Here is a 58,189-nt window from a genome sequence, read left to right as displayed (position 1 = left end):
GAGAGAATTTACAGCCTAGCTTCTCACCTAGAAACCTAAAGCCTGTTCGGGAGCTCATGACTCACACGGCTGTTCAGCAATTAAAGCATCCCTCAAAATATCAATTGAGATGCTGTGGAATGAAGTTGGAAAGGCAGATTTCAGATCGTGGCTTTTCACATCCAGCCAGCTGGGTTTACCTGTGCCCAGCAGAGGAGCTAGGGTGTCATGCTCCATTAAGGAATGATGGACCACATCCTCTCCTGGGGACAGAGATACCAAGCCATAATGCAATGGGGATTACACAGGATGGAAAATCTCCAGTATGTCCAAGCATGGCTTACCTCCTCCAAAAGAGAAAACAAGAACAGTGCAATGTGTCAGAGTGAGAAAGGAAGGTTGGACGGACATTGCACATTCTCACAAGTACCTCATGGCACCAGTGCCTCACAGTCTGGTATGGCCTGCATATGGGGGACAAGCTTGCCTATTTTCTTCACTCTTTGTTGTTGTCATGGGGCTTTCAAGCCTCCTTTCATGCTAGTTTTCTCTGAAAGTTGTTTTCTAGACTTGGGTGTTGAGCCTGTGTTACTGTGCCAAGTCTGGAGTGCATTGCCAGCTGGCAGCCTCGCACACCCCAGCCATGGTTGGTGTGCAGAGCCACCTCTTCCTGTAAGATGGCTAACTGATCATTTAGGGCTGGCCTTGGCTGTAACCATTCTGTTTCCTGAGAGGCAGCAGACAGGCTACCTTGCCACACAGCCCTCACTTGCTGCTATCTTAACCTCTCCTTTCAGCCCTTTCTCTTGTGTTAGCACACACTTAAACAGTGGCAATACTGCAAAGTGAATCAAGGCACTGATGCAAAGCCAGGCCATCACATAGAAAAGCTGAACTATGCAAAGCTTGTATCTTATTTTCCCCAGTCCAGGGAACTGAACTTCTGGTAAGGCACTACGGATGCTGAATTTTATCTTTAATTTGGAAATATGAAACTACATCCCTACAATGTTCCTGGGAGAACAGGTTTCTTGACAGACTGTCCAGAAGTTTAGAGTGCAACAGCAACCATGAACACCAGCAACATCAAGGTACACTTGAAGTATACTTCTCCTGTCCTGGCCAAACATAATGCTGCCTAAGACAATGGTGTCAGAGTGTGGTCAGAAGCAGAATGATCAACTCTTATCAGCATTCTTTCTCCCACCTCTCCCTCAGCCATCCTCCTAATCCTTCCTCACGAAACAAACCACCCTAGACGAAAGCATAGATGGCTTCACAACAATGTCAAGCAGCCTTGCCCATGTCTAACACAGAGAGCTAGTCGTTGTAGAAAACGGACCTAAGATCCTCAAATCTGCAAACCAGACACAGTTTATCACTAGTCCTGGCTCCAACAAGAGAGGAGAGCAATGGCTCTCCACAACAGTGGAGAGGAAGGTTCCTTCTGTCAAGCTATGGCAGGAACACTGGCCACTTCCACTTTCTTGCCTGTGGGTAAAGCCAAACAGCCTGCTTTTGCTAAAAGGGTGGCAAGCATGCTTGGGGCAACAGCTGGAATTGAGAAGACAGTCTCATAGTGACTGATTCTTGGAGGACTGGATTTGAACAATTCAAGAACTGGACAGGCAAGTCTAAGTGAGCTGGACAGGCAAGTCTAAGTGAGCTGGACAGGCAGTCTCAGATGCCTTGTCAGAAATTACATGAACTGGGATGCCTCTGACATCAACCCATCCAGGAACTCACATTGTGTCTGATAATCTCTTGAAATTGGCCCTTGATAAGGTGTGCAAACAGCATGATCTGACTGGCCAGCCAGCTCTTTGGGTTGCACGCTGAGCAGCTCCCTGTCCTTACTGTTGTTTCTTTGCCCTATATTGTTACTGCAGTTTTGCATGTCTGTAAATAGTTTTATGTGACTGGTCTCAGGAAACAGCTGGGAAGCTGATGGGCCTAATGAAGAGTGATCCTCATACATCAAACTTCAGAGTATGTGCTATTCTATAGCAATAGAGCTACAGAAAGCAGAAAACCAGGATCAACAGGAACACTGTGTAAGATTATTGCTTTCCAATCAGCAACTACATATATGTAAGCAGAACATGGCCAGGTATTTAACATGAAACATTCTGCCAGAGCATCCCTCAGAATTTGGCCCTCCTGGTTGCCACGGGCAAATGAACAAGCCATAGCAGGCACTGATGCTATCTCAGCTTCCTACGCCCAGGCTTCTGCCATCTGCTCCCCCTTACACCCACAAACATAGTGCATGATACAGCAGTAAAACAAGATCCTGATGTGGAGGTTGTTTTCAGACTCACTCTGTAAGTCTCCTTTTTGGCAATCAAACTATGATGAAAACACTGATGACTTTATGAACGAAGTAATGAGATGCATTCAAGACCAGATAGTAACAAGGACAGAATAGTAAATCCATTGGTTTTGGCAAACTGGAAAGAATTGAACTGCCTACTGCCAAGCTATAACTAGGAAAACAAGTCTTCTTGAAGGGCAGAAGATGGTAATGTACAGGTTGCTACCCTGTACAATGGAGGAGGGCTGGAGTGGAGCAAAACACAAGATGACATCCTGTATGTGTTGTCTGGAAGCAATGTGCATTGGGCATTTCAAAAAGCAACAGGCTGTTGTCACACTCCACAGTGCTAGCTTGCAACCGTTCAACTCTTACAGCCAATGGAAAAGCAGAAGTCATGTTGGTGATCTAACTTGCCAAAAAATAGATGAGCTTTTCCCCAGGAACAATCCTTTTCCCATTCTGAGTTCTCTTTCTGATGACATTCTTCTCATCTTTGCTGTATAACTCATACCACTTTGTATTATATTGCTCACTGCAATTTCATCAGACCTGAAAAATGACCTAGAAATGGAACAAATCCTCTTAATGTCTTAACATCCTTTTCTGTCTGCCCCCTATTTTCTTGCATGCAGTCCATAATGAGTAAGTAATACTATTCCCTGAGGGAATCTACATGAAAATCTACTGCAAATATTAATACTGAAGAGCCACTTGGAAGATATCTGCAGCACAGTCTGGAAACGGCATATAGGAAGTGGAAAGGAAAAGCTTATAAAGTATCTACCAAGGTAGGAGTGGCCTTTTGGCAGCATCACTGGGCTTTTGGAAAGAAGTATTAAACCTTGGAGAAAGAAGCCAAGTCCTTAGAAAAGTCGCTCACAAATGTTCCTAGAATTCAGCTGGGCTGGCATCTCACAAAGCGCTGGAGAACTGCAAAGCATTTTGGGGTACTAGGCAGCAAGCCTGTGAATTAGCTGGCACAAAGACTGTATTGTGTACTTAGGTGAATTTAACAGAAATCCAGTCATGTGATCAGCACTGAACCAAATTTATACTGCCAGATTTTTTGTCTATGTACAGATACAAACTTAATGAACATCCAACCAGAACCCAACCAGAAAAAAAAATACATCTTGGTGGACAGAAGAAACTCCACTGGAACTTTCAGGGGATCTATGGAGGGCTTTTGTGCTCCTGAAAGCATAAACACACAACACAGACTTTGAGATAAACTAACCATAATCGAGGGGAAATGATCACAAAGGACTGCTTCAATGCTGCCAGATCACAGCTGCCCCATGAGTTTTCCAAACTAGGAAATGAAGGAAGGAAATCTGAAGTTGAGGGGATGACAAAGATTAATTTACTCTTAATATTGACTAATAACTTAACTACGAAATGCAAGCAGGCAAACTGGGACACTTACAAGGCTTGCAAAGAAAAAAACAACACTTAAAAGTAGAAGATTAAGATCTGAACCACTGAATTGTTAATGATAACATTCGTCAGTAAAGATAAACCATCTGAACTAGGCTGAAATGGATCTGTAGAAGAGTAAGTTCTCAGTAGCCACACAAGTTAATGAAGCAAAGATCCACTAAATTTCATTGTGATTGACAATTTTGCTATCAGGAAAATATTTTGCAAATATTTTGAAGAATCCTCTCTATAAATGCAGTCTGAGTGAACCAAGACTGGCATAACTGTAACAAATTGTTTTCCCTTTGGGACAGAAACCATCATAGCAGCTGCACGATTGTGGTGGCTTTCCTGCAAAGAAAAGATGAGAAATAGTGTGAACTGCTTCTTAAGCAACTGCAGTTCACAGCTATAAGCTATCTGCAGCCATAAACTTACCAGCAGTTAACGTGATATTCATCTGAAAATTGCTGCCACTGGGGAAAAACACATCTCATGTCACCTTCTACGTTCAGAGCCATTTCAGTGTTCAGTCTGAAACTGCCTCTGAACATGAGTCAGAGTCTTCAACTGTTGACAATTCTCAGACTTGAAATAAAATGAATCCCTGTTTATTTTCCAAGTGCACATCTAGTAGAAGAAGCCATTTCTAATAGATGAATGACAGGCACAAAATACAAGCCAGTAGATTTTATGTAAGAGAAGGAAACAAAAAGAAGATGCCACAGGATTTTTTTTTTTTTTTAACACATTAGTACATCTAACTAAGAAGCAGCAAAGAGTTAAACTTTTCTGGTGAGGAACTGGGAATTATTCTGATAATTCAGTTTTGCAGCTGATATTGAGCACTCAGTATATGACTGAAATTTAAGAGTAACCATCCATTAAGAAGCCATGGCATTATTTATCAAAAAACTAAAAGAGAACAAAGAAAGAAGGCATTTCATGCATCACTGAGGAGTTGTATCAAACTGCATAATTCTGCCAGCTAGCCTTTGGAGACTTGCTGCTGGAGTGGGTCCAGAGAGGGGCAGCAAAGCTGGTGAAGGGTCTGGAGAACAGGTCTGATGAGGAGCAGCTGAGGGAACTGGGGTTGTTGAGTCTGGAGAAGAGGAGGCTGAGAGGAGACTTTCTCATTCTCTACAGCTACCTGAAAGGAGGCTGGAACCAGTTGTTTGTCTCTTCTCCCTAGTAGCAAGTGATATGAGGAGAAGGGGTGGCCTCAAGTTGCACCAGGGGAGGTTTAGATTGGATATCAGGAGAAACTTTTTGACCAAAAGGTTCCTGAAAGTCTGGAATAGACTTCCCAGGGAGCTGACTGAATCCCCACCCCTGGAGGTGTTTAAAAGCTGCATAGATGTGGTGCTGAGTGACATGGTTTAGCACCAGACTTGGTAGAATTAGATAATGGTTGGAGTCAATAATCTCAAAGGTCTTTTCCAACCAAAAAGATTCTATAACTCTATGGTCAGTATTCTGTTGCATAAAATGTGGCAGCATCTCTTTATGGACCACAGAGAAACAAATCAAATTGCTGGAAAAGAATCTGATCTGTTATTACTGTAAAGTGATGCTCTGGTTTCTGTAACACATTCAACTATGCTCTTCATCTTTGACCTTAGAACATGAAGATTGACAAGTGAACTAAAAATGAGTGCTTTCTCAGCTAGCCAGGATCAGTGTGAACATAATGTAAAGGTCTTAGCTAGTGCACACTAGCTGTTTGAGGATTTGGTATGATGAATCTGGATGTTTGCTGCAGTAAGTCAAACTTCTTAAACAGGAACTGTAAACTCTTCAAGTAGTTTGGTACAAGAAAAAAAAGATCGGATTTACAGAACTTGATAACAGTGTCAGGTCAGGAAAAAAAAGAATTCTGTAGCATTCAGCTCATTCTTCACAGTTTACATATTATGCAAAAGCACTGCTCAGATTAAGGGAAACCATTTCAGTGTTCCAGAGCATGAATTTATATTTCCAGTGTTTAATGGGTTCTTGAGGTTACTTTGCATTAAGCTACTAAGGTCGAAACTGGACATAGATGTAGTCTCTAAAACTGGGGGTTGAGGTTAGCTACTGAAAACAAGACAGAAAGATTTGGAGCCATTGATGTATTAAAGCAGAAGTCCAGCTCCTCTGTAGAGAAACTACTGAGGGAGCCAGACTCTCCTCAGGGGTACCCAGCAAGAGCCCTGGGCACAAACTAAAACATATTCCAGCTGAAAGTAAGAGAACTTTTCTTTACTCTGATGGTTGAATAATGGCAGAGGTTGTGATGTCTCTATGCTTAGAGAGATCCAAAATCCAAATAGGCACAATCCTGCTGGGTAGCCTGCTCTGGCTGACCCCACTTTAACAGGGCAGGTGGACTAGAAGCTCTCAACAGGTCTCTTCCAACCTCACCCATGCTGTGGTTCTGTGATGCTGTGCCACCCAAGGGAACCCAATATCAGTGGGAGCAAAATTATTTCAGATCTGTGATATTAAAATAAAGAGACAGTAAGACAGATAGAAATATTTGTGTAGGAAGACAATATTCAGTGTTAGTATCTTGTATGTCTGTGGTATGTTTGGAGAAGGAACCAACAGGGTAGTGTTACAACATTCCTAGGATTTGGAGTTAGGATCTGCAAAATCCTGACAGACAATCATACAGCACAATTTAGTATCTGCTAGCATGACTAACCTTTAATGGGGGAAAGATAGTCTAGAATAATGCCTTCTAAAAGGTGACAACTTCCAATTTACAGTGTGATCTTTCTGCACTCTGTCAGGAAGATGGGGAAGCTGTAACAGGGAATTTTATGAGATGGGTTATACTTCACTGAAAGTGCTAAAATTGCTACCCCTCATTTGAGAAAAGTGTACAAGAAACTCCTTACATCTAAACTAGATCTTCCACCTAAAACCAAGGCATGTGCTACAACTGAAAAGAAAGACATGGAACAGCAGGGATTTTCTAGATGCTGTTCTGTGCAACTGACAGAGATCCAAAGCCCAGATAAATTGTTTACTTCTGCTGTATTCAGGGAAACTATACATTACTCAATACATTAACAGAACACTGAACCTTGTTTGTTTAACCTGACTTTATCCCTAATGTTCTCCTCTAATAACTTGCTCACCACATGGCCAAACTAGAGACAATCAGGTTAGGAAACACAGCAAAATCAGCTTGTCCTAATTTGTATTCTTCAATTCTCCCTTTCTGGTTTCTATGACTTCAGTTGCAGTTCAATTAGCTTTTTACACGACTGTGGTCTAAACAGTGACTAATGATTTAGACTTAATGATTTATCTCTGAGTTGTTATTCTGCTGCAGTAAGAGCAATTGAAACTTTTTTTTTCCCCCCCTAATAGAAAATGGTTCCAGTCTCCAAAACGCAGATATTTTAGGATGGTATCAACAGCAATACACTTGGTAAACTACCCATCTGTCATGCTTGAACTGTTTCTGGATGATCACTGATAAACTTCACTATTTTGTAAATTTTTATTGCAGACATTTCCAAAAGACTTCTATCAGTTGTGGATTTGGTGCCTGTCATGATGGATTACACTGTGATTTAGCAAGATGGCCATCATTAGAAAGAAATTCAAATTCTAGCAAGAACTTTCAAAAACCCTCATTTTGAAATGAGGAATTGATCTAGCTTGGAATTGCTAAATCAAGCAATAATAGCTGAATTCAAGAACTCCAATTTCTTTTTTATTAAAATGAATGATCTTTCCCTACCTTTCAGGATCCCTCAGAAGTTTTGTGCTTTACAAAACAGAGACACTATTGAAGGGATTCATAACAACTGATGGTGCAAAGTATACTGGAGTATGTTCTCTCTGTGGTTTAGATTCTAGTAGATTTCTGATTTTACTGCATATATTCTTGTATCATTCTGTGGTTATTTAGACATCTTTAATCCATATTCTCTTACAGCTGGAAACCTTTTCTGAGTTGGGACCACATGTACAACACTACTGCCTACAGGAACTGTCTGTGCCCTGTATTAATGGGTCTGTGTCTTAGGTTCCATACATGAAAAGATGTCTGGTTTAATTTTTTTCTCCCAAGAAAACGTGACAGTGATGTAGGAGGACAGTTTACAACATATACTCTCTCAAGTGTTGAAGGAAAAGGCAGGATCCAGGTGGAAGCATCCTGGAGCCCCAAATTTGATTGGTATTTTGTCAGTTTGTACACAGTGATCTTTCCAGCAGTTAGTTTATCTAAAGATATTACCAATGCTGTGCAATTAGGTTATGACTGCATTTACTTTCCCCCTAACAGAAAGTGGGTTTATTTTTTCATTTATTCTGGATTCCATATTAATTCAGTTAATGCTTCATAATACTTTGCTGTTCCAGTTCTAATTCTAAACTCAACTCTCCTAATGCAAGACTCTAACTCCACCCCCAAGCAATCAATCCAAAATATTAATTCTGGTTTATCTGCTCTCTTACCTACTTGCTGCATTTAGGTACTTCCCTGGCTATCACTAAACTCAATGACAAATTTAAACTTCCAGCTTCAGGGTCCAATATCAGATTAGTCAAACATGATTTCCCATTAGTAAATCCATGCTAACTACTGCTGATAACCTTTTTTTCTTCCACGTGCTTACGGATGACCTCCAGAATGAGCTGCTTTATCATATTTCCAGGGAGGGTGGTGATGCTGACTGGTCTGTAGTTTCCTGGGTCTCCCTGCTTGCCCTTTTTGAAGACTGGAGTGACATTGGCTTTCCTACAGTCCTCAGGCACCTCTCCCTTTTTCCATGATCTTCCAAAAATTATGGAGAGTGATAGGGCAACATCACCCAGCTCTCTCAGCACCTGTGGGTGCATCCCATCTATACTTCAGTCTTGATGACATTTATGAAATGGAGGTTTTCTGAGTATTAGTCTGAACTTCATTTCAGTCCCTATAGTCATTAAATAGTAGGGATTGTTATTCAGTCACAAATCCAAAGGACATGAAGACAAGATGATGCCCAGCTGGCCAGGAGTAGCTGCCCAGTTGGTCTTTTAAGGCAGCTCTAAGACCCTTTTGTACCCATCTATGAAAGGAAGACTGCCATATTCAATTCAAATTACAGAGATTTAATAATGTACTATAAATTATTAGATGAGTAGCTGGTAACACAAAAAGCTTTTTTAAAAAAGGCACTGTAACATGGTAGCTATATGCTTTATATTACTGGCAAAATTTTCTCTTTCCTTACAACACTAATACTCCTGAAACTACTACTACTAATACCCAGCTTAGGCTGTGAAATGTATTTCTGTATTCCCATCTTACTTTCACTTCAAAGGGACCCTGAGAGGTTCGTGTACCACCAGGTAAAAAATCACTCCTCCACAAAGCAGTGGAAGCTTCAAAACATAATAATTTTGCTGACAGACTTAAAAGCATCAGGGCTGTTTATACCCAGGTTTTCCTGCCAAACCCATCAGCTTCAGATGTAACATTAATTTAGAAGATACTGCCAGGTCACCAAATTAATGAGAAGTCCAGGGTATCCCATCAGTTTCTACTAAAAGCCCTTAACAAGTGAAGAACAATAAGGCGTTATTACTAAACTACCAAAAATGTCTGCACATGATGTGATGCTTTGATGTGGTGCTGAGGGACATGGTCTGGCAGCCGACTTTCTTAGTTAGATAATGGTTGGACTTGATGATTTTAAAGGTCTCTTCCAGCCTAAATTATTCTATGATTTTATGCATTATTTAATGAAAACTCTGCTAAATCATGTTTAAGCCATGGATAGATTGATGTAAAATCAATAGCTGATGTAATTTCTCATCTAACTCCACTAAGTCAGGAAAATTGCATCATGTGAATTCAAACTGAATTACTTCAGATGGCTCCAGCGTTTAGTTCCTACACTTACTGCCTTTCTAAGCATATATATTTAAGCTGCTAAATGACATGAAAAATAAAATTAATGGTTGGACTCAATGATCATAAAGGTCTTTTTCAACCAAAGCAATTCTATGAAAGTGCAGAGATCCTGAGTGAATGCTTGCTCTCCCTACCAGGAACACCTAACAATTTCTGTTCTGCTGTTTTAGGGATTTCTGCCTGCAGAAATCCATTAAGTTCTTCCCTAACACTTCTAACTGGAAGACTGGAAAAGGCGGTAGCCGTGCCATGAGCTCTGTGGCCGGCAAAGAGTTCCCCAGCCGCGGGATCCGGCTCCGACGAGCAAGCCCGAGGAAGCCGGTCCGCCCTGTTCCACCCAGGAGAGGGCACTCTTACCCCTGCCCGCACAACCCGACCGGAACACGAATAGGAGGAGGAACAGGATAGTTGAGATGACAGCTTAAAACTTGGTCAACCCGCACAACCAGTTAGTTATTTTTATGATAAAGTTAATCTTCGGAATGAGTTGAGTCATCCAGACGCTGCCACAACAGGAACACAAATTAACAGACAATAAATGTGCAAGCTTAGCTGGGTTCATAGTCTCTGAAATGTACTAAATGAGATGCAGATAAAAAAGACAACTCCTGGCATGTAGGCCTCTATGTTGGAAGCTGGCATGACAGACACCGAGCTGTCGGTGTAAGTTTGGTGGAAAATGGGGGTTCAATTTAAAATTAACCTAGTTTTTATGGATATTATTTGTAGCTTGATTTTAATAAAGCATTGTTATGAATGGGCATATAAACAAGGAAATGCAAAGTGCACACCAGCTAATACTAACACAGCCTGTAAAGTTAATCCTTGCATGGATGTCTCATGAAATATAATAAGAATTAAAAACATGTTACAGGTTAAACTCCTGTTTCTAAAGTGTTTGAAATCAATACACAGACCTCTTAAGACAGCTTTCCTGTCCCATAAGAAATCCTCCATCAACAATGAGAGAAGATCATGCCTGACTGTTTTTTTTCCCCCTGAACTAAAGAGGCTGAGATAAGGTGGGGGAAGTCTTGTTATGCAAGGCACAAAGCAGCAAAAGGGGAACAGAATGGTGCAATCTGGAAAGTTATAATTTGAAAAATGGCATTTTCTTATCACAGGGAACAACCTCAAGAATTTCAAATTATCTCGAAGTAATTCTATTAGCAAAATATCCTGTTGATAGAAGCAGAATAAAATTAGTAAAATATGGAAATGAGGGAAATGTGACCAAGAATCTTAATTTGAAGAACTGGAATTTAATCATACTTAGTGCTGTTCCAAGCATCTTGGGGTCCCCAGACAGTATACTGGGGCTGGGAGGCATCCATAGTCTCTCACAGATGAACCATAGAGTGGTTTGGTTTGAAGGGACCTTAAAGATCATCTAGTTCCAGCAACTGCCACGGGCAGAGACATCTCCTACTAGACCAGGTTGCTCAAGGCCCCATCCAACCTAGCTTTGAATGCTTCCAGGTTTGGAGACTCCACAACTTCTCTAGACAGGCACATGCACTGTGACTATCCTGTACATACAGCAAGTGAGTCTGAGAGTCCAACATGTGTAATTTGTGCACTTTTCCATGAAAATGCGGAGAACTGTTTCCTACATATAGGTTGCAGGATAGCTAATATATCTCATATTCCATGGGCAATTGTACCCTGTTTAGGATGTTTGGTTGTCTTAGCATCAGCTAATGAATACTGGCAGCCTTTCCACAGTGAGAGACTGGGCTGAGGTCTTACAACAACTGATCTTAACTTTATGGGCACTGATCCTATAAACCTTCTTCCTGCAGTATATCTTACTGCAGGAGTAGTTTGAACTTCATTTAATACACTTCCAGAAGTACTTCAAAGCACCATCCCAAACTACTAAACTATCTATGGATACCCAGAATTGTGTCACCCACTGTAGTTACAATCAACACCAACTGACAAAATCATAAAACAACTTTTAGTTTGTGAAAGCTGCTGAGAGAACTGTTTGGTACAAGGCTAAATTGATGATGACATCAATAAAAGAACTATATCCTGAAATCAGATGTACTGAAAACTTTTGAATTCAAAAAGTGAGCTATGTTCAGTGGATTCAAGTTTTCTATTTTTGTGTATAGATTTTTCTAAGGGTGAAAGACTAATGAGAACTTTATTAAGAGGACTGACACAGGACTATATTGTCAACATACGGTACAATATATTATGAAATCAGACATGGAAGTCACTGAAATCATACAGAGAGCCTATGTTCTCATTTTTTTGTAACCATTTTCTTATATCACAAAAAAATCCCCAACCCTCTCCAAATAAACTCTAAACCAAACCAAAACCCACAACCCAAATCACATATTCAGCCACTGCTAGTCTGTGGTTCTGTTCTGACCCCAAAAGCTGCAGTGTCCTTTTTAAAACAGTAAACTACTGTAAAGCATGAAACACTATAGCAGTTATACAATGATAAACCCAGCATGCTGATTACACAAGTTACTGATTTTTATGCAGTATTTGAATCCTGGTAAAACTTGCCGTAACTCTGTTCTATCCCTTCCAAATCCTTTCTATATCTTTTTTTTACCAAAAGAAAGAGAAAAATAACACAGTATATGGTGAATATGAAACAGTTGAGAGATAAGTGGAAGATGCTGATTTAAGGACAAGGGAAAGAAGTGGGATTTACGAAGAAAAAGAGATATAGCAATTCATATTAATTTGATTTTTGCAGTAACAGACTCTGACATTTGTAATCCAAATGAGCACATGAAAATGAACCTAGATACAAACCAGGCAAAATCGTTGCCCTTTACTGTGGCTGTTGCTGGATATCTACTATCTATAATATACAAGCATACTCAAAGGAACACAAAGAATTCTGACACTTGATAAAGGTCATGTTTTCCACTCTGTTCAGAGCAATATCTGAATATTAGGAGCTCAGCTTTTTCCTGTGAACTATCTGAAAAGACCTCAGGCACTTAATCTGGAGATTTTATATACTACCTTTATAATTTTTGTCTGTATCACTCAATAGGAACTCAGCACACCATAAACCTAACTTTCATCTATGGGCTCTGAGAGGCAGAAAAAAGTTATTACCCTTATTTTACAAGTGAGAGCCTAAGGCACAGAGTAACTATGGCCTACCTCCTCAAAAGGAACTTAAGACACATTGGTGGGACTTAGATATCTAAATTATTCTGAAGATGAGGGCCCAAGTCACACTAGAAGTCATTAAAAAGAAATCAGGCCTAATGCAAAATGTTCCTTCTCAAAATTAACTGAAAACCTCAGCTGAGAAACTTGCACTGTCTATTGCATCCAAAACAGGATTTTGTCTGAAGATCTAATGCGATGAACAGATGCACATGGCACAGCATTCTTGCAGGGAAATGGCCTTTTATCCTGGCAAACCACAGAGGAAGAGTAAAAAGGCAGAAAAAAAGGACTATGTGCATCTGCATACAGTTGCTAGATTTTTTTATCAGTTGAGCCTAAACTTTCTGTACTGTGTTTGCAATAGTAAACATGCTGTGTATACTAATGGAGATAAATAAACAGCACTTGCAGATGACAACCACACCAGATGCAGACATTTGTTGAGATTAATGTCTATTAAGATGAGGCACTACACAACCTTTCTATAGAACTTAAGGTCTCAAAAGCCTCTAGTTTCTGAATAAACAACAGTTGTAAATGTAATCTCATGTTCCTTCCTGAAAATCTATTTATGCTTTTCCATGCCATATTGTATTTTGCACACCTCAGCAGAGATGGATACTAGTATCCTGTTATAGTTTTCTAGACAGAGCAACATCTGTGGTTTGCCTTTCGCTGCTGCAATAAAATGTAACAGTCCAGTAGACAGGTCTGACGTTCACCTTTTACTCTACTTTTAAAATCAGAAGCCATAAAACAAAGAGTTGCTTACGCTGCCTCCTCAGAGTTGCCTGCTTCTGGGCCTGCCGGGCCTGCAAGTTCTCCCCTGTCCTGAGTGCTGCAATGTCTTCAAGGGACGATCAAGGGTGGGAAGAGGGCAAGGAGCACAGGAGATCTGTGCAAGGAACTGGTTTTCTCCAGCGTGTGTAATGGGGGGAAAAAATAGATAAGAATTGCTGTATGGGCTGGTCGAGCAGATTCTCAAGGCAAATAAAAACCTCTCTGGTTATTTTTGTGCAGGGTCTTGACGAGTCAGCTGCTCCCTGAGCCAGCTGTTTACTCCGGTACACCTCCGACTCTTCCTCTACCTTGAACCACCTCTGGCCCAGCCCAGCTGCTGCTCAGCCCTCCCGAGGGCATTCTTTCTGTCACCCTTCCCCAGCCTGGTGCTTCAGGGCTACCCCCGGCAACAGGGCCGGGCGTGGGAGATCGGGAGGGCTGCGTTGTCCGGGGCAGGAACTGTGATAACACAAAACGCCTTCATTCTGCCCCCGCGCCCGCCAACAGCGGCGGTTGGGCTGTGCCTGCAGATCCTCTTCACGCTCGCGCCAGCCGCTTCTGGGAGCCCGTCCGGCCCACGACACGGCGAGCGACGGCCGGGAAGCAGAGGGAGGGAGGCAGACAGGTATCTCTCGGGGCGAAACTCCCTCGCCTCCTCAGGAGACAGCGGCATCCTTCCCTCGGGGGCAGCAGAGAGGAGGAGGCCAAGAGCGTACAGTATTGGTACCGCCACTGTGACCGGCTAGCGCTCAACTCCCACCATCGGAGGGCCCCGATACCCGCTCCGCGCACACGGCGGCCCCTGCTGAGTGGCAGTGGCGGCGGCGGCGGCAGAGCCGGCTGCCTTACCGCGCATGCTCGGCGTGGGCGCCATTTTGGTGGGACCGGCAGTTACACAGCGAGAGCGGCGGCAACGGCAACGGCGAAGCTCGCTGGGCCCGGCTCGGAGGCAGCGGCGAGTGGGTGCCCGCTGCGGAGATGGCAAACATCGCGGTGCAGAGGATCAAGCGGGAGTTCAAGGAGGTGTTGAAGAGCGAGGAGGTGAGAGCCTCTCCCTGCTCCCGCTGTGTGCCGCCGCCACCCTTCCCCGTGTGTGTGTTTGGGAATAGGGGCAGTGGGGGACGGTGCGGGCGCCCCGACGGCCTGCTCGGGGACCCCGCTTCCCCCTCGGCCCCACCTCCCCGCGCTGGGGGTGGGCCTGTTTCATGGCCTCAGGGAGGGGAATGGCGATTCACGGGGAGACGGGGCCCGGCAGTCGCCTGGAGGAGGAGGATGAGTGGGCCACGGAGCCCCTCCCCCAGTGGGCAGCGGAGCCGCCGGCGGCTCGAGGAGGGAGCTTGGTCGGCGGGCTGGGCCCGGCCCAGGAAGTGCGGCGGCGGCCGCGGCCTGAGAATAAGGCCGGGCAGGCCCTTCGTCGAGGGTCCTCAGCGCCGGTCCCCGCTGGCCGCTATCGCGGTGCCAGGCCACAGGCTGCGGGGCGGGGCTGGGGCCTGTCCGGCACTGGGGGAGCCCGCGGCCCCTGGCTCGCGCTCTGCCGCGTCCTCCCGCACGCACGTGAATGCCGCCGCCCGCGCGCTGCCGGGCCCAGGCGCCTCTCGGGGGTGGTGGTGGGGGATGAGGCGGCTCGTTGAGGCCGAGGCGGCGGGTACGTGCTTTTACATGTTCCCTTTTAACTCGCCCCTCTGGTCAGCAGTGCCTCAGGGTTTAATGTATTTCTTTTTTTCAGAGGGTTGAGGAAAAAAAAAAATCCCTTGTTTATTCAGGTTACTTTAATACAGAACTTCATTTATCCCACTGCAGGCTTACTCACCTTCAGGTACATGCTTTTAAACCCTCACTCATTGCAGTCATGTTACCTCGCTTCCTGAACAGTATGTTCTGAGGTATGTGGTGGTCAGTCAGAGCAGCTGACTACTTTCAGGGAGACGCTGGAGAAGCTCTGATGAGTCCGGGGGAGTACACAACAGACTTTGCAGGGTTGCATCAGTACAGCTTTTGCTGTGTCGGTATGTGAGTTGGTGGACATCAGCCAGATAGTTTTTAATGGTTGTGTCGTCACTGTCGTCCTACTTGGGATGTTGTTGCAGGTTAGATGCTTGTGAAATATTAATGTGAGTATGTAACTCTTAAAGGAGATGATGTTTTGGAAATCTAGCCTTATTCGCAGAGGGAAAATCGGGAGGGTAAGATTTTTTTGAGAGATAATGAATGACTTAAGGAAAATGTGTTTAGGGTAGCGGTAGTTGATGTGCTTTTAGCTCGTGTGCTGACAGCATTGTTGCTATGCAGCTTGAACTAGCCCCTAGAAAAATGTAAGGGCCTTGTTTTACAGCTGCCTTCAGCGCCCAGGCTGATCTCACCAAGGTATTGCACAGCGACTACAGAATTTCCTGTAAACCAGGAGAAATTTCTAGGTGGTTACCTTTACACCAAAGCTAGAAAATCTAAACCTTTTACCCCATGTAACCAGCTGATATTGTGGGAACAAAGAAGTCTTTATTTGCAAGTGCTTTCTATAGGCTTCAAGACCCTTTTTCCTTTATGTGGGAAAAAAACACACCTTAACTTATATAAGGCTGTTTATTTTGGGACGATAGGGCCATACTAAATTTTTTTACCATAATGGTTGGATCTAGTAAGCATATTTTTCACTATTCCTGTTTGTTTAGTCTGTGCATTGAAGAGCTCAGTACAGAATGTTGGAAATAAATAATGTGATGAAATAGCTTTTATGCTGCCCAAGGCTCCCCAGCAATAAGACCACAATTCTTATGAAACTGAAATGACGGAATGTTGAAATTACAATAGAGTCTGTTTTTTTTTTTTTTCCTGCCAGTAGCAAGCTACATATATTAATGTTACACTGATACAGCAGTATGTATAGAGTCACAATTACAGAATATACTAACTCCCTAGTCTGGAATGCAAAATTTCAGCATTACTCAGTGATTGCCCAAGTTGCAAGCAAAGTTTTTTTGTGGATGCTTGTGCATTCAAAGGCAGTCAAACTATGGTGTCAGCACCACTCAACATGAAAACATACAGAGTGAGATGGTGAATGGAGGTATAGCTAAATGCTACAGATCACAGAGGAAAAGAAATGTTTTATTTGTCCTGTATGATTTGTGCAAACCAAAACTTTTTAATGAACGGTGTTGCTAAATTCATTATTTAGAAGTTTTAAGTTCATCTTGGAAGGTGAAGTGGCTTTTATTATCTGCACCTAAATTATTCTTCCTTTCATGCTTTGAACTACACCTGACTTATGAAGAGCAGTCCCCCTGTTTCCTTGCAGATGCAGTATGAACACAAATGCCTGGGAGAGGGGGGAAGCACACTTAGAAAAAAATATACAGGATATTTGGTCTCCTTTCTTTTAGTACTCACCTTAGGGCTGAAATAAAATGGTAGAACCAGAAATGTTTTTGAAAGGGAGCTGACGAATGCCATTTAATTCCTTCTGTATTTGAGGCATATATTGGAAGCACTAGATTTCACTTGTAAATATCAGTGAAGCAAGAGTTCTGAAAAGCCTGTTTATTCTTGCTATAGATAAAGATCTGTGGATCTTCGCTGCGCATATGACTAAATATATTTCTCGTACTACTGACTGCTGTTTTCTTGACTTAAATGGCATTTCTGGGAAATGACTAAAATGTGGATTTTAGAGTATTTTACTCTCTGGTTTACAGATAAAAGATGAAGGATTTTTCTTTTTTTTTAGAGTTGAGTCTGAGCCTTGTGTATTCTGCAAAAGCATTTAAAGTCTTTTCACACTTGAGCAACAGAAGCATTTTTGCTCTGCTTGCTTTATTATTTCTAGCTTTATGATAAGCTTTACCCAGTAACTTAAGGAATGGTATATTGTTTAGTTAAGAGACATCTTTGTAACTTTTAAAATATTTTTGATATTTGAATTAAATAGATTTTAAAAAAAATCCCTTTGTCAGAAGTGTTCTTCAAAGTATGATATAAATTCTGAGGTAGGTGAGGTTTAGCATCCTCAGTGAAGATGTAACTGTTAAATTAGTCTAGGTAGTAACTTGGCTGGTTAAATATGTTAAGGACACTGTACTATGCTTGCATTAAAATCCTGAATTGAGTAAGCAGGACATTAAATCAGATCCTGCTCCAAAGCCTAGTTTAGGGAAGGTATTAGTTGCTCAAATGTATTGTTTCTCTTGTTCTGTCATTTCATTTATCTGTTACCATGTAGGTTTTATGGGCTGGAATTATAAAGCCACAAAATATGTTTTGAACAAAAGTATGAGGCTTCAGCATGATGGAGAGGCCAATAAATGGGTGGAGAGAGAATAGTGGTAAGTGGGAGAAGGATTTGATAAAGGTTAGCTGGTACTGTTTCTGAATAGAATTGCCGTGGGTAGCCAAATCCTTGCCTGCCTTTTTTTTTGTAAGCAGCTATCTTACGAGAGGAAGAATCTGAATGGCATTTAACAATGGATAGAAACATGATGAAAGAAGAAACTATTTTATGCCAGTGCTGAAAGATTCAGTGTTTAATTGTTTACCCAGTTTCTCATCATGTGGAAATGTAAGGTGTCTTCTGGTCATCTGTAAGTCAGAGGCTATTGGACACCTTACAGTGAAACTACTGCTTGGGTGCTGATGGTAACACATAGGGAAACAGCTTCCTCCCAGCAAGAAAAGAGTTGGGTATCTCTAGCGCAAAATGTTCCTCTCATATGAATATCAAGAGGCAGGGGTTTATCTGCATGGGAGGCAAACCCAGATAGAGCTGAGAATAAATTAAACTCAGCTGCAGTTGTGAAGTATGAATATCTGCATGAGCAGATAGCAGAAGTAGCAGTTAAGATTTGTAGCTTGCTTGAATCCAAAATAGTGTTCAAGCAGAGACAGTAGGGCAACGGCAAAACTTTTAAGTACTTCATTTCCAAGAAGGAAGTGAATGTTCTGGAGTCCACAGTGGTCTTGTGATTTACAGGAGAAAGGGAGAAGTGAAAAGTTAACAGTTGTCTACCATACCAAGTACCTTCTTAGGCACTTAGAGTTCTAGTGAGTAGCTCTGGTGTTGGCTTTTACCATTGCCTGTAGTGGTTTTGTGATTTGTGCCAGTTTATAGTAAGGTGCTTAGTGACATCTCTGAAGTTTCCTTGCTGTTTGGAAAAGCTATAAGCAGGCTCAGGAAACCTTCATGACTTTGGTTTGTTTGCATTTGGGTGGTCTTGGGTGCTAGAAGCTGAATTCACCAAGATGGAAACTTAGAAGTTGTAATTGTGCTTCAGTGTTACTAGAAGGGCCTGTTGGAAAATGTGAATGCTTTTTTTTCCTCCCATTTATTATGTAGAACCAGTGCAGATGCAGAGGAATGAGGAGTTTTTGCAAATTCACACACAGATTCACAGATTGCATGAGGTTGAAAGGGACTCTCAAAGGTCATCTTGTCCAACCCCCCAGAAGTGAGCAGAGACACCTCCAACTAAATCAGGCTGCACAGGGCTACATCAAGTCTGATCTTGAATGTCTTGGGATGAGGCATCAACCACTCAACTCAACTATTATGGTTCCTTAGTCAGCACCAGATTTTTTTAAGCGGTGTCCATTTTCTGCTAATACATACATTTGACTTTTGATTGAAACAAATAGTCTCAGTGAAGTCAGTTGAGGTTTAGTGAGTCCAGTGGGACTGTTCCTGTGGATAAAGCTAGAGCACAACTAGTTAATTTAAAGGTATTAAGTTAAAAAAGGTATAAAGATGAGAACTCTTAATCTGATAGATTAGTACCCATCTCTGTTCAGCCTCTTGGAAGGCTTGCACATGATAAAGCAGTGAGGATGGGGGTGGCATTAGTGCATTGGAGTGAAGGGCTGCTATGCAAAGGGTTCTTAGTATACTGGCTGGAGAAATGAATGGTCAGGAACCTTCTGCAGTTAAAGTAGGTATGGAGTCCTGCGTCTGGGAGGAAATAGGCCATGCATCAGTACACACAGACTGGAAACTGACTGGAAGCAAAGCAGGCTGGCAGAAAAAGACCTGTGTGACCTAATGGAGAGCAAGCTGAACATGATTCACCAGTGCTCTTATGGCAAAGACGACCAACCACATACTGGGTTGCATTAGCAAGAACCATTAGGCATTGGGTTCAAAGTGATTCTTCACCTCTATTCTGTGTTTATGAGACTGTATCTGGTGTGCTGGTCCAGATGTGGGCTTTCCAGTGTAGGATACTGATAAGTGCAGCAAGCCCAGCAGAGCACTTTTCAAGGTGGTTGAGGCATTGGAGCACATGGTGTGTGAGAATATGAGAGAACTGGTCAGAGGAGATCTTCATGTCATCCACAAATACTTGATGAGAGGCTCTGGAGAAGAGTCAGCCTTGTCTCAGAAATGCGCAGAAACAGGATGAGAGGCAACAGTCAGGGGAATTCTGACTAGATGCTGGGAAGAAAATTACCATTATAATAATTAAACATTTAAACAGAATGACCAGTGAGATTGCAGACACTCTGTTCTTGGAGATGTTCAAACTCAGTTTCTTGAGTGACCTGCTCTCATTGGACCTGCTTTGAGCAGGAGCTAGGGCTGGAGGCCACTGAAAAGTCTTTGTCTACATGATTCTGTATTTCTAGTATGTTTGTTTTTAATTACTGTGGGGTTTTTATGTGTGTGAAAATAAAAACAGAGACTTCAGCTGTGCTGCTGCACCTGGTAAAAATGTTCCCCTGTAAACAAATAGAAGATTTTTAAAGTAGACTTTGCTTTTTCAGTTTAGAAGTTTCCACTGTTGTAGGACCACAATGAAACCTCTTCAGATCGGAAGCTGAGTTTCTCCTGGTAGATGCAAAGCTGTCAGGTTTTTTAGGCTGAAGAAGTTCCAGGTTGGAACCCTGAAGGTAGAACAGATATGTGGAAGATACACTTCTTCAACCTGTATTTTTCTGAAATGTGAAAATATCTTAACTTTAAAATAGTATGTGAGGTCCTTTGTCCATTGCAAAAAATAATTTGGTCAACTGTGTATTTCAGCCCGTACCTATGATTTTAGGCAAGAGAAGGTTTAGACCTGGTTCTTGCAATAAGATTAGAAGGATACTGCAACGCAATTACTGGGCATCTTTGGTTTTCTTAATTCTGTCTATGGTGTGTTTGGCTGGATCTTCCAGCTTGTTCTGGAAAAAAAATGCAGTATGGATCTGTAGATCTTTGCCTTCGTACAACTTTGTCCTTAAGTCACTATCTTGGTAACTAAGGAATAGTTGGCTCAACCCAAAATGTATTTGCTAGGAAGTTTTCAAAGGGCTGCTGCTTATTCTTGCTTCCAAGTTGATCTCTCTGAATTACTAGTTTCCTTGTAGTTTTTACATGAACCACATAGCTGTTTTTCAAGTTCTATGAATAGAATACCATTCCAGTTTTAAGGTCAGCATTACATAGATACTCATAAGCACTGGCATTATAACTGTTAATTAAATACATGATTCAAAATACTTAACTGAGAGTATTAGCGATCGTTTGGCCAGACTTATGACTTCACCACATGCAGGTAATGGGAATATTTATGAAGGGGAGGCGAGATCCATTGCTCAGTCCTGTGCTCAGTTAGTGGCTTTTTTTCATGTTAACACATACCCAGTAGAGTCCAGATTTCTCATATCAATTGACAGAATCATAAAGATTTTGGGAGTAAGTGGAAAATGAGGGGAAAAAATGCTTGATCTCAATTGGAGTCATGCTCAGTTGCTTGTCTTTGGTTATCTCTTAAATACCTGAGGAAAGAGAGCAGTTATTGGTTCCAGGACTGGGTTAGATAGGGAATAGGGGTTACGCCACAGTTACCAGATGATACCCTCCAACTGCAATTCTTTGTGGACCTAAGAGATGGTAGGAATTAGCTAATCCCTTAAATTTCCCACTCTCCCATTCATTCTTCTGTGCTTGTTTCCAGGAGTTTGGCTTTAATAGGAAAGAAGTGTACAAGTCCTAAGGTTAGTTCATTTTACTCAGTATGACATTTAAATAAAGTAACATTTTGTTGTAAACTTGTGTAACTATAAACTGCAAGAAAGTGGTGGTTAACAGTCCAGTCCTGAGTTGTATGATGGTCTTCCAGTTACATTAAACTTGTTAAACTAGTGCAAGTACTTAGTGTAGTTCTTAAATTATTCACCTGTTAAAATGGTTTCCAGTCTATGTCATAATCCCAGTAAGGACTGTTGTCATTACTGTATTTCATTACTTTTACGCTAATAATTGCTGCAGGTATTAAATTGAGAAAATGATTTTGGTGAGGTTTTGTCATTAGTATGCAGACTATCTTTTTGTCTCTGAAAAACTATGTGAAACTTTGCTGCAATTTTGATAAGGAAAATTAGCAATTTAGTTCTTTCATGGCAGGGAGTGAGAGTTTTGAGATAGAGTATTGTATGAGGCACTCTGGGGATATAGTCCACTTTTGCACTCCTGATTTATCTATCATTTTCCCTTCAGATTATATCAGTATTAATATTTGTAATATTTATATTGGGAGCATGTGAATATGCTTGCCACCAGTATTTCAAAAAATGATATCTGCATAATAAATAAAGTACCTCTGTGGGCAGCAAAAATACCTTGAGAGCCAGATCTGTGCCTGTTACTCTAACCTGTTGTAACAGAATTGTACTAAGGCTGTGGAGTGCTCCTCTCTACTCTTCCAAGTGTGCTCACAGGAGAGCAGTGGTGTGAGTATCCTTGGCTGCAGAAGCTTCGTTCAGCACTTATGCTTCAGGCAACACCATAAAACCCAGCCACTCATGGGGTATAACTCCAAATTACTTGGCTGTGCTTACATCTAAGAGAGCTGAGCTCATACTCTGTTGGAAAGCTAGTAGGGGCTATCCTACTTTTGTTATCACACGACAGGTAGGAAACTATTTTTTTTCATTATTTCATTGTTTCTGCTCATTATTAGCCAATAAGATCAATAATTCACTGGGAAAGGAAACACTAATGAATGTATATGTCTAGCTACTTCAGAAAAATTAAGATTTAAGGTGGCATTCCTTCAGATCCTGAAGCATAATGTTTTATGAAGGGAAAAAAAAAAAATCCAAAATACCAAGCCCACAAATGCATTAGTCCCTATTTTACTTGAATAAGTTGTTTAGTTTAAGCCACTTTTTTAGCTGAAAGTTAACTGAGAAAGTATTTTAAAGTTTTTGCTGTATTAAGATATGTTTAAATGTAGGAGGCTATTGTGAAATAAAAGTGGCACATGCAAATGGAGATTGTGATGGCTGTTTTGTATTTACTACTTTTTTTGAAGGTTTTAGAGCCTTCAGGGTGTTCAGGTGAGCCCTTCTTCTTTGGAACAAGGGTGTCCATATGGGAAGCTAGTACAGAAAAACTGTTCTGAGCTATTTTCTGGAAGTATTGAAGCTCTGGAACTGTGAGTGATTTAGCATAATTGATTCAAAATAAGGTGAATCCTTTGATTCCTTTATATGTAGAATTACTAGCAACCTAAGTAAGGCAGATTTGCAGAATGATTGTGAAATCTGTATCAAATGGTTTTGGTTGGTTGTAGAATGACTACAAATTTTGGTTCAAACTGATTATTAAACTGTACATTTTCTGCATTTTTTAGTTGCTTTGCATCAGAGACAGAACCGTGCATAAAAAGATAAGGAAAATACATCTTGTGTTCCTGCAGAATTGCTTGCTCATGCAGGATTTCCTGAACTAGGCTGTCCAGAATGGGAGTCCCTTGCACTGTGCCTGTGCTGATGCTGAATTTCTCAGTGGCACTCAGGTTCAGGCAGCTTCTGCACATAATTACTGCCTCTAGGTGTTGTAAATGTCTTGCATAGTTAGGCACAGCCTGTAGCTGTGTAGGGGCTCTTCTGCCAGCATGGGTGAGTATGTCACGGGAGTATGCTGTTAACTTCCATGGCTTTCATGGCATAGCTTTACCAGTTAGCCACACTATCCTTCAGTGAGAGAAGCAGTGATTGCATAACTGCACTCAGGGCTTATGCCAACATAGCTGTGTCAGTTACACCTCAGTGTGTTGGTGACTGACGCAAGGATTTTGTCAGAAATAGTTTAGACAGACATGAGAGCTGAAGTCTCAAAATTCTTTTAAGTTGTCCTAAGGCAGTGCCAAGGAGCAGTGTCACATTCCTCCTGCAGCCTGGTCTGTTTCCACTTAGTGCTCCCCTCTTACTTCCAGTGCTTGTGGTGAATCAAATCAGGGAGTTTGATTAAAATGAGAGAGCTTTCTTACTGAGGTAATTTTAATTCAGATTTTTTTGCTGTGCAGTTGTATGAACACTTGCATGCAATCCTGCCCCCTCATTCACATCAGTTTTCCCAGGAGAAAGTGGGAAAACACTGGTTTAAATTGTTGCATAAGTAGAATCTCCTACAGTGTTTGGTAGAGATGTTTTAACAACTGAATATTAGCAAGAACTGGTATTTATATACCTTAAATAGTTTTACCAAAACTTAAGGATGCTCCAGGTTTATGTTGCAAAATAAAGACTTCAGTATTTTGAGATGTTATGTATTGTGACAGGGAAAAAGAAAATCCCCTTCAGTATTGTTCTTGTATATAAACACATGTAATAATATGGAAATTTAAGGCTGAAACAGGTTAAATCTCACAGTAAGATATTTTATTGAGAAATCTTAGTCAAGGTGCATTTAGTGAATGAAACTCTGATAAATACAAAAATTCTAGTCTGAGTCTATTACCAGTACTACAGAATTCACACAGGATTCGTATTTGTAACTTCTTAAATATATTAAAATGTGAGTTATGTGTTAGTAACATAGCACATTGATCAGTAAATAAATAAATTAGTATGTAATGGTAGTCTCACATTTTTACTAAAATGGGCATAATTCTATAAATTACATGTCTTAATTCTGTGAATTATATGTGAATGCAATGAGATGAAATAGAATGCGAGAAGCAAAAAGAACTTCAAGACTTTAAGTAGGGTCAAAAAATGTGGGAATGTTCTAAGAATGCATATCTTTGTGTTGACCTTTTCTTATCTAGGAAAACTGCTTCAGACAGGCTTCTTTCCTCTCTTACTCTGCCCCAGACATTGGATTGTTTCACAGATGAGCAGTGCTCTGTGCTTGAAGGTCAGCAGGAGCTCTTTCTGAGAATGCAAATGTAATCTGCTGATCTCAACTGATAGTGCAGTGCATATACTTCATAGCTGTGACTGTGGTAATTATGTGACATTTCTGCTTCTCTTCTTTGTAATAACAAGCTTGGGCTCTGGAGGTGCACTTGATTCTAGTGAATCTGAAGGAATACTTGCAAAGTATTGACCTTCTTGACTTGGTATCGCTTTGTGACTGAAGGAGAAAACCCCAAACCAACAATTTTCCAGAACTTAATGTTTTTTGAAGTTGAATTCGCTATTTTGCTGCAGGAGAGTGTCCTGCACTTTGCATTCTAGTAGAGTGAGAGATGCTGCCTTTTTTGGTTGTTTTTTTTTTTCTTTTTTCCACATTTCTTGTAAAAGAGTGAGCTGTGCAGGTATAGTGTACTGTCTGGAGCTACTCTGGGATGGCAGAAGGTTAAAAAGAGTATTGGTTTGAGGAGAAGTAGTAAGGTGAGGGGAATGAGAGGAGAGGCTAGTAGTTGAGTTCTTAGCAGCCTAAGACATGAGCTTTTGTTAGGATCTCCCTTTTGTGATGTACCAGTGGAGGTGTAAGTTGAGACACATAATGGTATTGTAGCAAAAGAGTAGCAGAAAACAAAGCAGTTCTAGGAAAAACTAAACAAAACCCCAAAACAACACAAACCCAACAGACTTTGAACATTCATCTGCAGATTTGCAAGAGGTTGGGACATAGGCTAAGAATTAACTTTGTTTTTGAAGTTATTAATTCAAATAATTGTTTAATGGAGTAAACTGCTACTGAAAGGCTGGAATTTTCTGCTCAGCTCCTGGGTTGACACAGATTATTCCTGGCCTTTTGCAAAAATAGCAATATATGGATTTAATTGTGATGATCTATTTCTGTAACTCCTGAGATACATTCATGCCAGTTTTTGGTGTTGAGTAGGACTGTTGAGGTATATTAAACAGAGAGAGAGGGTAAGAAGAGTTTTATGAGACATTAGTAGCTTTATAATAGGATAGATTAATGTTACTAGCATGGCTTCAGACTAGGGTGAAGTAGAATCATAGAATCCTGGAATAGTTTGGGTTGGAATGGACCTTAAAGATGATTTCATTTCAACCCCTCTGCAGTGGACAGGGACACTTCCTAGTTAGGCCAGCTTGCTCAAGGCTCCATCCAACACTTCCATGCTTGGGGTCTCCATGACTTCTCTGAGCAACCTGTGCCAGTGCCTCACTAAAGTATTTTTTACTTAATTTGGCTTACTCAGTACTGATCCCTAGAGTTTCAGCATAAAATATTTGGATGTTTGGAAGTATGTACTTGACATTTATAAATCGTAGCTGTATTAGAGAAGTAACTCAATTTTGTTAGATTTTTAGATAGGCAAAGAACAAAGTTTATTGCAAATTTACCTCATGATGAAATAAAACAATAGATTAAAAATTCTGCCTGAAAGATAATATTTACATTGGTGTGATGGGGAAATAATTAGTGATGGAAAACCTTTTTTTTTTTTTTTTTTTTAAATGCACACCCTCCCTCACAAGCTAGTGTACTGTGGCCTTGGTGGAGAAAGTTCTGTTTGTTCTTTAATATTTCAGTCACTTCTTAAAACTTGCCTTGAAGCACTGAATGGTTACAGAGTTTTAATAGGTAGCTGTTTTTATTGCAACAAGCCATGTTTATAAATGTCATTTATCATTTATATGTGTGTCTTCTCAGGTTAGGGGTTCTCTGGTTGATTTTTTTTGTTTGTTTTTTTAAATATCTGCATATGTTTCTACAGTTTTCTATGAGTTATTTTCTATAAAAAACAGATTAACAGAAAACACTAGTACTTTATCTGGCATAAAGTATGTCCACATTAAGATGGAGGGGAAAAATCACATTACAGGACCTATAAAATCACAGACTGCAGGTAGTGAATTGCTGTATGGAATAGCAGCAATTTGTGGTTTGGGGGATTTTTTTTTTTAATACACAGTTCTTCAGAAGTAACCATTGGGTTTTAAAATTAAAATTCCAATTCTAATTCTGTTTAAAGGAGATTTTTAAAAGAAAAAAAATTATATTTGTGTGTGGTGTTTTTTTATTTTCATAAATCCTTATTTACCATCTCAGCATTTATACCCAAAGATACTTGATATGAATTTTTCACATGGTGCCTGAGTATGTAAGGTGAAGCAGATACACTCAGAGCATACAAGTAATAATTCATTTTGACACTACTTTATTCTTTTTAATAGCTTCTATTCAGAACCTTAATTTCCTAAGATTGCTAACAAATATAATTTTGCCTTTTTTATTCTGATCACAACAGTTTAAAATGTATGCTGATGGAGAATTTGGCCTATTAAGTATCTTTAGATTAATTTTGTTATGTAGGAATCAAAGGTCTGATGCTTAGGTAGTGTCATGGAGAAGGTAAGCAGAGCTGTTTGGTTCTAGAATAATCTCACTCTATTTCTTTTTGCATGACATCATCATCCAGTTTTTAATGTATTTTGTAGCCATGGCTGGTATGAAAGTGTGAGGGGTTTTTTGGGTTTGTTATTAGTTGTTGTTTTTTCCTTCCACTCAGGAGGGTTCAACGCAGATGGCAAAAACTGTCAGCCTTATAATTAAAAAACATATTTAAACTCATCTTATTCCTTCATTTTTGTTTTGTATCTATCCACTCATTGCCAACTCTGCTAACAGGCACTTTTATGCTAAGTACTTGAAGTTATTTTTTGTCTTCTAATATCTTACATGTCAAAATAACCATAGAATTTGGAGGCTCTTAGAAAGCATAACAAATTCTGATGCACTTACAGTTCTTGCTTCTAAAAAAAAAAGTAATTTCCTCTACTTTCAATCTTCAGGCAGTAGCAGGCTTACCTCAATATCAAACTTGGATTTTTTTAAAATTTATTTTTAAAGTAGTAAACTGTATATTGGAGAGGAATTATAACAGTGCAATTTTTGTCTTCTCTTAATGTGCTCCTGTGGTGTTGATGTGTTGTGGTTTGTCTTGGCTTTCTTCACAGAAGATGAGAAAGCAAAAAGAAAAACTTAAAATTTTTAAGAGTGAAGATGCTGGACTAGTGAAGGGGATAATAGGCCATGAACAACACCCATTTTTTAAAGGCAGATTGGAGAAGAGAGAAGGAGATGGCATGGGAAGCTCAGGAAAAAGGTTGGATTAGTTGCAGAAAGAAGGCAGACCCCTCTGTTGAGGGACTCCTGGTTAGGGATTAGAGATTGTGGTGAACACTAAGAATACAAGAGCTTGTTGTCTGCTGAGAGTAACATTGCAAGGTCCAGAGCTGCTCTCTGAAAGGATTTCAGTAGAAGTGGAGAAGATGTATGTGATAAAGTCTTTGTAGTGGCAGAATTTACTCTTCAAAGTTTCTGCTGGAGTGGATTGTGTGTTCTGTAAAAGGAAGATCCAAAACAAGACAATGTAATTCTGGATTATTTCTCTTAAAGATGAGGCAGCAAAGACAAGTCAAAATATTATCAATCCTTAGCTACTGATATAAATGTGATTGAATGTCCAATCTTTGGGAATGACTCTTCCTGAAGGATTGATTCCTTTGAGTCTGTTTATAGAGATAAGTGTTTTGTAATGGATGGAAGTGCTCTGTATGAATCTTCCCCAATTTTTCTGCCTCACTCTCTTAGTCTCCACACTTGGGTTTTATCTCCACAAGGCAGAACAAAATTGGGTAAACATGACTATAGCAGTGCTTTAAAAGTCTCAGCAGTTGGGATGGACAAACCTTTTGACTAGTGCTCTAGTCAAAACAAAAGGATGCATTTCAGAAGGCAAAAAAGCTATGCATAATCCAAGTAGAATGTGAAGGGGGAAAAAAAAGAATGGCATTGTGTAATAGTCTTGCTCAAAATAATTTTAAGGTGTGATGCTGGGAAGTTCTGCTGGTGTAGTGTTGGGCTTGCAGATTCCTAGAAAAGGGTTTTGGAGTTGGTTAGAGTGTTTTTGTGTTGGCAAGAAACACTGGTGGGAATTGTCTTGTTACAGAATTTAATTTCTTGGAGATCGTAGCAATAACTGCTGCTAGTGATGGCATGGCTCATATTGCAGGAATTGCTAGCCCAGTGATTCAGTCACCAAGTTGTCACTGAATCAACAGGAGGCAATGCTATTTTAGACTTGGTATGGAAGTGTAATGAGGTCTTTGTAGAAGAACTGCTTCTGGAATATCAGCGTGTCTTGCGAGATCACAACTCAATTCATAAATTCTGTGCTAAGATCATTGGTGTCAAAGGCATGCTTTTGGGGAGCTCTGCTGTTGGTAGCATTGTAGAGACAGCTCAAATGATGCTGGTGGAGATCTGGGACTTGTTCTGTTAAGGCTGCTAAAATGAACTAATTTTATTCTATGTGATCCTCATTAAAGGGAAATGTTGTAGGAAAACACTCCAAATTTAATTGGATGAATAATCACTTCAGTACAGTTAAATATTAGGTATTGCTCCAGGGATGAAGGAAAAGGGCAAGAATTGGCAAGGTCAAACTGAGCTGCATCTTGAAAAGTCGATATCAGAATAGCATGAAAAAAGTTCTTTAGCTATGTAAATTAAAAAATTGCATTTGGTACATGGTGGGTGTGTTAGAATTTAAACTGGAGCCTGAAATTCAATTAATCCTTACACTGAAGCAATGTACTACAGTCTGCTATTTTTCCTCCAGGTTCTGTGCAAGAAAATAAGGGTATTTGAGATAGCTAGAGATAATAAAAGTGGTCATCCCAGATGGGAGAACTGGATCACTGACTCTGTGATTAGCAATAGGGGTTTTGGTTAGTTGGGTGTTTTAAACCAAATCTATGGAGTCGGGAAGAATTTCTTGTGAAAAACAGCTGGTGTGGTACTACATGAAGGTGAATATGAAGGTGCTGCTACAACAATGTGCAGGGTACTGAAGAAAAGTGCTAAGCAGAAAATAAAGCAAAGTGCAGCATGGGTTAAACATAGATTGTAATCTATCACTGACATTCATCCCTTTTTGCTGTCACTTCAGTGCTTGAGATGGACAGTTATGGGTTTACTTGCAAAGAACTTCTGCTGTTAGCTGGGAGCTTACCAGGTGAAGTTGACAGGGAGAGCAGCAGAACCTGAATAGACTTTAGAATGCCTGCATTTCTTGAGGAGAGAGTGTTGGTGACTTGTTAACTGTAGTAGCAATTCATACCAATATGCTGCTTCATGACCTAAGAGGTCATGCACTGGCTGGGGCAGCACCTCTGAGAAAGCACAGTACACACACTGGAGAGGGCACAAACTTCGGTGGGAAGCCTTGCTGGAACTCTGTCACTTGATCTGGGCCTCATGTTGTGCTGCTACCAAGACAAATTTGATCTTAGGCTATGTTGGTTGTGATGCTTTTTCAGTGAGTGTAAGAGTGTGTTCATGGCACTGATTCTGAGACCATCTAAAATCTTATATGTAAGGGCTAGTTAGGTGATCACGGAGTGGAGAAATGAAAAAAAAAATCAGTATGACAGGATTAAAATTTCATCTTATTTACAGCAAAATTAAGCCTGGAAAGGGAAATAAGTATATTTTGTGAGGAGAATAAATAGCAGAGAGATAAAGAATGTTGTTGAATCTGGGAAACAATGCTGTCATAGGTGGGCATAAATGTTACCTAAATTGTGAGGTTGTGGAATCAACTGCCAATTGCAATAGTGAGAGCAGCAAACTTCAAAAGGGGATTGAAAAGCGTTCAAGAGGAATGTGTTGCCTGTGATTGAGTTTGGGTTCAGAGAGGGAGTTTCTTAGAGTTCTTGGCTGTTGGGGGAGGGCTGTCACTCTGGACAATCTGTTCTGCTGCTGTTCAGTATTATGGAGGCAAAGATTTGGAATAAAACTGTTTCTGTTGCTCCCTGGTCAGGCAACTTTACATCAACAGGAGCAGGAAAGAAATTAAATGTAAAATGTGTTTTGAAACAAAATTTCATCAGGTCTATTAATAACTTTCTTTCTCTGATGCCTTAGAATGCAAGACATGATGCTAAGCTGAAAACAAAAAGCTAGTTCATACATTTAAATTAGTAAACCAGAAGCATTACATTTCATGTTTAACTGGATTTTGATTTTACGATATGCATGATGTGTTCTGAATTTGTAGCATGGTTGAATCTTTGTTTTTTGAAGTGTAGTACTTGGCCTCAACTGTGCAGATGCAGCAGCTCCCTCATTTGTGAGGGTCGAAGGGTTTCTATCCAAGGTTTAAAGACAAGTGTGGATTGATTTAGTGAAACTTCAAATTGGGGTCTTTCATATGGTGAAACTTTTACTTTAAACTTCGTTTTTTCTTTATTCATGAGCATCTCTGGTCAGAAGAGCACCCTCTTTGTTGGGGGCAACTGAGTCTGTAGAACATTTGCAAGGAAGGGAGTAATGTCACAGCTGTGGTTCTGTGAATTCTGCATCCTTAACTGCTCACATCTTTAGTAGATCCAAGAATCAGTTGATGGCAACTATCAGCTTTATCTGACTTAAGTCTTCTCTGATAGCTGTTATCAACTAAGTTTACTCTGAGGAAGAAAAGGAGTGCCGCTGCACTGGGCATTTTGGTGTGCAACTAGTTGGAACGATTTTAAAGGATCTGAGGAGATGATACCAGTCCTTGTGTCAAGAGTTAGGGCTGGGCCAGCCACTAGATGAGTAGCAGATGCTTTCTGACTACCTCTTTCCATTCCCAAATGGGAAGAGAAAGGGAATAAGGGAGACTTAGGAATTGGAAAAGAACACTTGAACTACCTTAATGAAAATAATGACAATAAAACAATATGCAGAAATACATACAAAACCAATATGGAACCCAGCCTTGCTGGCAGTTATGTCACCATCACTGCTGATACTCTGGGCAGATGTTAGGAAAGTCCCAGTCTGCACTCAGCAGCAGATGGGAACCAGATTCAGGAAATGGATTCTGGAACTGGGGTCAGGAATATATGTATTGGGATTGAAGGCAGAATGGGTAGTCCTTGGATGCTGGCCTTTGAAAAAGAGAGCTTAAGCCTCAGCTTTAATCTGAATGTGATGGCTATGGAATGGCCCTTGTTGGTCAGTTCAGGGTCACCTGTCTTGACCGCTTCTCCCTGTGGTTGTGACATCTTGGTTACAGCACCCTCAGTGTGGTACACATAATTTAGCAGTGACCTTGATCACTATAGGAGCAAGTACAAGCCAGAGCCTTTCTGCATACCAGTCCTCAGCAGTGACTGTAAACATGGAATGTTACCACTGCTAGAAGCAGACACCATCTGCTATATGCTGTTAAGTTCAGAAAAGTGCAATTACTGAGGAAAGATTGACCTGAAAAGTAGAATCACTGAACAGAATTGGTTCTGTTCTAGCTCAGACCAGGGCATCTTGGGGCGGGAGGGAACCCAACACCCAAACCACAGGATTCAAGAAATCCATACTGCAGTCAGTGAGCGTGGTGTACGGAAGTAGAATGGACAGACCTACCTATAGTGGCTTAGCTCTGAAAACTTCATGGTGTATCTTCCTAAAAAAACTCTGCTTTGCATCCTCCAAAGAAAGTCACTGACTGGAATAATTGTATGAATTTTGCTAACACTGGACTTGGAAAACTAACTCACTGGAAGGAGTAGCTGTGGTTAAACACTTCTGAGAATCAGTTTCTGGAAGACATATGTTTTTGTGGTGGTTGGTTTTTTTTCCCAGTATTGGTGTTTTTATTTTGTAGGAAGTTGATATGGGGTGTGAAAATGTTGAGGAGGTGACAATGACATTCAAGCCTAGAAATAAATTGTACCTTAAGACATAATTCTAAAGATAAACATAATCTTTAGACTACAGTATTGTGTTTAGATTGTCATACTGTTTTAAAATAGTGAGCACAACATTTGGGAGAGTCTGTGTTCTGGTGAAAGCTACAATCATAGAATGGTTTGTGTTGGAAGGGACCTTAGAGATCATCCCATGGGCGGGGATGCCTCTTAACCAGACTTGGTTGCTCAAGGCCTTGAACACCTCAAGGGAGGAGGCATCTCAACCCCTCTGGGCAACCTGTTCCAGTATCTTGCACCCTTGTACTGAAGAACATCCTAAGATCCAGTCTAAACCTACTCTCCCTCGGCTTAAACCATTCTCCCTTGTTCTATCACTAGACGCCCTTAGAAAAAGTCCCTCTCCAGCCTTTCTCTAGGCTCCTTTCAGGTATTGGTAGGCAGCTATAAAGTCCCTCTGGTATCTTCAGGCTGAACAACCATAGCTCTCTGAGCCTAATCTCATAGCAGAGGTGTTCAGCCCTTGGATCATCTTTGTTGCCCTCCTCTGAACTCGCTTCAACAGTTCTGTGTCCTCCTTATGCTGCAGACACCAGAACAATTATCTATTATTAGTTAAATTACTCTAAACAAGAAGAAGAAGAAAAAAAGTAACCCCTAGGTCAATGTAATTTTGCAGCTTAAGATATGAAGAATGAATAACTGATTCAAAAGATCTTTTAAAATGTAATCAGCTTCAAAATACAACTTTAGATATTTTATCACTGGGTTGCTTTGCTTATTTTAGTGGTAGTATAAAATCATATATTTGAACTTTCCGATGCTTTACAAATAGTCTGTTTTAATGAAGTGTATTTCCAGCTGGAAGATTGCTAATTAGTTTAGGTTACTTTATTTTTCATTTTTCAATTAGAGTTCTTAAAATTACTATTCTAATTAAAATGCCATGTTTTGGGGGAAATCTGTATGTGAAATGCTTACTTACGATTCTTTGTTTCTCTGTTTATTTTTAAGACGAGCAAAAATCAAATTAAAGTAGATCTTGTAGATGAGAATTTTACAGAATTAAGAGGAGAAATAGCAGGACCTCCGGACACACCCTATGAAGGCAAGTAATGTTTTTGTGGATGCAATCTTTGTACACTTCTAATCGTGTGTCTTGAGATGCTTTGTTTGTCAGATTGACAGCATGAAAATGTAGAGCCATTTTATAAATAGCCTGGGGTTAAAAAGTAAATACAAATTCTGAGCTTCAAAAATATTTCAGCTGAACTTCTGTTTTGCCTGAAGACAGATCTGCACTGGTGGGATAGATTGTCCCATGTCAAAAGTTCATTTACAGGTATAAGCTGTGCAGTGTGATTTGTGTAATTCTGATTGTCCAGGGCAGATAAAGGATGAGGAAGAAGCCTGACATGGGTTAAGACTGGAGAATATTGGGCAGGGCTAGAAAGATATCAGAAAGTGAGGAGAAAGGAAATGAGTCTGGAAAGAATGGAGTAGAAAAGTGGAAGCATCTGTAATGGGTAAAGATGCTTCCCTTCAGAACTTGAGTTGCAGCATTCCTCTGCTGCCTAGCAAACGGTGGCAGTTCCCTCCCTCCCTCCCTCCCTTCCTGATGCCTTCAATGTGAGGGACAACATGCTGTGGACCTAAATACACGATCATGCTGGTGACCTATTTGGAAGTCGGTAATTCTGCTTAGTTCTTGACCAAATCTATTTGGTCATTTTCACATCTGTGTAAAAGAAGGGTTCCACATGCTGCAAAATTAAGTAATTGGATACTGGGAAACACCTAAATGGTGGGGAGGGTGTTTGTTTTGGTGTTTGGGATTTTTTTCCATTCAAATAGAATTAATCCTCCTCTGGTAAGTTGCCTTTCCCTGCCCTGTCCTCCAAGTCAGCATTTCCCCCCCTCCAAGTCAGCATTATCTCTGCTTGTAAACCTAACTATTTTTTAGACGATATTGAGTGTTATTTGAAATGAAAGATGTATTCATGCATCACAAAAGTTAAAAACTGTATAGCAGTTCATGAAGAGGGTAAAAATAAATAAATACATAAAATGCCTGCCTGCAGAACTGGGTGTTCTGTGTAATGCTAGATAATTCAGCTAAAGCAAAACTTCAAAAGCTGAGTGCTGTGCATTCACATATTCAGCATTGCCTGCTAACAAAAATGAGCAGTGTTTGTTCACTGCAGAGCTTGTTGACGTGAAATGCATGGCATACTTACCTATGTATGAGTACATTTCATAATGAGGATCTAGTATGTAATGTGATTACTTACTTTACCCTAGAAGGCATATGGCCAAGGAGCAAAAAAATAAACAAAAATTTACTGGCAGCCCATTTCTTGGCATTTCCTGGCACTTGAGTGATTTACTTTTAATATTCCTGTAACATAGCTTTATGCATACATTGCCTTGTGCAGTGATGAAAGGCATGCCAGAGCGTGTAGCTTACATTTTATGACTGGGGCAGTAATGTATACTGCACAGTTGCTGACTGATCCACTGTCATTTAAAGTCTGAACAACCACATGGCGGGAAATGGTCTATGAGGAAAAGCAAATTAATGCAGGTTAGACAATTCCATGATGCAGGAGGGAATTCTAGGACCATCGTGAAGTGAAAGAACAGTGATATTTATTGTTGACCGCAGTTGGTGAGGCATGTGAAGTCAAACTGCTACTGCAGGTGGTGTCAAGGCATTGGTTTAAATATGACTGAGGAAGAATGCCATTTGTTGTTGGCAAAGTTTACAGCTTTTATTTTGTTTCAGTTTCAGCTCATATTGATCAATTATCAGAATATTGCAGGACACAGCTTCCAACTGAAACACGTTTGCATCCCATGTTAAAACGTGTCTGTTTGGAAATCTAGGTTAATAGCTGCTGGCTTGTACTTGACTTGAGTTTTTCAACAGATAGATTGGGTTTGGGTTTTGGTGTGGGGCTAGGGTGGTTTTGTTTTGTTTTGTTTTTTCTGTCATTTGTTTTAAACCCTGTGTAGCCATGGTATTAATGTCAGGACAAGTTCACAAGTGAGCCATAGTAACTGCAAAATTTATAATAGGATATTTCATAGAATCATTTTGGTTGGAAGAGACCTTTAACATCATAAAATCCAACCTTTGGCCTAACAGCACCATGGCCACTAAACCATGTCCCAGAGTGCCATGTCCACACATTTCTTGAACACCTCCAGGGACTGTAACTCCAGTACCTTCCTGGGCAGCCTGTTCAATGCCTGACTACTCTTTCTGTAAAGAAATTTTTCCTAATTTCCAATCTAAACCTTTCCTGGCACAATTTCAGTCCATTTCTTTAAGGAAAGTAGAAAAACTTACTCTAACTCTGCTGTGAGACACATACTGCAGTAGTACAGAAGGAATCCTCAGCCATTAATGTTTAATTTGATCTCAAGCATTGAATGGCTATGAAAAAGGCTTACATGTGCATACTCCTAAAAAACATTCCACAGAAATACTGTCATGCAGAAGTTAGTATGAATCACTTGCATTTTAATTGCAGTATTGCAGAAATTAATACCCATATTTATTCAGTTTTAAGTCTTCAAACCTGTATTTTACACTGTAAACTTCCATGGATGACAACAAGCCTGTATAAATAATGAGTAGCAACTCATTACTCCCTGCAGTTTTAAAATCTTTTGGACTTGTACATTCCAGGTGGAAAAATTGGTGTCTGAATAGCCTGTTATGTAGAAAGCTCTAACAGCCTGCCTTTTAAGGGCAAGCAGAAGAAATGGTGATACCTAAGGAAAGTTTTATATTACCTTGTGAAATAGAGTGGCAGTAAAATCATACAGGGGCTCATGATTTTTTGCAGTCCAGGAACAGTGCAGTTGTACTGTTTCTTAGAAAAAACTGGTGCTGAATTATGCTTCAGTTCAGGCAAAATAAAAAGTTGCACCAGGAGAAGTTTACTTTGGATATGAGAAGAAATTTCATGGCTGAAGGGGTTCTCTAACACTGAAACAGGACTCCTAGAGAGGTGGTTGAATCCCCATCCCTGGAGATGATTAAAAGCCACAGAGATGTGGTGTTGAGGGACATGGTTTAGCACCAGACTTGGTAGAATTAGATAATAGTTGGACTTAATCTTAAAGGTCTTTTCCAACCAAAAAGATTCTGTGGTTTCAAAAGCAAACTTGTCATTAAGTCTTTGATGTATGTTTCCTCAAAAATACTGTCCCTGTACTGTCCTGTGGGCAGACAAGTGATCAACTCAGACATTACCTATTATAATTTTGAATTTATTGAACTGTCTTCCATTGTGTTTGCTGTTAAATCTTTTCCAGTTACTGTAGTACTGAGGAAGAAGCAGCTGTAGAACACAGGGTGAAATACCAAAATAATACTAACCAGTTTCAGGTGTAGTATATTAGACTGAATGACATTTTAGAAGTGGGAGGTGTTAGTAGCTGCTAACATGCATTTTGGCACAAATAAAAAGGTGCCATAGACTATATAACTGTTCAGAGAATTCCTTTGAGGTTTTCTTCCTGTGAATCTTGCTGCCTGTATTGAGACTACTTGAGAATTGGGTTTGTGTGAAGTGATTTGCAACAGAGAAAATCACTCCTGAAATCCCAAAGGAGATAGATTGCAGATACTTCAGTTTTAATTCAAGGAAATTTCTGTATTGTAACAAAGTATAGTGAGGAAGGGAAAAGGCTTATTTCTGAAAGAACAGCAGTAGGATGAGGGGGAAAAAAATGCAAGTGAAGAGAAATTCTTTCAGTTTCTAAATTGGTGTGTGTGTGATTTGCTATACTCTGTTCGCTTTACCATTAAACTGCTGCCTGGCAAACAATCTTCTGTGTGCAAGCAGAGATGGTTTGAGATTGCTCCAGGAGTATTGATAGTAAACTTGGATGTTAACAATACTGTAACTGAAATAGACATAGGTAGTGATGCTGTAATCAGGAGAGAAAAATGAGAAATGTTTAGAAAAGGGCAGTAGAAGGTGGCTCTGTCCTTTATTGCCTGCTGTAATACTGCAAACTATATTTATAGAAACATCATAGAATGGTTTGAGTTGGAAGGGACCTTAAAGATCATCCAGTTCCAAAGCCCTGCCATGGGCAGGGACACCTGTCACTAGGCCAGGATTCTCAAGGACTTGTCCAGCTCAATCTTAAATAATTCCAGGGATGAGACATCCATAACTTCTCTGGGCACCTTGTTCCAGTGTCTCATCATCTTTGGTGTAAAGAACTTCTTCCAAATGCCCAATCTAAATTTACCCTGCTCTCCGCTAAAACCATTGCTCCTTGTCCTGTCACCACAGGCCCTTAGGAAAAGGCCCTCTCCAGCTCTCATGTAGCCTCACTCAGGTACTGGAAGGCTGCTATAAGGTCTCCCCAGAGCCTTCCCTTCTCCAGCCTGAACAGGCCCAATTCTCACAGCCTGTCCTCATAAGAGAGGTGCTCTGACCGTCTGATCATCTTTGTGACCCTGCTCCGAACACTCTTCAAGAGATCCATGTCCTTCTGTTGTGTTATGGGCTCTAGTGCTGGATGTAGTACTCCAGGTGAGGTCTCACAAGAGCAGTGTAGAGGGGGAGAATTGCCTCCCTTGACCTGCTGGCCACATGTCTTTTGATGCAGCCCAAGACAGGGGATGTTTTGGGCTACCATTGTACATTGCCGACCCATGTCAAGTGCCCCATCAGCCAGCACCCATGAGTCCTCCTCTGCAGATCTGCTCTCAATCCACTCCTTACCAGCTTATATTTGTGTTTGGGATTGTCCTGACCCTTGTGTAGGACCTTGCAGTTGGCCATGCTGAACTTCATGCAGTTGGCTTGGGCCCATCTCTCAAGCTTGCTCAAGTCCCTCTGGATGCTGTTACTTCCCTGCAGCCTGTCAACCAGACCACACAGCTTGGTGTTGCCCACAAACTTACTGAGAGAGTGCTTAGATCCCACTGTCTGTCACCAGCAAAGATGTTAAACAGCACTGATCCCTGAGGGACTCCACTCGTCACAGGTGGAGGCACTTAGTGCCATGGTTTAGTTAATTAGATGGTGTTGGGTGATAGGTTGGACTCGATCTCAAAGGTCTTTTCCAACTTGGTTAATTCTGTAATCACAACTCTTTGAGAGCAGCCATCTTGCTAATTCCTTATCCACCAAGTGATCTATCCATCAAATCTGTGCCTTTCTAACTTAGAGACCAGGGTGTTACAGTATCACAGTGTAACTAAGGTTGGAAGAGACCCCAAGGATCATCAAGTCCAACCTGTCTCCACAGACCTCACGACTAGACCATGGCACCAAGTGCCATGTCCAATCTCCTCTTGAACACCTCCAGGGACGGTGACTCCACCACCTCGCTGGGCAGCACATTCCAATGACAAACGACTCGCTCAGTGAAGAACTTTCTCCTCACTTCAAGTCTAAACCTCCCCTGCGCAGCTTGAGACTGTGTCCCCTTGTTCTGGTGCTGGTTGCCTGGGAGAAGAGACCAACCCCTTCCTGGCTACAACCACCTTTCAGGACAGTGTTGTTCAGGACCATGTTGAATGCTTTGCACAAGTTGAGGAAGATTATGTCAGTTGTTCTTCCCTTATCCACTGATGCTGTGACCCCATCATAGAAAAACACCAAATTCATCAAAATGTTTGCAGAATTGGAATAGAATTAAATAATTCAGACAGCAATACAGAACATAATGGAAGGAACGCTGAAACATCCTTTATTTATTTCTCCCCCCCAAAAGTGTGGCAGCTTTTCTTAGGCTCTTCAGTTCCAGTAAGTTAAAAATTCTTTTCAAGTTAATCTGAAGAAAACTTAGAGGCATGAGAGATCAGAAGAGTCAAAATAATGTAACACCCCATCCATCCTGAGTGTTCCTGTGGCATGTTGTCTCATTTCTTTGGTTCTATTTCTATTTGGTTCATATTTTGGTCTATTTTTCTAAAATAGAGCATGGAAATTGTAGCATTGGAAATGAGAAACTATAGGAAAATGTACACCTTAAATAGACTGAAGAAATACAGATTCTGATTCATATAAGCAAGTGTGACTTTATCAGATTTACCTTGTGTTCCTATACTTACAAAATTCCTGTCATTTAGAAGTATCTTCCAGCTAATACTTTTGAGCAGACTTGAATGACTTAAAAATCTGCCCATCTAGAAATGTAAGCTTTACTGTCGTGAAAGACTAAGCTTGGGTAATATTCTCTTGTTCTGATTTCTAACTTACTCTTGTCTTTTGAAGGTGGAAGGTATCAACTAGAGATAAAAATTCCAGAAACATATCCATTCAATCCTCCTAAGGTACTGTAAAACACTTTATTTTTTTATAAAATAATTTGGCTAATAAGTTGGGTTTGAGTACTCTGTTACTTGTTTGTAGATGTAGTCTCTTCTAGTACCCATCTTCCTTATTTATTTATCCTCTTCTAGACAAGCATTGGAACTGTCATCTTTAGGAATAATGGAAGGTGTATAGCTGCATGGCATCAGAAGTATAAGGATTATTCCTTAAAGCACAAACTGGCAAATTCTGGGGAGGAGTTTGTGCTTTATTGACCCTTATGTAATGTTTTCTTGGCAAGCTAATACAATTTCCAGCTAGCTTTACTTGGTATAGAGAGTATAGCTCTCTCCTCTCCTCTCCTCATTATCATTACAAAAATGCTGTAATTGATAATTATTGAAATTAATTACTCAATTTGTTGGGCTTCATGAGTTATATTTAGTAGAGTCTTGGATCTAACCTGCTGAGTTTCTTGTAATAGTTAAGTAGTGATGTGTGCAGTTGTGTGACTTGAAGAACTAACAGAAATACAGTGATCTTACTGCACATCAGCTGAAGTGCTTAAAATGTGCATCTGAATGACACAGAAGAGAAATGGCTGTGGTGAAGTCACTGAAACAGTTCTCACAACTTGCCACCCTTTCAGCTTTACTGTATGTTTCTAGAACTTTCCATTTGTGATGCCACTTCCCTCCTAAATGGATCAGTCTGAATAGTGCTCTCACCAGCCACGTGCATCTACAATTGTGTGTTCTGTGCCCTGATTTAGTCCCTTCTCCAGTGGCTTCTGATAAATCAGCAGACTTCTGAGATGTCTGATTCAGCTTCTTGGTTGGTTTTCTCTCTCTGAAAGCTCTTTTTGAACTAAGAACATGTTCTAGATCCTGATTATTTTCACAGTGGTATGTAATACTAGGAAGGAACTAGGGAAGAGGAAGAAGGGAGAGGTCCCAGTAGCTCATAGCTCCATGGCTCTTGCCATTTGACTTCCTTAAGGCTGGACTGAAAGACTGAATGGAATGTCTGTTGGTTTCAGTTCTTTCTTCTGCTTGTGTTCTGGCAGGAGAACTGAACAAGGAGAGCTGAAACAGGTCATAGAGACTGAAAGATGGGTCTATGGACCATGGTTTAATTGCTGCTTTAGGGCTTGATGGTTTCCATTTCCAAAGCTGTTAGAAGCTTGCTGCACTCTAGCATAGCATTACTTATGCTGGAGTCTGTGGTCTTGAATTGGAGGCCTTTTGGTTGTGTGTAGCCCTGCCTTTCTTGCTTTATCTTGTTCAGTATGTGCTTTGACAGCCATTGTTAGCCATCACTCACTGTGAGAAATTACCTAGTATTTACATGGCTTTTTACATTTTCAAAGTGACTGAGAGAATTGAGCTAGTTTAATAAGTGGCTCAGCTGACATGATCTCTTGTTTTCTGTCCTGGAAAGCAGAACTGTTATGGTCTTGTCTATTTATGCAGCATGATTGCACTGATTTTATTATGGCCCTTTGTGTACAGCCTTTTGCTGTAGTGCCTGACAGATAAGGGGCTCTCTGCACTGATCTGCAGATCAGAGAGACAAATTGAAAGATCTGTGCTGTATGTAAAATGTTCCTCAGGAATTTGGGGTGAGGAAGTAGATGGTAAGAAAACAGAGGGGCAGGGCAAAGTCACTGAAAGTAAAAAATGCAACCAGAAAGAAGAAGCTTGAAGAAATTGGGGAAATTCCTAAAGGTGTGTGTATATATTCCTTTCAGAGGACAGCTTTGGGTTTTGAGACCTCTAAAAGAAAATGCTGCTTTTAAGTTTCTCAGTGTCTGTAAATATAAATTAAAACACAAAACAAACCCCAACAGCAAACTATAAACCCCTCCAAAACCAAAACTGAACCAATTGTTTCAATGCTCTCAAAGCATGCGTAAACTTTAGTGTACAAATCTGGACATGATCAATGAGTGAATGCTGGGATACATCCTTTCAACAGCAAAGGAAAGGAATTGTAATCTAGTTAGGTTTTGGTTTGTTGAAGAGCTTTCTGCATGTGTGTGATAAGACTGGATGGTGCAGAAGTAATAGCATTCACCAAGAGAATGTTTATAATGTTCCTGTAGCTACCAACAATTTAGCTGAACAGTGAGATTTAATGCCCATGGTAAGAGACATTGTTGCCCTTCCTAAGAGGACTTCATAGCATTTACAGTGTTGGAAGTTTTCAGTCTGTGTTTGACCATCTGCTTGCATTAACTCATAGATGTTTCTAGGGGGCTTGGTGTAATGCATGAAAGTGCACACATGACAGTGGGTGGGAAAGCAGTTAGGGATCAGTTTGTGGTCCTCAAATGGACAGTAATCTGTTTTGGAGTATAGCAGGGCTCTGTTTAACAAATGGCCTTGGAAACCTCATGAAGGCCTGGAAGCCTCCTGAAATAAGTGCTGTTACTTTTTCTGATTTTTTTTTTTTTTTTTAGCTGGCTATTTGCTAAATTAGTGTTTCTTTATAATGCTATTAGACATGGTGCATTTCAAGTGTTTAATATACTGCATTTTATAAACCCTTTTGGTTTTAAACATTGTCTTGTCTTCTAGGTGCGGTTTATCACCAAAATATGGCATCCTAATATTAGCTCAGTCACTGGGGCCATTTGTTTGGATATTCTGAAGGATCAATGGTAAGATTCCATGTGGTTTTAAATGTATAGAATCAAATATACCACCGTGTCCTGGATGGGAGCCAACAGCTCATATTGCTTTTTACTTTGCATTTGTAATCCAAAGTGCCCTTAAAGCATGCAATATTTTAGTATAGTATTTTTGAGTTGAAAAGATGCAAAGGAAATGATTGGGTGCTAATTTTGGAAAATGCAAGATACTACATATAGAGAGTAGGTTCCAAAATCTTTTACACTAGGGTTAGGGCAAACAGTTCATTGTTGTTGAAGTTCTGGATGTTTTTGTAGGAGTTAATTGTTTGGTTTGGGTGTTTTTGTTTTAGTTAGTTCTTTTAAGAAATGCTACCTATTGCCTCCTGAATTCTGTCTTTTCAGCCTCCTGAGGTGAAGCAGGAAAAAAAGCCAAGTGCTTATCTTCATTCTGAATCTTGACTTCTACTGGAAGTCAAGCACCACTTTCCAGTGGTACTCTTGGGACGTTTTGGGTTTTTCATATGATCTTAAAACAAAAATCGCGTGCGCATTGGTGAAGGGCTTGTCAAAGCCTCTGGTCCTTCAGAGAAGAAATTTGTGGCTACCTCCAGCCTTTCCTGTTTGAAGGATAGGAAGAGAGAGAAGAGAGAGGCTTTTCTCTCTTCTGAGTAACTTCCGAACGCATATGATTAGTTAATATTGTTTAAAGAAGTTATTTACTGCCCTTCATTATGTACTGTTTTGGCTGTTTAAACTGAGGAATGCCTTCATCACCATGTTTAATGTTTCTGCCTGTGTGGTTTGAAGAATGCTCTACATAAAATGATAGCTTCATTAGAAAGGCAACAAAAAAATCCCCAAGCAACAGCCTCCAACTTTGATAATTTAATATTTAATTTATTTCACCAGGTATCCAGGGGCAAATGGGACAAATTCAGTTCTGAAATACTGTAATGGCTGTATTCTAGAAAATATATTTAGTTCCACAGTCTCTCTTCTCACACCTTTAGTAACACCTTTAGTTACTGAAGTGCCACTTCACTGACTTGTAATGCTCTTAGCTGAATAATGCTGCTGTTGTTGCTGTGTTTAAATGTTAAGTCTCAAATTCCAGTGCCTGTCTCTGTGTTCCAGTGAGGTCAGGAGTTGAAGGACAGAATTTGGGCCTGTGGGACTTAGGCTTTCTTAAAGAGTTAATAAACTGGTAAAATACTTACATATGATGAATACAAAGATTTTAAGGTGTTTGCATAGTTAAAAAACCCCAAATGTAATTCTCTTCCCTACTCACCCATCCCATGATAATGATTTTCTATTCTAATGAGCATAATTGAGATATTGTTGTGCATATTGGCAGGAAGTTTAATCAGTTTGCAATGCAATGTCTTGAAATTATTTTTTAATGAGTTTAATGGAATTCTTTCTCCACAGTATATGCTTGATGCTGAAATTGTTTGCAGCTGTGGATTTTCATCATGTTTGATTTGTAAATACCTGTTATGCCAGTTTGTTTGCAAAACAGCAACTGTTTGCTGGTAGAATTAAGATAGGGATATGATTTTGTAGAAGGAATAGTGTGTATGCTGATCTGATTTGACTTCTGTTATGTGGTTTCACTTATTTGAGCCTGTGTTTATCTTCCAGGCTAGTATTCTGTCTCAAAATTTTATTCTTAAATATAAAATGTACCTAATACTGAGAAGTAAATTACTTGAAAGCTGTTCTGCATAAATCCCTTGAGCAGTGGTTATGAAGAGAATGTGTTGTGGCTGTGTGTATGGCTGCAAAAACCCTCTTGGCTGTTGTGATTTTGACACTCAAAATAAAAATGAATTGTAATTTATTCATTTTTTTTCTTAGTGACTTTAATGAGGGACTCACACTTGAGTTTTAGTTGAGGTGCAGGAATCATTATTACAAGAGATAATAACCATTTTAATAGACAGGTAAGCAACAGCCAGCTTGTAGTAATCATCTAAAAGTGCTGGGTTTTGTTCAGAGTGTTTGAGGAGCACTGAGCCTCTTTAAACTCCTGAGAAAAACACAGGGGATATGAACATTGTCAGGGGGAACTCTTCAGCAAGCAGGCTGTATTCCCCCTCCTGCACTATGTCAAAACTATTTTATTCTCTTTTTTAACTTCCCCTAATGGGTGTCCAGTCTTGTATTTCTTTTGTAAATAGTGACTGCTCAACAAGCTTCCACTCAAAGGCCTTATTAATTTTCTCCCTCCTTCCAGATTCCACAAGCCCTCGATACAAGTTCCCAGAGCTTTCTCCCTTGATTAACAAGCTTAATTATTTCACAAATTGAATAAATATTGCAGATTATTTAAAAAAATAATAAATTAAGAGTTGTTCCCAGTAGCCATGTTTGGTTGACAGAGTGGAGCAGCAATCTGCTGGCTGCAGCTGTTGCTGCTGTTCTGCTGGGTTACATCTCGGAGCAACTAGAGATGGTTTCCAAAGAGGAATGTACAGAACATAAATAAAACCTTCCTAAATGGAAAATTACTTAGCTTTTTTAAAAAATGAAGAAGTAAAACAGTATCTGGCAGTGTTTCATAATCCTCTTAGGACTGTTTCAGCTAATAGAAAGGTAAGAGGTTTCTTCCCTCAGGCATGCTGGGCACAGCTGGCTTGCCCTGCTTTTTTGATATCACCACAGCATTCATCCAAACAGGGGGATGCTCTTTTTTTTTTTAATGGAAATGCCCTAAGATACTATCTCTTAAAAAAAAAAAGTGTGAGTGAAATATCAGCTGTCTTTGTTCTGATTCATCTCAGCTTTCCCTTGCTGTTTAACAACTGCAGTGCCAATAGAAAGCCTGGGTTTTGGTTAGGGTGTCTGGAGTGGAAGCTTTTATTTGGAAGTTCTCAGAAGGGGACAGTGCTTCCCTGCAGGGAGTTCACTGCAACTCACTGGTGGATGTTATTGGCCTTTCCTTTTGTTTTGTAGATGTGAAACCTGCAAGGCTGTGTAGTGGCTAAGCAGCATTTTGGGATGGGGATAGGAATCAAGGGTTCTTGTAAAGGTTAGGAGAAAACAGAGCCTGTGATGTCATGGGGCCAAAGGCAATGTGATGTCATGTGCAGGGCAAATACAATACTGGTATGGTAGGAAGGTTCTGCCTGGCTTTCATTTATGATTGATCAAGCTTCTGTTGGAGTAGTGTACCCACTTTGAGCGCTGTATTCCAAGGAAGATGGGATGGAAAAGTCCAAAGTAAAGTAACAAACACTATGGTTTGAGCAAACACAACCTATAGTGAAAGACTGGAAAGCCATTGTAGCCTGCAGAAAATCAAGCACAGTGAAGCATTGAAACAGATTTTTCCAAGAGACTTGTGAGGTTCCAGATAAGAGCAGATTAGACAGAAGTCTGACAGGAGTTACACAAAAACTTGCCTTTGAGAAGCGGGGGTGGAAAAAACCCTAAACCCCAAGCATGCAGCTAGTTGAGCCACTAAAGGGAATTGCCTGAACTCCATGAGATGCATAATTCCACACCTGGAAATAAACTTACAATGTAAGGAGAGTTGGAAGTATGTATTTTTTTTGTTCAGGATTCTATTCTGGGGTAAAAACAATCCTTGAGGGGCACTGGAAAATGCAGATGAAATATATCTTTCCAGTGGAAATTTGTTTTAAGGACAATACAGCTTGCTTTTGCAGCACATGCTTCTCTGGATTCAGAGTTGTGGGCTGTGCGTTGGCTTAGGTTTTTGTGGTATTGTGCCACTATGAGCATAGATTTGTCTCCAGAGCTGGTGATGAGAATTGTTTTTCCTCTCTGCTGATGAGGAGCAGGTCCTACCTTAATAGTGCCTGTAAATGTAGTTCTCAGCAGTCATCTTCATTTACTTTAATCTCCCCAAGAGAAGGTAATGGGAAGGAAGAAGAGCTTTTTAGGGTACTTGGGAAATGAAAAGCTATTTTTAGCTGTCCTTCCAGTTTCTTCTGGGAATCTTAATTTATGTCTGAAAAGTTAAGATGAAGCTATGTAGAAAATAAGACGACTTTGCCAATTTCTTTGATCAGGAAAGTTAATTGGTGTCCTAAAGGTAGAAAATGTTAAGTGAGTATACAATAGTTACACACAATTCACCAGATTTTCCTTACCTTTCATCAGAAACTCTAGTTTCCTTTTTAAAAATCCAAACAGCAGCTGAAGTTCTGAAGGTTTTCTTCTGTGATATTTGCATCCAGTGAAGACTTTGCCATCTTAGACATGAGATATGAAAGCCATTTCAAGTCATGTGAGTTGAAGATAAGTTGCATACTACATTTTTAAACCTTTTTACATATGTAGCTAGTCTTGTCTGTAGACTTAGTATTTCAGTTTGAGTTCTCTGAGTGTACAGCCATCTGTATATCCAAATAGATGAGGTGTTTATATTTTTATTACCCATTTTGAAATGGGAATATCAGAACAGGAGTTCGAGTCCCAGTGTGCTTTATATAAAAATCTACAGGCATCCTAGATGAGCAGAGGCAGACAGGCCCTGGCAGTCTTGAAGACCAGAGATAGCTGGAGCCAGTGCAGAACTTGTGTTCTAGGAGTCCGTAGCACCTCTGATCCTTGGTAATGCCCCCAGCTCCCCAGAGTTATGTTCCACTCCTGGTAGGTGCAGTGTAAATGGAAGCAAATTGCATATAAAAGTGTCAGAAGTGGCCATGACCCCTTTCATGTCATCTTCTCTACTTTAAATAATGGCAGTGCTTTCAGATGGCTCTAAAGTAGAAAGATTTCTGTAAAGTGCAGAACAGCTTTCATTTGGTGAAATAACTACTGTGTCAGTAACAGCTGATAGATACTTCACATTGAGCCTGTCTTTAAAAGGACACTAAACGGCATGATACAATAACTTCACCGGGGAAATAAATTTTAGGCATTAGAGCATGTGCAGAGGATGTGGCAGTTCCTGAAATTTACTGCATAAAATCAGACTGGCTAATTCCCTTCCAGCATGGTAAGGCCTAGGACACTTGACATTCTGTGGCACTAGAATAGTAAACATGTTGCATTACACTGATTGAATTCAGGAGGAGATCCCTGCGAATGGGGCCACAAAGATGATCCAAGTGCCGGAGCACCCCTGCTGTGAGGATAGGCTGAGGGAGCTGGGGTTGTTCAGCCTGGAGAAGGCTCCCCAGGGGACCTTATACCTGCCTTCTAGTACCTGAAGGGAGCTCAGAGGAAGGAAGGAGAGTCTTTTCGTAAGGGTGTCTAGTGACAGGACAAGGGGGAGTAGTTTGAAGCTGAGAGCAGGCTTAGACTGGATCTTAGGAAGAAATTCTTCAGTATGAGGGTGGTGAGACTCTGGAATAGGCTGCCCAGGCAGGTTGTGGATGCTTCCCTGGGGGTGTTCAAGCTGGGATGGATGAGGCCTTGAGCAGCTGAGTCTAGTTGAGAGGTGTCCCTGCCCATGGCAGGGAGGTTGGGGGAGATGCTCTCTAAGGTCCCTTCCCACCTAAGCCATTCTATTAATTACCTCATCATTGTGTACATGAAGTGCCTTTCAAGACAGCATAAATGAGTAGAGAGCACAAAGAACAGAAAATGAAAAGAACAAAATAACGTAGGTACACAAGCAAAAATACTTCTGTATTTTTTCACTGAGGTTTTGTATGTGTGATTTAGGTGTGGAAAACCAAGGTGCTTTATGCTCTTGATTTAAATAGGCTTTCATCCCACAATTGAATGTGTTGCAGTAGCTATTATCTGATTAAATATAATCTTACTAGTTAATCCTTAGCTTTCTTTGCTAAGGACATTCTTTGTCTTGGATGAAGCATTCAGCTTGGAACCCAAAATACTGAAAAACTGGATGAGAATCTGAAATTCTGGGGAGAAATAAGTTACAAAGGGAATAGGTTTGGGAAAGGAGAATTGTATGGTGTGAAGGTTTTGTGATTTGTCAGAATTCAAATGTAAAAGCATGAGGTTCTTTTTAAGATTTAAATCTGCTAAGTTCAGCTTGAGGGACTTCAAGCTGATGTGGCAGTTGGAATGAGACAATATGTGCTAATTAAAATCTCTGTCACTTGAGATGCTTCTCACTTGAGTTTTCATGTAGAACACTGCACTGTGAAAGCTCAGTGCTGATTATCAAGCTAAAAAAAAAGGGGGGGGGGGGGGGGATTTTCCAGGAAAAATCATTGAAAAGTAGAAAGAACTAGGGAAGAGGAATGCCACATTTGAATGGATAGTGATAGCTCTACATGGAACGTAGTATTTGGTGTCACAGATGGACCCCCAGTGGTTTACCAACACCAGTTTTGTGTTTGGGGTATACTCTGCTAGGGTACCTCAAGGCAGTACCTCAAAAGTAAGAAATGTTTGGAATCTGAGACTGGAAATATATTTTATCTTTCCTTTGTATCTGGACCATCAGGTCAAAAGTCTCCCCACCCTTCTAACAGACTCTCTGCATTGACTTTCAGTCTTCTGAACAGAAGACATTCTCTTCTGATGATTGAAAACTGAACAGTTTGCTGTAAGACATCAGATGCCTGTGTTTCATAACTTCCCTCTGTCATTGCATGTGCCATATCCACTTTGCTCAAATCTAAGATGTCACATTTTTCTCTACTTACCTTCCTACTAGTACTTAAAGGACAGTAAACAGATTTGTGTATTGGCTTGAGCATCTGCCTGTGCCTTCATCACTGCAGTTAAGAGTCTGCTTAAACTCTTCAAATCAGCTGAAATACTGAACTTAAACAGGTTCTGTGGGGTCCTTACTTGTTTTCCAGTGTGTGAGAGCTGAAATGATAGAGCAGAGATGATATTTGTGATCAAAATCTAATTAAACTGTATTTTAAATGTCTCAGATTTAAAATGTGTAACACATTCTTCCTTCTGCTATTGTTTATTGACATTTCTGAACACACTTGGGTTTTCCTTGTTAAATTATTGAAGTCTCTGCTTCTGAATGCACTTTGAGATCAAGATAAATGCTGAAAACTTAAGACCTTCAGATTTCCGACTCTAGACCTATACTAACTTCAACAGGGGCAAAAGAGTGGCTTTACAGCACATCCTGGCTCCAGAAAGTTTTCCTGCTTCTAGGCAACCATGTCAGGTTGAAATGAGAAGAAGCTGAGATTGATACACAGATTCATAGATGGCACTGGGTTGGAAGGGACCCTTAAAGGACATCTTGTCCAACCCTGCTGCAGTCAGCACAGATACCTCCAACTAGAGCAGGCTGCCCAGGGCCACGTCAAGTCTAGGATGGGGCCTCAAACACATCCCTGGGCAACCTGTTCCAGTATTTTACCACTCTCATTGTAAAGAACTTCCTCCTGATGTCCAGCCTAAATCTACCTTGCACCAGTTTCAAACCACTGCCCCTCATCCTATCACCACAAGCTTTTCTAAACAGTCCTTCCCCAGCCTTGCTGTTGATCCCTGTCAGGTACTGGAAATGGAGCTCTGTGGTCTCACCAGGGCCTTCTCCTCTCCCATTCTGCAACAGCCAAACTTTTAAAAATGATGACAGCAGTAATTCAGTGTGTAAATTGTTAAACTCGATTGAAAAACGCCATGTTAAAGCTGATGCAATGCCAAAGATCCCTCCCTTACCTGTTGGAAGGCTTTCAAATCCAGGTCACTCTTCCGTGTGTGCTCCTTGGCTCTGCAGAGTGCCAGCAGAGGGAGCACACAGAGGCTGCCAGTTCAGTACCCACGCACAAGGTGCTGTTGCCTGGTAGGAAGGAAGGACAGGACAAACCTCAAATACATTTTTTTTTTTCTCCATTAATTCTTTTAAGTGGGCATAGTCAAACATGTAGGTCAAGGATCGTACTTTCCAGATGCTTCAGGAAGCATTGTTAATAAGAAAGCCCGTGTTTAAAGCCCTATTTAAATGCATGTGTAGAATGGTCTAGTAATACCTCTGAACTGCAGCAGTTGAATATCACCATTTTTGGTCTTAGGATCTGTGTCTGCACTCTTGCATCTTCTCTGACACTAGTGCAGCAGCAAAGGTGAGTACAGGCAAGGGATCTGGAAAAGTAACTTGCCAACATTTCCTTTTAGGGCAGCAGCAATGACTCTAAGGACAGTGTTGTTATCGCTGCAAGCGTTGTTGGCAGCTGCAGAACCAGATGATCCACAGGATGCAGTAGTGGCAAACCAGGTAAGATACTCAGTTGACTGCATTTGTAACAGTTTTGTGCCCTATGCTAACTCTGATTAGGTCCCAAGCTTTGGGGGAGATAAAGATTAAAGAATGTATTGGAAAACCGACAGTAAATGTGAGATACGTTAGTGTTTTATGCTCTTTGCACTTTGGGTTCCAGAGTAAGCAGCAATTATTTTACAGTGTCAGGAGGTTTATTTTGTTAGTTTTGTTCCTTTATTTAGCTTGTCAGACATACCAAGAGATAACAGCATAGGTAAGTAAATTCCACTGTAACTTGCCTTTTAAATTCTAAGGAAAGCAGTGTTTAAAATGAGTTTTTACTTGATGTTCATTGGATTTGGCTTGGTATCTACCTCCTCTTCTAGATTAATATGAATATTGTTGAGTGTTTTCTTTGTTTAATGTCAGCATCTTATGAATAGATCAATTCCTGTTGCATTTAATCCCAGGGAGCAATTTATCTGGTGAAGCAGCCATGTATTTTATATCTGGTGAAGCTTTGTATTTTACCTTTGGCGGTACTTGGGATAACTATCTCAGTCACCAGTTAAATTTCTATTGGAGGGTCTGTTCCTTTTCAGACAGTAGCAATAGCTTACAAAAAGTAGTAGCAGTAAAATGTCAGTTGGATCTTAGGCCATGCCAGGGCTGATATGGCTCTGTTTGAAGTTTTGAGGAAAGATAGGAACAGTCATTCTAGTAGTATCTGTGTGTTGGTTTCCTTTTTACTCTGGGGGGAGAGAGACAGACATGGCCTGGCTTCCCCAGTGACTGGCAGTAAGAGTATATTTCAATAACAAAAGAAGCAAGCAAATAGAAAATTCTTCCATTATCAATCCCATCTATATCTTCTGTAAATCAGGACCCTCCAGGACAAGGGGACAGAGTCCCTCTGAAGATCTGTGCAGGATGATAGATGAGGAGTCTTATCAAATCTGTTGGGATTTGGAGGGAAACACAGAGATGAGAAGCAGCCCACTGCTGGGTGGGGGAGAGCTGTTGGCTACTGCTTTACTAAGTGCAGAAGGCTTGCTTGTGGGGTTCTGCAGTGCTGTAAGGCTGCTCTGAGCAAATGTTCCTGAACAGTTCTGTCAGACTGGATAGCTTCATGCAGGGAGAACTGCAAAAGCCAGCAAGGCCACCAGGCATGTCACTGTGCTGGCTTTTCATGCTGAATGCATGCCCTTGCTGTCACACTCTTTCATAAATGGTACCACTTCTTCCTTTTTACAGAGAACAAGGATGGTGTTTCCCTTTCTGAGCTCAGTGGTAGGATTTTTGTGTGGGAATCATAGCAGCCTCAGAGCTGCACTTCAGCTGGAATGAGTTGTTTGGGTTTTTTGTTGTTGTTTTCTTTCTTGTGCAAGAACACTTCATGAAACTTCCTAGAATCTGAAGAGCAATTTTTCAAGTTGCCTTTCATGTGTGTGGGGGGTTGTGTCCAGTGGGACTGTGGCATGGCTGATGCAAGGAAAATTCAGTTTCTTCTGTTCCCTGCAAATACCTGCATGAAAATTGGACCAGGGTTGGCCTCGGCTTTCAAGCCATGTATATGGAAGGACAAAGCGATTATAACCTCTTTGGGAGATATGGTAGCGAACACCCAGTTCCTTCAAGTGGTGTATTTGGTAGTGGGGTCTTTCTTGGCTTCAGTTGTGGTTTTTTCCCAACACACAAATTCACAAGGAATTGGTTATCCATCACACTCATTGCTCATTATGTTAATTTCTTAAACTATGTGACAGACTGCAGAGCTGTCCAGGTAAATGGCAGTGTCCTACAAGCTCTTGAGCTGAATCACAGGGAGGACTGTTTGGCAGTGTTTGCAGACACCAGCTGTCTGGTGTCAAAACTGTTTCAACTAGTTGCTGGCATTTTTTTTTAAGTACCACAACATTAACTGCCTGAGATTTCTGATACAGAGGCATCAGTAAAAGGTGCCTTCAGGCTTTTCTCAATGCAGTGAGGAGCTGCATTGGTTACGGTGATCTAAATAAAGACATTTTATTTATAGAACACTGAAAACTAGTTCTGAATAAAATGCAGGCTATGACTAATCCTTCACACTTCAGCTAGTTGCTTTCTAGGCTTGGCTTACTCAAAAATAGTAAGAAAAAAATAAATTGGGAAAAGACTTCTTAAAAGCAAAAGAATATAGTAATTCAAGATGCTGCTGATGCTTTACTTAATCCTTCCTGCTTTCTAGTCATTACAACCGAAGAAATTTGTTACAGACCACTGTATTTATAACAGTGAGTTATTTCCAGCACTAGATTGTCTCCCAGATTTGTTTTAATGCCCTTAATGATCAGCTAGTAAATACACAAATGGCTTCACGTGGAGCAGAGTGAGTGGGAGTTGTACAAAGCACACAAAGCAGTGCAGTGGGTGTGTGTTGCTGTAGGAGAGCTAAAATGAAATGTACAGCAGTGAAAGGTATTGTATTCACTCTGACAGTGCTTTATAGGCTTAATGATTGCTTTCAGGGATGAAGAAAACGCTTAGAATGACAATAAGCCATCTTTCTGTCCTTAAAATGCATCTGTTTGATTACTATATTTCCCGATACCGTGTTATTTTGTGCTAAAATTTGTTATATCTCTCTAAAAGATGGGAACACCTACACTTCTTAAAAGTGTAATGGTTAAGGGAAAGTTTGGGGGTTTTTGGGTTTTGTTGGGGTTTTTTGGTGTTTTTTTTTTTAAATACAGAAACCTTAAACTTGGCATTACAGGGAACTCATCTTGTTTTTCTGACTACAGTGTCTGACAGCTGACCCACTTTCTGGCTTTGGAGTTCTTGGTGCAAGCTGAGAAGTCTCTGTGATAAGGCCTGTTCTGCTTATTAGAAAGCTTGTTAGTGATGAGATTGGGGCAAAATAGTATTTGTAGGTTGTTCTGTTTTGTTTCTGTTAGCTAATAGCTTGCATGAAAAGATGTGCAGCTTCCTGGGTTTGGCACATGCTCACCCATTTTTCTGCCTCTCTTTTGTCACAAATATATTTTATTCTCAGGAGGAAGCCTGGTAGTGAAATGTCAGCCCTGACTGAAAAACTTGCAGTGTATAAAAGCAGGCATATTTTTAAGTGATTAAAGAACTAGATTAGAGTAAGATTCAGTAGGTACACTCAAGAGATGTTAACATGGGGATGAGCTGTGCTCTGACACACTGAATAGAAATGTTCAGTAGCTGTGCTAAATATAGCTTTACTCTTACCAGTGCAATGGGGAGCAGCACCTGATGGTCCACACAAAATACCTAAAAGGCAGGATTCAACCTAAAGGCAAATGCATTAAATCAGGTGCTTGTTCAAGTTTACTGTGTATTTAATCCTCACCTTCAAATTGACTTCAAAACCAGCAGTAGGGTCGGTGTGAAACGCTGTTAAGATATTGTAGAAAGAATGAAGTCTTGGAACCTGCCATATCATCTTGCTTTGCAGCTGGATTGCTGAGTTGATTTAACTTTCCTCTTCTCCCCCTCCTCTCTCTTTTGTGTAGTACAAACAAAATCCAGAAATGTTTAAACAGACAGCTCGGCTTTGGGCACATGTGTATGCTGGAGCACCAGTTTCTAGTCCAGAATACACCAAAAAAATAGAAAACCTTTGTGCTATGGGCTTTGATAGGGTAAGTATTTATAACTTCAATCTGTTTGACAGCAGGGGCACATACCTATGTGTATAAATACAGGGAGTCATCAGTATACTGAAGTAGACTCACTACTTCTCTGTGACCTTTGGTAGGTCACAGAATTGTCAGGGTTGGGAGGGACCTCAAGGATCATCCAGTTCCAACCCCCCTGCCATAGGCAGGGACACCTCACACTATATTGAGTTGCTCAGAGCCTCATCCAGCCTGGCCTTAAAAACTTCCAGGAATGGGGCTTCTACCACCTCCCTGGGCAACCTGTTCCAGTGTCTCACCACCCTCATGGTGAAGAACTTCTTCCTAACATCCAATCTGAATCTGCCCACTTCTAGTTTAAGAATTGGGAGTGTTAAAATACTGTGTTGAGCTACTCCTGCCTTTTTGGAAACAGTTTTTCACAGATTGCATCAGGTTGGAAGGGAGCCTCAAAGGTCACCTCATCTAATCCCTCTGCAGTCAGCAGGGACACCTCCAACTAGATCAGGCTACCCAGGGCCACATCAAGTCTGATCTTGAATGTCTCTAGGGATGGGGCCTCAACCACATCTCTGGCCAACCTGTTCCAGTATTTTACCACCCTCATTGTGAAGAGCTTTCTATCAATGATTAGTTGGGATTTAACTGATGTATAGTTCTGATTAACTTGTGAACTCTCTGCTTCCCAGAGCTGCAGCTTCACACACTAACAATACTGTTGCCTTTGTTTTCTCGTTGCAGAATGCAGTAATAGTGGCCTTGTCTTCAAAATCATGGGATGTAGAGACTGCAACAGAATTACTCCTGAGTAACTGAGCCATGTAGAGAGAGCTGCTTCAGTAGTCCAGCTTGTCCCTTCTGGAGGAGCATCACCATCTGTTATTTCTAGGATTCTCTATAGATCTCTTCTAAAACTGGCACTCTTGCCTGATGATGCTATCTAGGCACTATTGGAGACTGAAAAGAAAAGGAAAAAAAAAAAGGCAAACAAAAAAAACCCACAAAAAAACCCCAAACCCAAACCAACAAAAAGCCCCCAACACGCTCTGTAAATAAAGCTAATTAAACGTCTGTGTACATTTAAAAAGGGGAAATACTTTAATTTTTCTTTTCTTACTAAATATTGTAAAAAAAGAGGAGAAAAAAAAAAAAACCCAACACAACAAACTTCTTTGAGCTCAGCTAAAATAATGGGGGGAGGGGAAAAAAACCCCACAAACCATGCCTACTTTTAGTGTTTAGCAGTGTGACGAAGACTAGCAGGAACTTGCTTCAGGATTTTGATTAGGTAATTCAGAAAGCAAACATTTTTGAGTGTTAAGTCATCCGAAAGTCGTTGGTGCCACTCATCACAGCTATCTTAACTGTTTTTAACCTGGATCCTACGTGCCTGTGGATTGCCCTATATTTGCATGCTTGTACTTAATAGACATATTAGGGTAGGGTCGCTGAAGAGAGCACCGCTGAAATACTTGAGTGTTCTTGTACCTTTTCTCCTGAAAGACTTCCTCAAGACTTTCAAAACCCAAAGTTCCAAATGGTGACCCGCTCAAAACTGGTTTCTTTCTTAGCTTGTTAATTGGAGGAAACATGATTCTCCTCTCCTTTACATCATCCAGCTGGGGAAAAGCAAAAAAAAATCCTCACTGAATGACGTTTCATCCTCTGTGGATATCAAGTGTGCCATTTACATTTGCAAGTAGTTTAGTTTCCCCTGTATAAAAAAAAAAAATGGAGAAAAAAAAAAAGCTATTTTTGAATTCTCAGTAATGATTTTCATGCATTGTTTTCTACACAATCTCCTAAAGAGTTTTTTTGCCTCCATGCAGCACACAAAGATGGAGCTGGTTTTCTTTCCTTTTTTGGGGGGGGAGGTGGGAGGGGAAGGTGAGGGGAGTCTTGCATAGCTCTAAGATACTGTTCAGTGCAATCTGGGTAATACAATTTCACTGGGTTTGAAGGACAAAAAAACCAACAAAGCTCCTGATTCTCTGGTGTAGTGAGAATTAACCCCAAATTTCCTTGGAGTGCTTGATATGATGCAATCAGCTGTTTTTGGCAGCAGTGTTTTAGCTTTATTTTGGGGCTTCAGTTTGAGGATTGCTTACCAGGTACTTTCAAAGTCATCCTGGCTCACATTTTTCTCTAGCTGACACATGGAGGCTGTGTTGGTGGGTTTTTCCTTTTTCCACCCCCCCCCCCCTGTACATACTTCAAATGCACATAGAAGTTAGAAGTGTGTTCTCAACTTAGCTTTCTTTTTTGGCTTGCTGTTTCTGATAAACAAGAACTGAACTCTTACCTTGGCTTGTACATACAGTCAGTCTTTTTATTCGTATTAAAATGACATTTCATCCTTGAGTGCAAAAGCTTGAAAATTATTAGTTTTGCAACTGCCACCACTAGTATGTCTCTTTCAAGAGAGCTGCAATGTCTCTGTGAATATGATGCTGACTTTTTGAGAATATACCTGACAAGTTCAGAGGAGTCCCCTGCGACTAGAGCGTGGGGACTGCAGATAACAGAGTACTGTAGAAGTCATCTTTTCCATGACTGTTTTGTTTTTCTCCCCTCCTAAACTCTGGATTAATGGGGTGGGTGAATACATGTCTGTCTACTTGTTTGGTGGTTTTTCTTTTCTGGAGCTATGAAGTTGAAACAGTTTTCACACTTCATAGACAAGTCTGTTTGTAAATTACACTCAAAAGAAATCAGGAATGTTGTTGTACCAGTTCATTATCTGGAACACAGTGGTAAGGGAACAGAACCAGAAAACAGAGCTGTAGAGACCTTGCTACTTCAGGGATGTTCCCTGTACTGCTCTGTGTGGCGTGTCCAAGCTTAAAATAGTTCAGGGCATGGACAGTAAACACTTTGAACTCATATCAGTGCAATACTAAATGCATTTGCTTAGTCTTTAATACTTAGTGCTTTCGAAGGCGTAGTCAGTGATCAGCTTTCTTGAGTTGGTGTGAATCATTTGCAGTGATGCCAAAGGAAATGAGTTGTTTTGTCTTTCCTTTCTATTTATTTATTTTTGTAACCAGAAGCTGCTACTGTTCAGCTGGTTTGCCAGGTGACAACCAGGGACAGTAGGAAACTGTGGCAAGATGCCACTTGGTGTTAATCTCAAGTCACTGTCTTTTCTGTTATACAGGCTAAGGACTTCTTGATTATATCACACCTGGTTTGTTGTTTTATTTCTTTACCCTGGTGGTAATTGGAACTTGCCAACTACTTTCCCTTGTTCTTCGCTGCTATTTATCAAAGAAAGAACTTGGAAGTCATTGTTGGGGACATAAAGCTTCTTCAAGAACAGCAGGTTTGTCCAACAGTGCGTGTATAGGGACAAAGGAAGCCAGGGAAGGGGGGAGGGGGAGAAGAGGAAATGGTTCTTGGGTGAGCCTGATCACCTCTGAAACAATGCCCTGTTAGGTTCTACTTCTCATGGAGTTACCTCATTTTCTTCTCTACTGCAAAACACTTGTCTTCCCCTTTCCCCTTGGGTATAGCTGTTGAATACTGGGGTTTGCCCTCTATCCATGTGCTTGGTAGCAAAGATAGCTTGACGCCAGCCCAGGTGCTGGCAGGAGGGAAGCTTCTCAAGAAGTGAGCTGGGAAGGAAACACTACCCAGCATGAAGGAACCATCTGTGGTCTGAAGTCCCTCTGAATTTTGACATGTGAGTCCTTTATAAGGAATGTTTTTGTATTCTTGGTTAATGATCAGAGTTGAATATGGGGGTGATGTCGTACGAGGGTAGTTTTAACTGCAGCTGGGGCTGAGCCCTGGGGACTTTGCTGTTGGTGTTCAGTTATCGGTGTGAGTTTGTAGGTACCAAATGAAGTTCTGTTTCTGTGTGACTGACCACCACTATATTCAGGGCCCTGTGCACTCTCCCACCTGGAGTTGCCTCGCAGCCTGCTCCAGCTGCCTGACAAGAACATCAAACATGGGTGCAGTTGCTTTTTATGTACAAATAAGTCCTGCGTTCGTTCTCTTCCTCTGTCACATAAGATGACAGCTTGAAAGGGTGAGTTTTGAAGTCTAAA

At 40.6% G+C, this 58,189-nt stretch overlaps 1 protein-coding gene across 2 annotated transcripts; it reads left to right on the top strand.

Annotated features, from left to right (window-relative positions):
• Window positions 1-14,441: 14,441 nt before the first annotated feature.
• On the top strand, window positions 14,442-55,123 carry UBE2K (ubiquitin conjugating enzyme E2 K). 2 transcript variants are annotated; one of them, XM_054163923.1, is made up of 7 exons: window positions 14,442-14,594; window positions 33,447-33,540; window positions 39,686-39,744; window positions 42,304-42,386; window positions 50,406-50,505; window positions 54,012-54,140; window positions 54,879-55,123. In XM_054163923.1, exons 1-7 carry the CDS (start codon window positions 14,532-14,534, stop codon window positions 54,951-54,953), a joined length of 603 nt encoding a protein of 200 aa, XP_054019898.1. In that variant the 5' UTR covers window positions 14,442-14,531; the 3' UTR covers window positions 54,954-55,123. The 2 variants fall into 2 exon arrangements, with proteins under 2 accessions (XP_054019898.1, XP_054019906.1); XM_054163931.1 differs by lacking the exon at window positions 33,447-33,540 and having other exon boundaries at window positions 14,470-14,594.
• Window positions 55,124-58,189: the final 3,066 nt, after the last annotated feature.

This window comes from Dryobates pubescens, chromosome 1 (assembly GCF_014839835.1).
Source record: "Dryobates pubescens isolate bDryPub1 chromosome 1, bDryPub1.pri, whole genome shotgun sequence".
NCBI classification, from domain to species: domain Eukaryota; kingdom Metazoa; phylum Chordata; class Aves; order Piciformes; family Picidae; genus Dryobates; species Dryobates pubescens.
This window is presented reverse-complemented; position numbering and strand designations above follow the sequence as displayed.

Bases quoted from the DNA above. Each gene is read 5' to 3' on its own strand.
- UBE2K (XM_054163923.1), top strand. From the start codon at position 14,532: ATGGCAAACATCGCGGTGCAGAGGATCAAGCGGGAGTTCAAGGAGGTG. The intron at 14,595-33,446 runs GTGAGAGCCTCT...TTTATTTTTAAG, and splicing joins AGGTGTTGAAGAGCGAGGAG to ACGAGCAAAAATCAAATTAA. The intron at 39,745-42,303 runs GTACTGTAAAAC...CTTGTCTTCTAG, and splicing joins ATCCATTCAATCCTCCTAAG to GTGCGGTTTATCACCAAAAT.